Below are 72089 nucleotides of genomic sequence, written 5' to 3'. Positions count from 1 at the left end.
CTTGCATGCGTTCTTTTGCCTTTTTAAGAAAGCATTTTATTTATTCTTTTTGCGGCTTAGTTTTTCACCTGTATTTAACAACGCTTCGTCAGATGTACAAATACAACAGCCATTTTTAAATTCCTATCCAATGGTTGAAAGCAAAGTAGTAAACACGGTCACTAGTGGGTTGTGACGGCTGTCAATCAAAATGTGGAGCGGTGATTCCTTTCAATGCCTTCTCTGTCAGAAAACAAATCGATAATTTGATACATTTAAATTTATCAACTTGTTGCTTGTTGTTTTAATTCACATTCACATCCTTTCTAAAAATATGAAAGTTTTTGGTTTAATATAGTAATATATAAGACTGTCAATGATCTAATTTCATGTTGTTTTATATTTTATTTGTTCATTATTTATTTTGTTGGATTTTAGATGGACTTGGTCAGAACTGTTTGAAAAATAGTGATCTACATGATGCCTGCTGCCTTTGGGCTCAGTGATGTTGAATTTAAATGACATGTAAAATAAAGACATGTTATGTTACAGTCACGGAGCGCTCTAGGACACCTCCTTCTGGCGTCACTAGATTACTCTCCCTTGAATTCTAGGACTGCACTTCCCATCACCCTCTTCACCTTCTAATCACCTTCCAGCCCTGCCTCATCCTCATCACTGTCACCTGTGCACTCCTCCTTTATCTGGCCCCTTCTCCCTATTGTCATTGCAAAGTCTTGTTGTGACACGCAGACAATTGGCTTTATGCCACAGTTTCACTACTTCCTGAACTTCAGCCAGCCCTTTGTTTCCTGTCTGTCATTATTGGACAAACTGATTAATCCAGGTGTGCCTGGCCTCAGTAACAATAATCAGGCACATCTGGATTAATCAGTTTGTCCAATAATAACAGACAGGAAACAAAGGGCTGGCTGAAGTTCAGGAAGTAGTGAAGCTGTGCATAAAGCCTATTCCAAGCATTCCACAGTATCTGTGATTTCCCTGGCTCCCTGATCTTTGCCCGTTCCCTGGACTCTTACTATTGTTTGCTGCCTGCCTCGACGTCTGCCTGTTAATGACTACGAGTTCAGGATTGTCCCTTTAATTCATTGTCTGCCTGAGGTTTATGTCTGCTCACCTTTGTCTTCTTGTGTGTTTAAATAAAGTGCTGCAAATAGATCTGAACGTCTCTGACTCCTCGTTACAGTTACATTGTGATGTAATGGTGTTTACTAGAAGGGACTAAAGAGCAAAGAATTTTTATCAGCTGAAAGGCAGAATAGACATGTTTTTATTAAGTTAAATAAACATTATATAACAGTTTCAGGTTATGTTTTAGTGTTGGTAACATGTCCCACACAAACTTATGATCGTCCCACATTTGGTTTGTTTGATGGTGAGCACCCTAGATGAGACGCTTCGTTGCTATGACACAGAATATCCGCGGCACAGTTAACTTGTAACTGATTTTGCAGATAATTCGTTTCATACTAAAAATGTCAACACAATGTAGAGTACTTGCTCTGGCCCTTGCTTTGGATGAAGGGATGGCTGAACCACGTAGAAAGAGAGGACAGACACGTGAAATAGACAGACCGTCTATGTGGGTTCATGAGATTTTGAGAGCGAGAAAACATCTCGGCGAGTACCATCATTTGGTCCAAGAACTTAAGTTGGACGGTAGCCGGTTCAAGGAGTATTTTCGGATGAACAGGACAGTTTGAAATGTTGTTCCATAAAATTAGACCGTCTATTTCGAAGAGAGACACAAACTACCGTTGAAAATGCAAAGTCTTTTGTAAGTAAATGCAGTGAAATAAAAAAAAAAATCAGTATTTGTCTCTTTAATATAGTGAACTAGAAATAAAGTTAGCAGAAAATAAAAAAAGCTAAAATAAAGTAACGTTACAAGTGCCTCAAAATTGTACTCTGGTAGGCTACAAGTGAATTGTACTCATACCTCATATGCAGTGATGACTGTAACTAAGTAGGCTACATACTTAGTTACAGTCATCACTGCATATGAGGTACGATGTCGCATATTTTACTTTTTGTTACCTTATTTTAAGGTATTTATGATTCAGACATAGCTACTGAAGATATTTTACACATCTAAACACATTTATAATTTAATATACTTTTATATAATTAAAGCATAATATAAATAGGCTAGATGTCTTGTTGCATTTATAACAAATGAAAGTATGATTTAAATAGATGTTTTATTTAACTTATAACTAATGGCCCTTTACAACTTTTTCCATATTTATTTCAGGTATCTGTCAACAGGAGACTTGTTCAGGTCAATAGCTTTTAGCTACAGGGTGGGTTAATTACTGCACAGTGGCAAGGGTGGTAAAAGAAGTGTGTGAGGCAATATGGTCTCTCATGGTCCAGAACATGCCCTTCCCTGAACAACACCACTTGTTGAAAGAGGATCGCTGAAGACTTCCATAGGCTATGGAACTTCCCCAACTGTCTGGGAGCAATCGATGGGAAGCATGTTACTATACAGGCCTCATCTTCAACAGGGTCCATGTATTTTAACTACAAAGGGAGCTTCTCCATCGTCCTCCTAGCAGTGTTTGAGGCCCTGTACCTTTTCCGGATGGTGGATGTGGGGGCATACGGGAAAAGCAGTGACAGCTTACCTCCGACTTTGGCAAGGCCCTCCACCAGGGAACCCTCGACCTGCCAGAGGATACACCTTTACCAGGAGCAGAAGACCTCCAGCCTGTGCCACATGTGTTTGTGGGTGACGAGGCTTTTCCTCTGAAGAGGCACCTTCTCCGTCCCAACCCAGGAAAACACCTCGAAAGAGAGAAGCGTGTGTTTAATTACCGTCTTTCCCGTGCAAGGCGGATGGTGGAGTGCACATTTCTGTGGCGCTCGGGACTCGGAATAAATAAACCGACTACGCCACCCTGGGGGCTTACTACCAGGGAATCGCCCAAGACAACTAGGAGCACACACGGCTCACAGGCTTGTGTCGGTTGGAGTCAGGCATGAGACATGGGTGAGGTATACAACAATAAAATCACTTTTATTGATTAAAATGATCCAAACAATCACAAACAAAGAACACCAACAAGGATATTCAAATTAGACAGCCCTGGCGACGGAAATTGGGGTCCAGCAGCTCCAGACTCGACCTCCAGGCCAGTCCCTTGAAATGTCTCCAGCGGTGCATAAAAGTTTGAAAGAGTGAGGGGGCTCTCGTCATCATCCGGAGAGAAGAAGGGACGAGAAACCCGTCGGCCGTCCTTCGCACCGACTATTGTCCAGGTGTTCAACGGATCAGTCACAGTAGCGACACTGGCGGAGACACCAGCGGCATCATCCGCGGCATCGGGTTTAGAAACTGGATGTAATGAATCCACCCATGAGAGAAGTAAAGACTGTCGCCGGAGAACAGTATCCAGTAGGACCTCTATGGAGCGAAGCTCCGACCTCAGGTCGGCTGCCTCGGCGTTCGATGAAAAGGCACCAGACATGCAATCTTCGATGGTCATAGTAAGACTCTCTCTTATTATTTATTTATAAACTATAATCATCCAGTAACGGCCGTACGCGAGTCTAATTCCGACCGACAACAGAGTGTCGATAGTTAATGAGATTTTCCCTGAAAAAAGTTTCGGACACAGCATTGTTCTCTACTACACATGCACCACTTATATTCAGGGTACTCTTAGAGAAACAGTTGGATAAACATATCCTGGACAGAATCAGAAAATACAGACCAGGTGTTAGTGTACATCGTACAGGGGCCACGAAGAGCGCGCTTGAGCCCAAAAAGAAAGAATCAGAGATTAACAAACAAAACAAGATCCACCTAATAAGTACATAAACAAAAAGAATAAAACATCAATCAAAACTATAATGAACAGTGGTGACAGAGTGAGGAGCATCAAAAGCCACAATAAACCCAGCTCATTACATTCTGGGTAACCAATATCGGATCCCGGGCAATGAAAGCATCCCCACCAGTTCTCACCAGTTCTCAAAACACCACAAGTTAGCGCTAAATGGTGCAGTCGAGACCAGCGACGTCATAAGAACGTTAGTCTTTTAAGGCTACATAGCCCAGCAGCATGTTGAACTGGACCTCCGATTCAAGCGTCCATTAACGACAATCATGACGAACAACCCACCATAACTTTACACAGGCATAGGAAACACACCTGCATCAAAACACAAGACAGAGGAAACTCACCAGGCGGACTTGGTCAAAATGAGGCATTAAATATAAAAGGTTGAAAGCATACCTGAAACCACACGTTCTCCAAGCACCGCGAATCATGTTTCTGTCTTGGACATATTTGGTAAACAGTTCAATAATTTGGTCGACGTTGTTAATCAATTGACGACGTTCGACCATCTCCTCCTCATCATCAGTGTCTAACCCCTTTGACTTTTTGACCAAATGGATACATACATCGACTACAAACGTGAACATGCACAACGTATCGAAGACACCGATGTCAGGCTGTGAACCGTACAGCCAATCGAGAACCTGTTTTATCATATCGCATACTGGTTCGTCATCGTGAAGACATGCGGAGGTCATAGAGTACCATGTATTGTTACGACCCAGACTTCTTACATTTATCATCATTTTCTTGAGATTGGCCTCACGTGTAGTGTCCTCATCATCACGTGGAATTTCAAACGGGGAATTGGGTGCGTCCTCAATAATCTTGTTCATAAGACCGATGATCTGGTCTTTGTAATGATCTTTAAACATGGATGCGATAAAGTGCGTTATACTGCCCGCAACACCCATGTCGGAGGAGGTTTGATCACTGGTCATTGACGATTGAGAGTAATTCCCAGAGATCAACGACGTCGTGGACTATTTCCTTACAGGGTTTGTCCAAAAGTCTCCCCCTGATTTCTTCCAGCTTAGCTACGATGAATGGCTCATCTTTTAATTCACGCAGAATAGCCCCGACTGTTCCTTGAATTCGGTGGGGTCGAGATTTTAACCCGCACCGGTTGAGGATGATAGTGATGATGGCGTGAAAATGGGGTTTAAACAGCTTGGCTGTCAGTTCATCAAAGTGTGTGTCAAAGAAGTAGTTAGGCGGGTCAAACAGGCACGAATGTTGCAGTTCGCTAGGATGGTCGATGGCACACCCATTGCATTCCTTCTTGATCTTGTCACCAATGAGATGCTCCAGCAGTAGCACGATAGCAGCTTTTATGATTTTGAATCCAACGTCGCTGAAACATCCGTCTGTAGTGTCGAAACTGGGTTTAGCAACGGGGTCGTTACATCCATCAGACACGTAAGTCAGGTTGTAAGGTTCGTAGTCTGTGCACAAATCATTAGCCCAGTCTTTGTGGAGACCCGATGGTCCGGCGTCGTCGGTCAGAATATGGTCGAGCGTGTTGTAGTCGAGAATGCTGCCAAAAGAGATACCGCAGCTGCACACATGAGCGGGTTCTGTAGCGTTGTCTTCAGCCAAGGTTTATATATATATGTTGCTCGGGTGGGTCTGGTCGCCGGAATTTATGGGGATGTAGAAGAGGGGCGGAGTCGTTCTAGCCTTTCAACCACGGTTTGTAAAGACGCTTGGGAGGGTCTGAAAGCTGAGCTTTGCGGTGACTGTAGTGAATGGGCGTGGACGGCATAGCAAACGAACTGCTCCGTGCGCATCTCTCAGGGTGGAACAGCTGCACTTTGATTTTGTTGTATCCGTTGTGCATGTCACACCATTTGAACAATTTGTTAATGGTTGAAAAAACACTACTCAGCAAATCCAGATCGCACCAATTGAACAAAAATTGCAATTCGTACAGATCGTGATGCTCGTTAGGCAGGATGACTCCTGACCGTGTGCTGTTGAGCTTTGTCTTGTCTTTACAGCAGAATATGTAGACGGAATCATTCGGCTTCTTTTTAGTATGGTCACCAACCAAGCGGTACTGGACGTTCGGAGTCACCCCGTCCCACTCGGCGGTGTACAAAGGCTCTTCGCCGACGTCGTGCAGATCCTTCCATACAAATTTGTAAAATAGAGACCAGTCTTTTTCAGGAAATACAACACAGGGGTCTTCCCCAGGCTGAAACTCGTCCACACCGTCGGTGGTGTAGAGCATGACAAATCGTGAGGGTTTATGAAATTTGTACCCGAATACGAGGTTACTACACATCGTAAATTCAGCTTTAGTCCATTCCGTATTTTTGTGGAGAAAGTTTGTCAAACCGATGCGTCCCATGGGCTTTTTCGGAGCCATAGTCAGACTTCCCATCATCCTGCTGCTCAGCTCCGTCTCGGGGGTTTTAGGGGTGAATAAACCGTCCATACTCACGTAGCTCATGTTTTCCCTTTATGGCTTCTGTAGAACACAGCCCGCAAATTTATAGCCCCTGCTTCAGGAATGGGAGGGTATCATATGTCCCCCTCCCTCTCACATGCAGCCACACTCACACACACACACACTTAGCGCGGAGACTGTCAGATGCAAAAGGTCGGTGAGAGAATCACTCGGAGGAACTCTTTTCAACTCTTCAAAAGATCGTCAACCGGACTCTTTTCAACTTAAACCCAATTCTCTGAAATGGTAAGATGGTTTTATTTTTGGACACCCCTTCATAACCCATATGTTTTATTCTATAATACCTCCGGATTAAAGACAACTGTCAAACCCGGATCAAAGACAACTGTCAACTTGATCGATCGATAGGTCAAAGGTTAATCCCTAGATCAAAGGGACCTCCGGAACCATAGACATAATAAATACATAGACGCCCTATTGGCCGCTTTGGAACGTTGCTGCGATACGTCAACGGGTCCGCCATTTTGCGGAGGGCAAGACTGCGCTGTGAACAAATGTAAGTAAACGGGGGAGCTGCGTTTTTTCTGGATAAAAACAAACTGTTTTTACATTTATCAACCGATTTCAGTGGTTTGTATGTGGTGTACAAAAAGTTCCATCTCTAGTTATTTAAAATCTCGATAGTTAGACTTGTAAAATATTTTTTTTAATAAAGAATGGTCAATTAAGCTCAGGCTTGTCATGTATCTGGCTTTTTATTCTTGGATAAGAATGGTGAAGACCCCCATACTGAGATATAATTTAAGTTTTCTTATTGTGGAAAAAGTATTTTCTGTGATTGACCAGATTTTAGCAATAACAAAGATAACTGATGGATCCTTTATAATAATACGTTATGGTACAACTACAGTGCAATGCAAATAGTAAATATGACATAAAGTGAGAAGTAATAGTAAATAGTTTAGTCAATAAAATAAACAAATAGTATACAGCAAATAAAATAGTAATGATTAGTATAATTATATAATATCATAAGTACAATAATACAATCATAAAAATATTGATAATAGCATAGTTTATTAATAATACTATAATAATAGCAATAGAATAAGAAATATCAATTACAGAATATACACAATAAAAAATAAGTTAAATAGTGACTTTAATATTTAACTCTTTTTGTTAAATTTCAGTTTTATTGATCAGTATAACAGAAGTAGCTTCAGTCAAACATACAGCAGGATACAACGTTAAAATAGCCTAAATATAAAGTTATGAAACTTCACGATTTGAACGATTTACCAGGGAATTTAAATGAACGATTTACCAGGGAACCATTTATAGATGAATGAGACCAAAGATCGCCCGTTAGATATACACAAGACGAATTATATCTCATGTTTAACCACTAGACTACAGACATCCGAGTCAGCGGCAAAACTTCAGAAGCACTGACCGAGGGACGGCTGTTCCAGGCGGGGTAGACGAGCGCTGAGCGCATCTTACAACTCCGAAAACGTCAGATAAAATTTTTAAATAGGCGCTATCTTTATAAACAAACCACAGTTCCCTTTCGAACGGTCACTTCGTATTGCGTAGCTATACGCAGTGGGGAAACTCCTTTTCCTCGATTTACTGAAACCTATATGTAAAACGCATTTGCAGCTGCACAGCTAGCACACTGAGCGTCTGGCACGCTCATAGGCTGTGCTGCCGCAACTGCACAACCAATGGCGCGGGCGACTCTGACATACAGCCAATGAGCTAGCTCAACGTCAGAGCCCGTCAAGGGGGTGTGGTTTAGCCTATAAAAGACCCCCGAATTCGCCATTATAGCAGATTTTACTCCTTCAGCGACAGTACACATGTCCCTGAGCTTTTTACTGTGAATTCGCCGTCGAACAAGCCTTTCAGCCTGAGCGAGCTTCTCTTCAGCAGACTTCGCCTGCACGTCGATTGTCTCCTGACGCCGTCTCACCTGTGGCTATCCGGCGACATCCTATATCCTTTATATTATTGTGATTTGTTTCAGAATGCCTCGTTCATCCTGCGCCACGTGCGGAGGCCGTCTGCACGAGGCAGACCAACACGAGAGCTGCATTTCCTGCTTGGGTGTCGACCACGCGGAGAATGCACTCTCTGCCGGCGGATGTGCGGCCTGCGACTGCATGCCTATCTCCGTGCTGCGCAATCGGCTAGCTCTCTCTCGAGACGGCGATGCCGCTTCAACCACGCTTTCCATTCCGAGGAAGAAGAAGCGTCGCAGCCAACGGCAACCGGAGGGTATGGAGATTTGTGAACGCACGCCGGCCGCGTCCCCGCGTGCTTCACTTTCTCCGACTCAAACGCCATCACCGGTCCTGTTCACAGGAGACCAACGCCCCCCCCCACACGTGGCGGGCCTCGTCTCCTTCGGCGGATCTCTCGAGCGCGACGACAGCATATCCATCGCCGCTTCTGAGGACGAATGGCCGGGCTCTCTCGACCCCGTCACCGCTTCTCAATCCGTGGCCAGTGGATTAGCGACCAGGACGAACTCCGACGCCGAAATGCTTCGGATCCTGACGAAGGCCGTCGCGGACCTCGAGCTAGAGTGGGCCTCGCCCGAGGAGCCGCCTCGTAGTCGACTGGATGGATGGTTTCTGGAGGGGCGCCAGCAGGCCCCGCGTCACAAACCGGCGCCATTTTTCCCCGAGGTCCACGAGGAGCTAACCAAGGCCTGGCGCGCTCCTTACTCAGCACGTGTGGGTTCTGCAGTTTCCGCGACGCTCTCCTCCGTGGATGGCGCAGCGGAAAAGGGTTATGAGTCTTTGCCGCCCCTCGAAGAGGCCGTGGCAGCTCATCTTTGCCCGAGCACTGCAGCTAGCTGTCGAGCTAGAGCCGCTCATCCCAAAAACCCTGCCGAAACACCTCAGCCCTCGCTGGACGCGCGTACTCCGCCTCCGGTCAGGCTGCATCGGCCCTGCACACGATGGCCGTGTTGCAGGTCTACCAGGCCAAACTCCTCCGGTCCATGGACGAGTCTGGCCCGGACCCGGAGACCTTTCGAGACCTGAGGAGTGCTACAGACTTAGCGCTGCGTGCTACTAAGGCTACAGCACAGGCCATCGGAAGAAACATGGCGAGCTTGGTCGTGCTCGAGCGCCATCTTTGGCTTAACCTCACTGAGATCAAGGACGCCGACAGAACGAGGTTTCTCGACGCCCCGGTGTCCAGCTCCGGTCTCTTCGGCCCGGCGGTGAAAGGATTCTCGGAGAGGTACACAGAGGCACAGAAAGCGTCCCAGGCCATGCGACACTTCTTGCCGAAACGGTCGAGCTCCGCGACCAGCAAGCCCAAGCCGCCGCCTTCGCCTCATCCAGCCAAGCCGGTGAAACAGGCCTCTCAGCCCCGCCCTGCGGCTGATAGCCAACGCCAGCTAAGGCCCGCGAAGCGCTACCCGCTCCCCAGGCGTCAAGGCCCTCGACCCAGCGCCGCGGCCGACCAGGTGCCTCCGAAGTCGTCCTAGCACGGAGAGGAAAGAGAGAGGGCTCGTGTCTCGCGCTAGCCGGACCACCCTCGAAAAAGCTGGCAAAACTTCCCACAGCTCCCTGTTCAGTTCAGGCGGCTGGGGATTTTATTATTGTAAACAGGCCCGCAGCAGTGAGCGCGTCTTTGCAAACAAACGCCGTTTTCACGGCGACCCAAATAAAGCACAAAAAGAGTATGTTTCACAATCACATCACACGGGTTCACGGTCCCCCTTCACTAGGCGGCCCCCGCCCTGTTGTAAGACTGAAATCCCCCCGGGCAAAAGCCGGTATAATCAGTCAAACACTCAGTATGTGCACAAATCACAGTGTAAGGGTATCAGGTCCCCCTATGTTAGGCGGTCCCCCCCATTCAGTGTGTCAAGCCCTAGCCACACGGGTGATGGCCTGGCAAGCCATCCCCTGTGTGTCGAGTTGGGTCATAAACACTATAAAGCGAGGCTACTCGCTCCAATTCGCTCGCAGGCCCCCGAAATTCCAGGCGGTTATCGAGACATCGGTGAGAAGCGGCGTGGGTCACGTGCTTCGCACCGAAGTTCAGAATTTATTAGCAAAAGGAGCGATAGAGTCAGTCCCTCCCGCGCTAATGTATTCGGGGTTTTACAGCCGCTATTTTCTAATTCCAAAGAAAGACGGCGGGCTCAGACCCATACTAGATCTGAGACGTTTGAACAGGGCTCTCATGAGACGGCCGTTCAGAATGTTAACACTCAAACAAATTCTCGCGCAAGTTCGCCCGGGGGATTGGTTTGTTTCAATGGATCTGAAAGATGCATACTTTCATATTCAGATCGACCCTCGTCACAGGCCATTCTTGAGATTCGCCTTCGAGGGGAGGGCATATCAATACACCGTTCTGCCGTTCGGTCTGTGTCTGGCACCCCGTACATTCACGAAATGTATGGATGCAGCGCTTTCCCCGCTAAAAAGCCAGGGTGTGCGTGTGCTGAATTATCTCGACGACTGGCTGGTGCTAGCGCAGTCGAGAGACGAACTAATAGTTCACAGGGATTTGATTCTCGGCCATTTAAAATGCCTGGGTCTCACAATCAATGTTGCCAAAAGCGAACTGAACCCCAGCCAGACTGTGGTCTTTCTGGGAACGGTTTTAGACTCGGTGACAATGAAAGCGCGGCTCACTCAGGAGCGCGCGCTCTCTGTGCAGACACTGGCAGCCGCATTCAGGGCGCGCGAGCACGCGCCTCTGAAGAGGTTTCAGAAACTGCTTGGTCTAATGGCAGCCGCATCATCAGTACTCCACATGGGATTACTGCGCATGCGCCCGCTGCAGCACTGGCTGAAACGCCGTGTGCCAACCCATGCATGGCAGTCAGGCAGCCTGCGCATTATGGTGAATCACGGGTGTTTAAGAGCACTGATTCCCTGGCGGGCTCAGGACTGGTACCACAAGGGGGTGACCATGGGGGTAGTTTCCAGGAGGAAGGTGGTTTTTACAGACGCATCCAACCTGGGTTGGGGAGCGCTGCACGAGGGCAAGCCTGCCTCCGGCCTCTGGTCGAGCACGGAGCAGAGCTTACATATCAACTGTCTGGAAATGAAAGCAGTTGGTTTGGCCCTGAAAGCATTTCTGTTAAACCTCAGGGGTCACCATGTCCTGGTCCGTACGGACAACATGTCAGTGGTGGCCTACATAAATCGCCAGGGTGGCATCAGGTCGGGCAACCTGTATGCTATGGCGAGGGACCTCCTCCTGTGGGCACAGGCCAACCTGAGCTCCCTGAGAGCAGCGCACATCCCGGGCGTCCAAAATCTGGGCGCGGATATGCTCTCACGGGGCAACACTCCCCTAAGCGAGTGGTCTCTGAACCCTCAGACGGTCAGTCTGATATGGGAGAGATTCGGCGAGGCCGAAATCGACCTTTTCGCCTCGAGAGCCAACACCCACTGCAGGGTGTTTTTCTCGAAGAACAGGGACGCGCTGGCCCATCCCTGGCCCAACCGCCCCCTTTATGCTTTCCCCCCCATCTCGATGGTCCCACAAGTCATCGAACGGGTCAGGGAGAGCGGATGCCCAGTCCTTCTGGTGGCTCCTCTCTGGAAATCCAGACCATGGTTTCCGGAGCTGGTTCAGCTGTCAGACACGGTCCCCTGGCCCGTTCCAATGAGGAGGGACCTCCTCACACAGGCCAAAGGGACGATATGGCACCCCCGACCCGATTTATGGGCCCTCCATGTGTGGCCCCTAAACGGGTACCCGGGGGCCTTCCTGACAAGGTCTTAGGCACTATCTCTGAAGCAAGGGCCCCGTCTACTAGGCGTCTGTATGCTTTGAAGTGGTCGGGTTTTTCCAGCTGGTGCTCGAAAAATCGAGTTGACCCAGAGTCATGTGAGGTATCGGTGGTACTCTCCTTCCTGCAGGAGCTACTGGACGCGGGCCGCACCCCGTCCACGCTCAAAGTTTATGTGGCAGCCATCGCAGCGCATCATGCGTTGGTGGCTGGTCAATCACTGGGAAGAAATGACCTGGTAGTAAGATTTCTGAAGGGCGCTAGGAGAATTAACCCCTCCAGGCCCCCATCAGTACCTACCTGGGACCTCTCCACGGTCCTCAGGGCCCTGAAGGGGCCGCCTTTTGAACCGCTCCGGTCGGTGGGTCTAAAACCACTCTCGCTCAAGACTGCTCTCCTGTTGGCATTGGCATCTATCAAGCGAGTGGGAGATCTGCAGGCCCTTTCTGTGAGTCCGGCATGTTTGGAGTTTGGAGCGGATGACTCCAGAGTCATTCTCAAACCCAGGCATGGTTACGTACCCAAGGTGCTCTCAACGCCGTTTAGAGCGCAAGTTATCACGCTATTAGCCCTTCCCCCTTCTGCCGAGGATGGGGAGGTTAATCTTCTCTGCCCTGTCAGGGCGCTGAGAGTCTATCTGGAGCGTTCTGCGTCTTTTAGACAGTCAGAACAGCTGTTTGTCTGCTTTGGTGGCCGATCTAAGGGTGTTCCAGTTACCAAACAAAGACTGTCTAGATGGATAGTGGATGCCATTTCTATGGCTTATACTTCAGTGGGTCAGGTTTGCCCTATAGGTGTCAGGGCCCATTCGACTAGAGGCATGGCCTCGTCATGGGCTTGGTCATCTGGGTTTCCCATTCAAGATATTTGTGAGGCGGCCGGCTGGTCCTCGCCTTCCACATTTATGAAGTTCTATAATATGGAGGTGCCTTCCCTGCAGGCGAAGGTTCTTTCAGTATGATTAAGACTCGATGCTGTCTGGTCTTGTCTACAAAAAATTACTGTGCATAATCACATACATACATATATAAAACCCGCTTAGGCTGGTTATGAATTGTACTAATAATCCTGACAGTGTCGGGGTTTGTTAGTATATTCTGTTGGTTGTTACTGACTCTTATATATTATTCAGGCCTGACAGTGTCTGGTCTGTTATATATATATATTCTTATATTGGGTTCTGGCTTGTTCTGTTAGCTCAGGGGGCCTGAGTTGCAGTGCAACCAGTTACTAAGGGTGCGGCGTTTTACAGGGCGTCCCCACTGCGTATAGCTACGCAATACGAAGTGACCGTTCGAAAGGGAACTACTCGGTTACTATCGTAACCTCAGTTCCCTGAGAGAGGGAACGAGTATTGCGTAGCCGGCCGCACTTAGTAACGGGTGAAGTTGTCGCTTCAGTCGTATAAACCTGCTATAATGGCGAATTCGGGGGTCTTTTATAGGCTAAACCACACCCCCTTGACGGGCTCTGACGTTGAGCTAGCTCATTGGCTGTATGTCAGAGTCGCCCGCGCCATTGGTTGTGCAGTTGCGGCAGCACAGCCTATGAGCGTGCCAGACGCTCAGTGTGCTAGCTGTGCAGCTGCAAATGCGTTTTACATATAGGTTTCAGTAAATCGAGGAAAAGGAGTTTCCCCACTGCGTATAGCTACGCAATACTCGTTCCCTCTCTCAGGGAACTGAGGTTACGATAGTAACCGAGTAGTTTTCTTGCCACAAAAAGAATGTGAAACACGTATGTAGGTTATATAATTTTAAAGATAATTTAAGTTTATTTTAAACACTTTAAGCATTATCGTATCACATATTGAATATCGCATTATTCAATGAGTTATCGCATATTCATTTTTCTTCAACATCGTGCAGCCCTACTACAGACTGTAGCTGCTTTTTGTCTTTTACTTTTTTTAAGGGAATCCATCCTGAACCTGTTAGTGAGCTGGTGGTGCAAAAGCCCAAAACAGTGGGTCAGAGCGGTCTGAGGTCCACATTATACAAGGCATATACAGGTGATTAATTTGTTAACTGTTTGATTGTTGCTTTGTGAGAGTAAGTTAAAAAAATTTTATGTTATGACTAACATCATAATGGTTACCGCAGATACAATAAATAAAATGTAAATATAGTTAAGCACTCATGTCTAACTTTTCTTTTGTGTGACCAATAATCTTGTGCATCTCTTTGCTCTTTTGTCTAGGACCACTGCCAGATCCATATATGATGGCATCTGGAAGCAAATTAAGCCAGGTGCAGCCCCAGCCTCTCATGGCTGTTGTATTGGATGGGATTTCTGAGATGGAGCTGACGCCATCTAAATTTGGGTCTGTCCCTCGTGGATCCCCCATGTCCTATCACTGTCCACCCATGAAGTCCAGTGACCTCATCCTACACCACATGGCTCCAGAATTTCCGTCCCTTCCTCTGATGCAGCACACTTTCCCCAGGTTGCATTTCGTGCCGACATTACATCAGTTAATGCATCTCCAGTCTCTTGAAGTTTCACCGCAGCTGTCCAGCGAGATAGAAAAAGAAACTCAGCAGCAGTCCAAATGTCCTGCGTGGACACAGCTACGGCGACCAAGGCTGACTGCCAGTCGTTTTTGGGATGCTGCTTGTAGTAAGGCGTGTCGTGAAGAGCAGGAGTCTGCAGCAATTCAGATGATCAGAGGCTCCACAAAGCAAACAGCTGCAATGAAGCGTGGTCTGCTGGTGGAGCCTGAAGTGCTGGCAAACTATGCTGAACTGATGCGAGTTAATGTGCTACCAGCAGGATTCGTCATTCACCCTGACGCACCACATCTCGGGGCCAGTCCAGACGGTCGAGTGTATGACCCTTCAGAGTCGCCTCCTTTTGGCCTGGTTGAGGTGAAGAGCAGCACAAAAAATGATCCATCTCAGGTTGCTCACCTCAAGGTGCAGGAAGGCCACGCCAGTCTGAAGCGTTCACATAAATACTACTGGCAGGTTCAGGGCCAACTGGCAATCACAGGACTGACATGGTGTGACTTTGTTACCGATACCTTATCAAATTTAACTGTGGAAAGAATTTGGCGTGACGACTCATTCATAGCAGAAATGAAAGAGAAATTAGATGTATATTATTATGGCACATACATGAATGCATACCTTGAATTCCAGTAATCTTGTCTTTACCAATCAGTTTTGCCTTCTGTCTTACTGTTGAACTGTAATGTTTTTTTTTTATTGTAAATGTTTGTTATTTATTGAATAAGTTATTAATCAGTTGATGTTACACATACATACCAAAAAATTAAAGGATGCATCATTTTGCCCGGAGGCGGGCAATGGCTTGGGTTTGTTCCGTTTCCTCTTTGCTGAATTGAGCTGAACGCTTAAAAGGTGGAATGATGAGCTTAGCTCCAACGTCAGCAAGGAGGTCTTGAATGAGGAACCCTTTGTCCGCCATGATGTCGTCTCCTGGCTCCAGCAAGGGAAGGACTCCACTGATCCTGGTGATCTCCTTATCTGAGATGCACCCAGTGTACAGGGGTGAGACGAATGTCACCAAACCATTGGGAGCAACTCCAATCAGGCCTTTCAATGTCGTCCTGTTTTTGTAGCTCGAAAATGTTTCTGACTGTAAGGTCAGGGATGAGGCTGTCTCCAGGGCAATTTCTGTGCAGTCCAGTATCACTCTGACGTTAGGACAGTACCTCTGGAATTTAAGGGGGATAATAGACTTAACCTTTTCCCTGCTTATCCAGGTGGGAAGTGAGCTCAGCATCATAAAAAGAAAATTGGCCCAGGTGATTGTAACCCTGCTGACCCTGGCAATGCTCACATTGAACATGTTAGCAATGAGCTGCTCCTTCATGCCAACAGCAACCCGCATGGAGTACATCAAGAACTCATCTATTAAAGGCATGATGCGTGGTGGGCTGGGATCTTGGCAGCCTTCCTTACCTGCCCTCTTTGCTTTGGTCCAGTACACCAGTCTAAGGGCAGATGGTGCAATCGACTCCCAAAAAATTCTAAAAACACTCTCGGATGGAAATTTAGTGTAGAAGCGAATTTGGTCGTCTGATGAACAGTATCGGCTGAAGAGAGTAGGGGGTGGTAGGTCAGTTTTATGTAACATGGCTTCTAAGTCATGGATGTAATCCAGAGCCTCATCCAAAGCACCTGTAAAGATAAATAAATTAAAAACCAGTCTTAACATATTTATGCTACCTTTCAACACAACACAGAACAGTAATCATGTCAACTCTTAAATTATATCACTGCAGAAAGAATTGTCATTCAGAGCCCCCTACAGCTAGATAGCATGAGACTGTTACAGATGTAGGCAAACCTAAGTTAAATAAAATATGTGTGTGTTAGTAATGTTGAGAGAAAAACTCAACTGCAAATAACAAATCCAATCACTGTGTGCACCAGTGGAGTTTTGCTGACATCCAATGGGGAAAATCTGTTACTGCGCCCAAACAAAATAATTACTGCTATCAAAGATATCAACCTCAAATTTGGAACACAACTTATTTAGATTTATGGCTTTTATTTTCTAGACGTTTTAGATTTCAACTTGTTTCCTAAAATATACATTTTATATAAAATAATGTTCATAAACTTAAACCTATAACACTTTTTTGGGATTTTCTTATTAATTTCAAATTCATTTTAAGCAATAATCTGCCAAGGGTCTTTAAAATAAGACCAATCTTAAGTCTGTGCTCCCAAGTTAAAAAAATGGATGACAGTTTTTTGACACATACATTTTTGTCCTCTATGTACGTTACCTGTGTAACTTTTTTTTTAATTGATGCACAAGGGTTAAGTTGTTCAGTTAGAAATGTATTTAACCATTAACGGTAAACATAGTTGACTAGCGTTAATTTACTAAACACATTATGAACAATCTTACCTGCAGGTGGGTGTGTCACGTAGTCGTGATCCATCCTTACTGCCTTAGCCACCATGGTGCTATCTTCACAGCATAGCTGGATACTAGACTGACGTTTGGTGGTTCTGTCATATACTGACTCCCTTCTCAAAGGAGCAGTAAAATTGTTCCAAGGAAATAGGCTCGGGACAACACCACTCTTCAGGCGACGAACGACGTAATCATCGGGAGCAAAGTGCCGGCTGCAGACATAGGTGCTACCTCTTTTTACATCAAAACTGTTCCCTTCCTCTCTTCGGATCACCTGTATCCATTTAGGTTTAAGGTTTGGATCCACGGGAAAAGAATGAAACGAAAGGTAGGGCTGTTTTTGGGTGGAAGACGAACAGCCTGGAACACAACAGAAACTGCGACTCTTCGACTCTGCCATTTTTCGTATCTGCCGCTACGATAACAGGAAGTTCTAATACACTTCATTGACGTATTTCCGGTCGAAAAATGCGGAAGTGCGTAAAAGGTCTATTCGCATCCGAAGTTTTCCACGTAAAAAAAAAAATCGACCTCACGTTATGTCAATCACGCTTGCACACCGCCTCCAAAACTTTCGTCCGTCATAAAAAAATTCGGATCGGGTTCTATTTTTTGCGTTTTTCGCATCCACAGCCAGCATTTTGAGAGGTTTTTTGACAATTCAGAGCCACCGTACAAGCGAACGATAAAATCCAGAATGGCGTCTGACAAGTTGATACACTTCGTCTCGCAGCACAAAGTACGGTAACACTTTACTTGAAGGGGTGTGCATAAGACTAACATAAAACCTTCATAACCATGACATGACACGTTATGAATATGAAGGAGCTTTTATGCATGTTTATGACAACTGTCATTAAGTGTCATTCGCTCAATTATGACATTTTTAATGCAAATATGACATTGTTTGAGATGTCTTTGTTATGACACCTTGACATAAACCAATACATCATAACCTGTCAGTGTATTTGCCATGACAACTTGACATTACTGAGACAACACAACCTGTCATAAACATGACATAGCAGACTAATTATCAAACTTAAGAAACAACTTAGCTTTATTGGTTAACATCACATTAAACTGTCAGGTAGTTGGTTTTGACATTGGCTGTCATGAGGCCATTATAACTGTGTCATGAATATTTTTCGTGACCTCAACTACAGTGGTACAAATTGAATTTGTCATTAAAAAGTTATAATGGTTTCATGACAGCCAATGTCAAAACCAACCACCTGACAGTTTAATGTGATGTTAACCAATAAAGCTAAGTGGTTTTTTAACATAATAGGATCTCTTACTAAATGTATTGTACAATTTAAAAAAAAAATATATATATTATATGTCATTTTTATTCTCTTTTAGGGTGACTTTTAACATCTGTCCGGGGACTGCAGATGAAAAATAGCCTTCTGGCTAATTCTGGCATATTGGCAACAATGTTAATTAATATGCACTGTCCCTGTAATAATAAATAGATAAAATAAAAATAAAAAATAAATATATGAGCTAGGAGACATACATAAAAACATATTTCTTTGGGAGGTATAGGTTAAATAATAAAATCACTGTATCTGGTATTTGGGTGGCTGAAGACTCAATATGTTCCAGTACTCACCATGACTTGGAAAAGTGGCCGGAAAATTGGCCACAGGACAAGTAAGGTCCCGACAACTGCATTTAAAAATCCATTTCTTTAAAATTATTCAGTTGATAAATAGACAGCATAGGCCAATTATTAACAGCTTTCCCAAATCATACGTCTGCTATGCCATATGGAAGACAGGTGGCTTCTTTTCAAAGCTGCAGGTCTGCTTTTATCATCATTTGGTGTTACAATTCAGTAATATAAATTAGTCCATTCAGTACAGAAAACATTAATGAATTATACCTTAGAGTTATTCTCTTTTTCAGTTGTTGTATTACTTGCATATACATAGTTCCCACATGACGTCACAACATACGGGCATTTGCCGACCCGGCGCCATTTCTGTGGGCATGTTGTGGGCAGAATATTAGAAGAAGAAGCTGAAACGAGTTAATTTCGTGATAAAAAGTGAAAATGGTCATCTCCTGCTGGGTCAATGGATGTTCAAATCGTGCCGGAGGTTCAGTTAAATTTGGATATTACAGTATACCCGTCTTTAGACTTCATGAATGTGAGAAGACTTCTTTTGTCAGAACAACGACGGAGGTCATGGCTGGCGAGGATAAACAAGTTAACACTTTGCAGTTTGAATGATGTCCTGTATGAAAATAATGACGAGGTATTAAAAACAACATTGTTTCCACTGTTCGTCGCGCCCGCGCCTCTCTCACTCACACACACACACACACACATTCCAGCATTGCAATCTCAGATTATGTCCCTAAAGATCCCGCGTATAAAGTAGTTCCGCATTACATTAATTAATTTGCACGCGAGTTTTATTTATTTTTATACCAAACCGTACAATACATGTACCGTTCCAACCCTATTCTACACTGTACAAATAAGTACATGCATATTACAGAAAGCACCGATGACTGTTTTAAGGGGAACAGGAATTAAGTTGTGCAGGCTATGGCTAGCGTTACTTTTCCATTGATTGCACTTGAGCAAACGTCACCAACCCAACCCTCGACAAACTGATTGTACGCCTCCAGTGATTTCCAGGCTCGGAATTGCTCACGTGTAAAAAATACTAGATAATGGTAACGTTACATGGTGATAATACTGTATGAGGCAAAGCTGCATAATCAGTGCTCAGTGCTTCCTTTGTTAGTGCATACGGATCCACACCATTTATGACTGAAATTGTCGCATTGTACCTCTCTGTGTCTTGTGTTAATAGAAACTCTTTATAATCTCTGTCACTTTGTCTCTTCATGATTTTCGTAACATTATAAAAAGGAAGAAATATTCTAAATTTGCTTGTAAAACTTTGTAAACACAGCAGCTTATGCCCTCAAAGATGGCGTCTCCGGGGAGGTCACGTGACATTAATTGGCCTGTGGGAACTAGGGCTGTCATTTTTTATTCGATATTCAAATATGCATTCGAACATGACGTGAAATATCCGTAATCGAACTATATATAAACTAACCGGTTTTTAAAGTGCCATGTTTAGCGCATTTTTTACAGTCTATGATTAGACCGTTTGTTTTTTATTTTATTGTTTGCCATCTCATCCAGTAGCGGGCGCTCTAAACGTATTGTAGCGTAAGCTCATGACCAAATCAAGCGAATAATAGCCAATAGCCACCCTGTTTTGAAAATGGAAGATAACGCACAGAACGGCCAGCCTGAGCGGACAATTTCTACCCCAACTCATCTAAAAAGTAGTGTCTGGAAATGGACAATTCGATTGATGAATCCGAACACGGTGTTTACATAAACGATACATAAAGTAATGTGCGCGTTATATGTCACAAGATTCAAATCGGAATTGATTTTTTAACATGCGCACACTGCACGTATATGCCGCTGTTCGCGCATAACTATTCTCCTCTATTTGTTCTTTATTTGTTTTAAACAGCAGACTTAATATTTATCCGTCTCTGGTCATGATTTGGAGACGATGAGCATGAACCGTTGTGCCGCTGCTGCTTATTGATCACGCAGTAAAACCCTGCGCCCAAAACCAGTCATCTGTGGATGAGAATCTGAAACAAGGACTGGTGGGACGTTGTCCTGCTTCACTTCACAGACGCTGAGTGAAATGAGAATTTTTTAATAACGGAACACTCATTTATATGACACTTTATTCAACAGGAAGAACAGCTCGCTCCGTGCGTAATACGTCATTGCACATGCGCAGTCCTTTTAATTGCGGTTTTCAATCCGATCAAGTGTTTACATGTTCTCTCGATCGGATTACAAAAAGAGTAAACCATCGGATCGATTAAGGTGTTTACATGAAGGTTTTTTAGTCCGATTGAGCCGTCAATCCGATTATAAGGGTCCATGTAAAGACGCGCAAACATCTGGGCTTGTAGATATTCGAATATATTCGAATACATTGCTTGATATTTGATATCCGTTCGAATTAGATTTTTCTCAAAAGTGACAGCCCTAGTGGGAACTATGTATAGGTGGGAATGGAAGGAGAAGAATATCTGTACTACCATTGGAGGCAGAGGGGTATACAGGATCAGTGATCAAAAGTGCTTCTAGTGGGGGGAAGAACTTGCTGTACGTCGTGCCGTTGCAGGATGAGCTTGACATGACACCACTGCCACCAGATGCACCTGAATTTGCCCGAATGCCAAAGGCAACTTGTACAAAATGCAAGACTGTGATGTCACTTCAGACACTGGCTTTGCATGTTGACCAGTGTGACAGCATGCAAAACTCAGAAAACTCTGAAATTGAGGTAAAACTATGTTGCGTAGGTTACTATCTTAAAGGGGCATTTCACCTGTGGAAACATTAATCTTTATTGAAAGTGGGTCATATATTTAGTCGAAATGTAACATAAATTACGAATTTGGTGCCTTCTTGACCGAGGAAAGACAGAAAGTAACTTTAGGGTGCATTTGTATGAAAGACAACAACTCCCACAATGCACAGCTCCACAAGCCACTCCGACTAATCCAGAACACCGCCTATGAGGTATCCATATACGTGCGCCAGCGCCGCTATCCATATGGTAAAAGTTGCCACGAACATCTGGGTCGAGCATCAGCCTTTCTAAATCCTCTTCTTCCATATCATATTGTAGCGACTACGAGAATGAACCAAACACAATTGAAGCTTTCATACATAATCACTGTAGCGACTAGGATTGGGTATCGAGTATCGATTGGAACCGGGACTAACTTTTCGATTTTCCGGGAATCGTTCAAAAGTTGAAATTTCGATTCCTAGTTTCGATATTCACAGTCTGCCGACCGGAAGAAGAAACCGCTGAACACCAACGAAGAAGCGTCCACCGGAAGTGTTGGCATAACCGCACGAGTCGAACATGAATAGCTTGCGTCGGCGGTCCAAAGTGTGGCTTCACTTTTCTAAAAATAACGAAATCTGGGCAAAATGTAACATTTGTGAAAAGAATGTTTCGTGCATCGGAGGGTGCACGTCGAACATGATAAAGCACCTCCGATTCCATGGAGTACAAATAAATGTGTGCCCCGTCTTTGACGCGCTGCGCCGACCGTCCTCCGCTGCCTCTTCCTCTGGCTCTGACCCCCAGCCTGGCACCGCAGTGACTGCAGTGCAGTCCGAAAAGTAAAACAATACATATACAATAAATAATATATCTTGTGCCAACATTGAGGCAGCTAACAAATTAGCCCACGTATTTTTTCATAGACAATTTACGACCTGAGATCGCGAACGTTAGCCATGATGACTCCACGACTCCGCGATGTGCTGAGCCCGTTACTCCGTTCACCATAGCGGCAAGGGGGAAGATGTCGGTGCAACAAAAAGAAGAGTGCCACAGAAAGGTCACTGCACACATCGTGAAAAGGCTGCATCCCTTTTCAGAGGTGGAATCACCAACATTTAGGTTAGTTAAGCCATAACGATAGAGCTAAGCTAATTGATAATAAGCTACGGTGCGTTTCCCAAAAGCATAGTTGCTAGGCAATGGGAAATTGCATTGCAGCCAACAAAATTGCTAACTTAGTTAGCAACTATCGGGAAACTCTCCCCTAAACAGTAACAGCAACATTACATGTTTGTTTATGTGTGCAGGGACATGGTGAAAACTCTAAACCCCAAATACACACCACCTTCCAGGGATTACCTGTCAAACACATTAATCCCATCGTGGTACAAGGTTGAGAAGTCTAATGTTATTACAGAACTCAGTGAAGTCAGCGCTGTTGCACTCACATGTGATGGCTGGAGTAGCATCACACAGGACCACTACCTCACCATCACAGCACACTACATAGCAGAGGGCAAAATGCAGCAAAAAGTGCTAAAAACAAAGGCTGTGTACAAAGCACAGACCGGTTGTGTTGTTGCAGAGGAAATTAGTGATGTTTTGTCAGAGTTTGGCATATCTGATAAAATTGTAGCAGTCACTGTAGATAATGCTGCCAACATGGATGTGGCTATTAAGCACATGCGATTTGTGAAACTGTGCTGTTTCGCCCACACACTTAATTTAGCAGCACAAAGTCTATACTCCCTAAATTCAGTGAGTCAGTGGGTGGCCAAGGTCCGAACCATTGTTGTGTGGATGAAGAGGTGCTCAATGGCCAAGGTGGTTCTCCAAGAGAAGCAACAACTTCTACGTAAGACACACAAAGTTCACTTTATTTAACTGTTTTGCATTGACACGTAATGATGACTTTATATGTCTGATCTATCTTATTATTATTTATCAGCTCTGCAGAATCCAATTTTACAAAAGTATCGTTTGTCTCCTAGGATGAAAAGCATCTGTTATATGACTTAAAATTGATGTTCTTGTTTTTGTCAGAGTTGCCCCGACACTCACTCATACTTGATGTGAGAACACGATGGAACTCTCTGTATCTAATGCTGGAGAGATTCACAGCGCAGTACCCTGCAATTCAAGCAGCCAGCTTGGATCAACGGCTGAGAAAAAATATGGATAGGGACAGGTAGAGATAGATAGACAAGTTTAGACAGAAAATACCAGTACACACAAAATACAAATTCTGTCTAAGACAAGTTTAGACAAAAAATACCAGTACACAAAAAATACGAATTAAAAGAAGAGTATTAGAGTGAATGTGCTAATGTAGGGAATGCATATGTTAGGTGTTTTGTTAAGAAAAAAAGATTATATTTCTATCTCCAAACTATGTGTTCTTAATTATTTTACAGACTTGCTCGGCTAACTGAGGAGGATTTTAGGAAAGCTGAAGACTTCCTCAACTTGATGAAGGTGTTCTACACCTCAACACTCTGCGTGTCCTCCGAAAAGAGTCCCACATGCGGACAGATTCTGCCTATCCTCAAAAAGCTTGAGGCACACTTGGCTGTAAAAGAGAGAGACACAGTCTTTGTGTCAAACCTTAAAAAACAGGTTTGGGCAAACCTATCCAAGCGCTACCAGGTAATTGACTGAGGCAGGGCACCTGGAAAGAAATTGTTCTAGAATAGAAATATCCTGTGGCTTGTTGAAACATTTAAAGAACATGTGTTTTGCAGAATGATGAGATCAGGAACTTTCTCCAAGTGGCCACTGCGTTGGATCCACGCTTTAAACATAAATTGGATGATGACACCATCTGGGACCAGATCCAGAGAAATCTGATTGAACAGGTGAAATGCACAACTGTCCTTTTCAGCTATTAAAATCTAAGATCTAAATGCTAATTAAGTTCTTTGTAGTCAACAGAGGAAGACGGTGGAGCTGATGGGGACACCATGCAGTCTGAGAATGAGGATGAGCAGGAGAGTGTAAGTGTACGATATAGCTGATATTATATAGGTTTTCAATTTAAATAATGATCATGCTTTTAATGGAGGTTTTCCCTCTTTTTAGTGATAATACTGATGAACCTTTTGTTTTGTTTTTTAGCAACAGCCTCCCTCCAAACTGCCCAGGAAGACTCCACTGGAGGAGTTGTTCGCTGAGGAAGAGGCACAGAACATAGTGTCACAGCAGAGCTCCACGTCCATCAAGAAACGAGTGGAGAGAGAGCTGCAGATATACCAGGAAGTTCCACCGGTCCTTATGTCTGAGGACCCTGCTGCATGATGGTGGAACCAACAAAATACTTATCCTTTGCTGTCAAATCTCGCTTTCTCGTATTTATGCGTTCAAGCTTCTTCTACACCCAGCGAACGTGTTTTCTCCACAGCAGGAGATACTATCTGTTCAGAACGTTCACGCATCCTGCCTGAGAAGGCAGATATGATAATTTTTCTAAACAAGAACTGTTTTTGATTTTATACTGTACCTGCTGCTAATCTGGACTTTGTTTTTACAAGTTGTTTGTTTCTTATTGTTTATTTGCTATTCTGCACCAGGTTAGCCCATCAGTGGGAGCACGGTAACATGTACATGCAGCATCATACACTCATGTGTAAATGTGTTTTCAAAAATAAAGCTCTTGAGGAAAGTGTACCCCTGTGAAAATATATTCATAATATTTATATTCCAGTTCATAGATTTGATATTTATATTGTAGTTGAAAACAGCCCTGTGAGAAATTCATAGTAAAGTTAATAAGTAAAAAGTTCATAGAATTAAAATTGATGGTGGAGAAGGTCATAGGTATTTCCTTCAGAAAGACCGTTGGTTAGCAAGGTTAGCTAAAGTTTTTTTACCCTGCCTCTTAAAAGAATCGGAATCGAGAATCGTTAGGAACCGGAATCGAAACAAGGAATCGGAATCGGAATCGTTCAAATTCAAACGATACCCAACCCTAGTAGCAACTGACCGAATCCTGATTGTTTTCCTTTCACTACTGAACAAACATGAACATATATATGTTTAATTCACAAAACCTTGAATCATGTGATATGGTGCACCAATGTCTGCCAGCAGGTCATTGATTAACTTCGTTTATGACGCATTGCGCAATAAAGAAACAGGTACCCGTTGTTCTCGAACCCTTACCCTGCTTGTAATTTGTGTTCAGTCACAAAGAATAAGACTGCTCCATTCAGGGTCTCGAGCTAACTTTTCCCCCCCTCATCAATTATTATGTTTCCTTAGGCTGATAAGTGGATGTACATACAAAACTACCCTTTGTCTTGAAGACAACCATTTGCGAACTAAACCCTCACGTGGTACACACCACGGATGCGACAGATGCTGACCATAAGGATACCCACACACACACACATAAGGACTTTCCTTCAATTCTCCAATATCCTCATTGAAAGACTGGTACTATGATATATTCGATATGTTTTTATGTTTGCCCATGTCCCATTGGGGTAGATTAGATGTGATATGGTAGTTCTAGAAGAAACAGAGGTGCCTATGCATTTTTTATGTAACTGTGTTTTCCTTATAATGTTTATGTCGTTCTTCATATCTTTAGAATCCTCTTGATCTGACTAAATCATATATGTATGTGTACGAACCGTAAAATGTATGTTACCATGTTTTGATCATCTCTGTAGTAAAATTTAACGCATTTGTACGTCACTGCCATTAAAACATGCAAAGTCGGTCTCGAGGGAACAAAGGAACACTTTTGCCCACACTTTCCTCCCAGCTGATTGGTGTATTCACGCCAGAGGAGGTGTGATCCGAAATGTCTTTAAAGAGACGCGCAAAGTTTCTCTCTCTGGTGACGCTCTTGTGAATCTCTGGTGAAGCTCTCTTGCTCGCTGCTCTCTTGCTGGCTGCTTCTTCCTCCATCATGTGACGCGCTCGTGACTCTCTCTGGTTCTCTGGTGCTCTTGTGCTCTCTCTCTCCATCGGTCTCTCCCTCGGAAAAGGTCTCGGCAGAACAACAAGCCGGGTGGAGCCGACGATGGTTATGGTAGCCATGTAGACGCAGAGACAAATGACCCAAATTAAGATCAGAAGAACGGGTTCAACAGCTCATTCAAGCCATCATCTACTCTCGTCTCAATTTTCTTTCTTTTCCTTTGTTTTCTTTTCCGTTAAAAGTCTCGGTTCTAAGTTAAGTTTTGCTGCAAAGTTTCGTTTTAAAACGTTTCGACTGCAACGCGCTTCCAACTTCAAAGACTTTCATCCATCCGCCAACACACCACGTGATTGGCTGCTCAAGATCAAGCAGGCACGAGGAGACAAACCACGGACCCGGGGAACCCCCTTTACACCGACAAAAGGGAATCCCCAAAGCAAGGACAAGCAAGTACCCTCCAGACTCTTAATTGAACTGGTGCATTGATATAAAATTGAATTACCCGCCTAAAGGCCTGTTCAAACCGAGACGAATTTCGCGCGCGATATTCGCCGACGTTTAACGCCCCGTGACTAAACAAAGGGTGCCAATGTGAGTGTGCACACCGACACGAAAAACGGCACGCGTAAAAGCGTCATTTTTTTTAAAACGCTTCGGGTTCGTTTTTTTAGTTTGACGCGCCGCGTCAAAAACTATCCGACCAATGAGATTGGCGCTTTTGCTCACGTGTCTGGAGCTTCTGAAGTTACAGTAAAACACAACGTGGGGGCACTCAAACACAAAACGGTCTTGCCGAGCACACATACGTAACGGCGAAGAAGATATACGCCAAGTAGCGTCTACACTGCCGGGAAGAAATAAGACGAGGAAGATGCAAGTCAAGATGAATGTAGAGCTGCTGGTCTCGTTGGTGTCGGAACATAAAGAACTATATGACAAACGCGACAGCGACTACATCTAAATCTTAATAAAAGAGAATGTTATGGAGTGGTATTGCAGAGTAAATGGGCGCCATCTAATGTCAGGGAATGAATTTGCATGTTCACTCGGCTCATCGTCATCGAAAATCGCTTGGGTGTGAACACAAAAAACGCGTTAAAAAACGCTGCCGAATAACGCGCGCCGATATTCGTCCCGGTGTGTACGAGCCTTAAGAAACGATAAAAGGGTGAAATTAATTATTGATGGTTCGTTCAGGTTGTGTCTTATAAGTGCATAGAATCTTGAGATCTCACCATCTGACTCCTAAAACTCTCTCTTCCTCACTCTCTTTCTTTCTGCAACTTGTATGAATGCGTGTGTTTGTGTTAGATATTAGTTTTATGTGTTAGTCATAGGCTACATACTATTGATTCTGCTACAGTAAATTCTGAAAATAATTAAATTATTAATTATTGATCATAATCCGTTATGAATAATAATTAGTCATATTTATACGGGCGTATAAACGCTACAATATTGAGTACCTTCCGCCATTGTCTTAACTTCACATCTGGCTCCACAGCGCCTGTTAGCTTAGCGTCCAAACAAGATGGCGGATATTGCTTTTAGTTACTGCAAGTGAAGTCCCACCCACTGATCTGTAATAGGTCTGTAGCGTAAGAGAGTCCCACCCCCTGTAAAAATGAGGAACGAGTGTGTAGTCTCAACCCCTATACAGAGATATGGGACTTCCTGGTTACAATGACTCAAAATTACATTTTTTACATCATTGTAAGCAAGGAACTGCAACTCTGAAATCCGTATTTCTCCCGTCTCAGGGGAAAATGAGGGAATAATGCACGACCATTCAAAAATATGACTTGGTTTCTAACGATACAAAGCTTAATGCAAATGTGTGAAGTGGTGGAGGAATTTAAACATTTAAATATGATGCAATATGTAAAATGAATTAAAAAATTATGGTTTTGTGTGAAAAGTAGAGGGTCTTAGCTTTGTAATGATATCACATATGACTGTTAATGTGTCATCAGGACCTTTAAATATTAAAGGACGATCGTAATAACGCAATTGACCTATGGCTAAGCCACGCCCCCAAACGCGATGAGCCAATCCCAATACACTCGGACATTCTCTGCTTCCACGTCCATTGAAATGCATTGCAGTTAGTCAGTTTTCATTCGTTTTTATATGTTTTTTCTTGTCATTTTAAGTTTAAAATGGTCAAACGGTGTGTATGGGGTACATGCAACTCTGACACTAGGTATCCCGAGAGGCAGGGCGACGGTGTGTATTTTTTACCTTTTCCCAAGCCACATCTCAACCGAGATAAGTGTCTGCTCTGGATAAAGTTATGCGATTAAGTTATGCGGTAGACCACAACACCAACTAAACGTGGATAAATTAAACAAGGATGTCTACATCTGTTCTAAGTTAAGTCAACAACGTATTTGAACGTTATCTTTAACATCTCTAACTTAACGTTACCCTAACATTAGAAAACGTTGACGTTAGCTTCTAGCTGCGTTGTACATCATGTCACTTAGCTTCATTAACGTATCTGTAAATAACCGAGATAACAAATGTTAGCAATGTTGTGCTGAATGATTCATGTAAAAACTGTAGCACCAAACGGTGATGGCAACGATATGCGGTTTATCACGTTTATTTTTGCCTGGAGCTGAAGCTTTTCATCGACCTTCTCAACAATAAAATGATTAATATAACCCTCCAATGCATAGTTAAGGCCATTTAGGTGACTTCGAGATGATATGTAATCTTTCTGTCGCCAAAAATCATCAATTGCCTCCTGTGAAATGTCTCCTACTGTGACAGCTGCCATAGCGCCTGTCCCCGAATGAGTGGAGGGGGCGTGGCTTAGCCATAGGTCAATTCAAACCCGGTACCGGGTTTACGTCCTTAACAGACTAGATCTGATTGAGACGCTCTCAGAGATTTAGTTTTGAGTGTTTTTAGTCTAATCTCATGCATTTAGTTGACATGTTAATTTTATATATATATATATATACACTCACCGGCCACTTTATTAGGTACACCTGTCCAACTGCTCGTTAACACTTAATTTCTAAGCAGCCAATCACATGGCGGCAACTCAGTGCATTTAGGCATGTAGACATGGTCAAGACAATCTCCTGCAGTTCAAACCGAGCATCAGTATGGGGAAGAAAGTTGATTTGAGTGACTTTGAACGTGGCATGATTGTTGGTGCCAGAAGGGCTGGTCTGAGTATTTCAGAAACTGCTAATCTACTGGGATTTTCACGCACAACCATCTCTAGGGTTTACAGAGAATGGTCCGAAAAAGAAAAAACATCCAGTGAGCGGCAGTTCTGTGGGCGGAAATGCCTTGTTGATGCCAGAGGTCAGAGGAGAATGGCCAGACTGGTTCGAGCTGATAGAAGGGCAACAGTGACTGAAATAACCACTCGTTACAACCGAGGTATGCAGCAAAGCATTTGTGAAGCCACAACACGCACAACCTTGAGGCGGATGGGCTACAACAGCAGAAGACTCCACCGGGTACCACTCATCTCCACTACAAATAGGAAAAAGAGGCTACAATTTGCAAGAGCTCACCAAAATTGAACAGTTGAAGACTGGAAAAATGTTGCCTGGTCTGATGAGTCTCGATTTCTGTTGAGACATTCAGATGTTAGAGTCAGAATTTGGCGTAAACAGAATGAGAACATGGAACCATCATGCCTTGTTACCACTGTGCAGGCTGGTGGTGGTGGTGTAATGGTGTGGGGGATGTTTTCCTGGCACACTTTAGGCCCCTTAGTGCCAATTGGGCATCGTTTAAATGCCACGGCCTACCTGAGCATTGTTTCTGACCATGTCCATCCCTTTATGGCCACCATGTACCCATCCTCTGATGGCTACTTCCACCATGTCACAAAGCTCTAATCATTTCAAATTGGTTTCTTGAACATGACAATGAGTTCACTGTACTAAAATGGCCTCCACAGTCACCAGATCTCAACCCAATAGAGCATCTTTGGGATGTGATGGAACGGGAGATTCGCATCATGGATGTGCAGCCGACAAATCTGCGGCAACTGTGTGATGCCATCATGTCAATATGGACCAAACTCCCTGAGGAATGCTTCCAGCACCTTGTTGAATCTATGCCACGAAGAATTGAGGCAGTTCTGAAGGCAAAAGGGGGTCCAACCCGTTACTAGCATGGGGTACCGAATAAAGTGGCCGGTGAGTGTATATATACGATTTCATTATTCTAAAAATAATGTAAAATGTATCTGAAATATCACAGCTGTGCTGTTTTTCAATACCCCTCTCTCTAGCCTAATGATATTTATTCTTTTTTTTCTGGATTTAGCCATGGTTGCTGGCATAGAAAATCGTCTCTGTGAAGGTGATGCGAAGAAAGGAAAAACACCGAAGTACTCCCTCAATGATCTGGATAATGAGCTGTTCAAGTATGTCTTGCCATTGGATTTTGGGTTTACTTTATATTCACACAATTCCTTCTAAATCATTGCAGATAAAAGCAAAGTTTGGAATACCACGAGGGTATATATATATAGCCAAGAACTGTTGTCCATATATAAAACAGTATATATCTCCAGAGTTGCAGGTGAAATATTCGCTGTGAGCATTGAGCAAGGAGGATGGTGTTACGAATACCTTGTTACTGGTAACATCAAAAGGGATGGTGTATATGACACCGAGATATCACCACTAATCAAAATGGTAGGTCTGGTTGACTTAATTTCATTATACAAGTTCTCTATTAATTATTGTCCATAAGTAAATTAGTTTGGTGTTATCATGTTATAAAGCCACTGACAAATTGGTTTTGCTTTAAAATTAAGCTGTGAACCATGCTTGTTACTATTTATTAAAGGTAAAATTTTAGATTGAAGATGCATCTGACCTGTCCAACTACACAAAAGATATCCTGGACTGTGGCTACACTGGACACAGACACTGACCACAAGGAAAGCATATTAAGGTCAGCACTGAGAAAAAGGTTGTTCATTTACATAAGTATCAACTATTAACAGAAGTAGGCTACATTGCCTGCTGTGTTGTAATATGGTACATTTTAAAGCAGATGAAATTGAGCAATATCACACTCGCAATTATAGACTTCTTTGATGGGAGCTATGAGTCTTTCTATGCAGACTCATACATTATAGTTGTTCTTTAAAGCTGCCGTCGGCAACATTTTTTTGATCATATTCGGTGAAATCGACACTATAATCCGACAGAACAACATAAATAAAGTGGTTTTAGAAAAAAAACCGAGCTTCTAACTCCACCTGGAGCTTGTTATTTGTTTTGCAAAAATCCACAGCTCCCGGTTCATCGGGTCCAATCAGCGCAGTGGGGTGTGAGATCTGACTGTCAATCACAGATCGGGCACACGCCACCCCTCGCGCACGTTACAATCACATGCACACGCCTGAAGTTCGCGCAGTAACGAAGAGTGATGGCGGAAAATCAAGTAAGCTCATTTAGAGTATGACGTTAGCAATTGCAATCTATTGGTAGATTAGCCAGGACAGCATACCTCCAAATAATCCACGGTGTTGATGGATGCTGATGAGACGGGCGCGTTCACTGAAAATCTGGTGCACACGCACTGACAAGCATGAACTCGGTCATGGTGGGAGGGTATTCCTTGATAGTGGGGGAGGGCCATGAGAGTTGTAAACATTCAAAATTGTGTATGTCCACTCAATCTGCCAGACTTGCCGACTTCAGCTTTAAACCAAAGGTATTTATTTCAATTATACAAATACATTTTATAAAACTATTTTATAGTTCCAGTCCTTGATTCTGATTGGTTGAGCCGCGTTCAAAGTCGTTGTAAATTACTCAACATACACCTGTGAGCGCATTACATTAGTGTTACACACACACACACACACACACACACACACACAAACACACTTGTGAGCGCATTACATTATTATTACTGTGCAACTCCCGTTTGTGATGCTTTGTTGCTGCATGTGTTGCTTGGCAACCTCTGGAACTTCATTGCTTGGCGGAGGAATAAATGTGTTATAATGTTATATTTTTTGTTGTTGCTTTTTATTTAATGAATACATTTATTAAAATGAATATTTTTATGGAGTAACCATTTTATAAATGCAATAAGCCCCTTGAAGCCATGTTTTACAGTGAATTTAGAACAGCTAAGGGGGTTTTAGGCACTCCGCGTCGTAGCTAACAACGCCCCTCAGCTGTTCTACATCATCTACAAGGGGCTTATTGCTTTAGTATAATCTGCTTTGTTGCTTTGAATGCCCTGTTTTTAAATATGAAACATTTTAATTTTTTGTTTTGCCAGAGCTCTTTCTCTACATATTACAACAAAACGCATCCCAATGCTGCAACAACTGTGTGAGGCCCTTGAGATATACGATCTTATCAAAGTCATGCAGAAAAAGCCACAGGAGTGTCATGATCTCTTTGTCAGAGGATATAATGACAAAGTATGTAGACATTACATTTTGAGCATTTATTTATTTTGCTTTTATGCTTTTCTTTTTGGTGTTTCGGTTGACTCAAATTACGTTTTATCCCACCAGCTCACAGGCATCTGCTTGTATCAGAGAGGGAACATTTTAAAATAGTGTTTAAATTTGACCATTGCTGTCTACAGCACATGCCAAACCACACTGTGTGTTACCCAATTGTCAGTGCTTGCACTAATACCATAACATTTCCCGTAGTCCATATGATAGATTACGACTCTTTCAAAGCAATCTTGCAAACTGCTGTTACATATGGGGCAAGCTTTGACCGGGTGTATAAAATTTCCTGGAATTGTTCACCGTAAAAAAACACAGTTCATTGATTCATGAATATCAAAGCATTATTTCTTACGATGTTCACTTTTTACTTGCTTTACTCTTTGGAAAGTTTTAAAGGGATAATTCACCCAAAAATAAAGATTCTGTCATAATTTACCCAAGGGGGTAATCCACCAGCCGGAAACTGAAGTCTCCCCGGGGGCCGCCATTGGCTAACAAGCCTTCACCTGCTGTTAGCATCCCATTGACTCCCATTCATTTTTGCGTCACTTTGACAGCGAATAACTTTACATCTGAGGCGTTTAAAGACTCCATTTGTCCATTGTTTATTTCTAAAGAAACACGACAATGTATAAAAGGCTCCATTACCTTGTATCTTACGTTATGGCCCCGTAGAAGCCGTTTTTGTAAAAATAGGCTAACGATTGCGTCATAACACGCGACTCTCTGTCGCACAGTAGAGAAATTACCGTATAGACAGAAGTAGACGCTTGCGCGCAATCGGGGGGACGTGGAGGCATAAAGTCAAGGGAGAAGCCCATAGAGTGTCATAAAGTTTCTCTTGCTGCTAGCTCATGAACAGCTAATACTCACGCTCTCCGGCTCTGCAAGATTCGGAAGGGAATGATTCAGATTCCTCTTGGCACAGCTACTAGAAGACGTACAACTGTCAGTCAGGTTGCTCACGTCACATCTACGTCGTCAAGCTCAGTTTGAGCCTGCGCAGTGCGCTTGGCAATCAGGAAGTGAGTGCTTCTATTTGACTTCACTTTTCTCCGTTGAAGTCTATGGGGTCGCTGTGTCCATTTCTTTTACTGTCTATGAATTTACCCAACTTCATGTTTCAAACCTGTAAGACTTTCGTTCATCTTCAGAACACAAATGAAGATGTTTTTATTGAAATCAGATATTTCTGTCCCTACATTGACAGCAACAGAACTACCACTTTAAACGCTTCAAAAAGTTAATAGAGATAAAACTAATCCATATGAATTGAGCGGTTTAGTCCAAATTTTCTGAAGAGGCAATTGCTTTATGTGATGAACAGATTTAATCAATTCTTTTATTCACATATAAAACCATTCATCAACTCATACATCAGTTGTGGTAAACAGAAGCTCAGAAAGGTTCGCTTGACATGTGAGAACCAATGAGCTTCATTGTTGTTACGTAGCACTTTTGAACTTCTGTTTGTTGATCAATGTGTATATGTGAATAGAAGCCTAAATCATATAAAGCGATAGTCTTCAGAAAATTTGGAGTAAACTACTCAATTTGGGATATATTGGTTATTTTGCGGTCTTTCTGAAGCGTCAAAAGTGGTAGTTGTGTTGCTGTCAATGGAGGGACAGAAATATCTCAGAGATTTTAATAAAAACATAATTTGTGTTCAGAAGATGAACGAAAGTCTTACAGGTTTGCAACAACATGAGGGTGAGTAATTACTGACAGAGTTTTCATTTTTGGGTGAACTAACCCTTTAAATGCATGTAAGGCAAAATAATAAAAATTTGAATTTGGTGTACATTTCTTAAAAATGAATAAAAAAAAAATCAGCCTATTGCTTGTGGGAGCCACAAACAGGTTAGAATAAAAAATAAGTTCCTTATTGCATAACAGAATTTTTTTTTTGACGTTTTCTCATTGAAGGCAAAACACTTAATACATTACATTTAAGACAAAGCAGACAGCAGGACGCCTTTTTTTCATACATATACATGGATTTATATATATTTTTTTGCTGTAGTCTAAGCTTTAAATAATATATATTTATAACATTAAATCTACAGCTAATTCACATGCTTGTAAGTAGATGTCATAAGCAAAACAAGTGGACTCAACGCTGGGGGGATTGGAGGCGTGACATGCCCCCAGGGAAGAACATTTTGAAAAATAACCCCTGAAATGATGACTTATATTATAATATGCTATACATTATAGCATATTATAATACAACTTAGTAGGCCTATATATTTATAGAATAGCAATGTAGGCCTAATCAATATACAAGACTGAACCACATTTGTTTAGTTTATAATATGTTTTATTTTTAACTTAAACAAATACAACTAAACATCCTGTGCAAAACAATAATACATTCAAACAGATTTTAAAGAAAATATAAAATATTGCACTCAAATACTGCATTCAAGCAATACAACACCTGTATGTATGCACATGGAAAATCTCACAGAAACAAATGAACCTCCAGACTAAGCACATTGTGCAGCTATTTTTTCCATGTGTACTTTTTTTGATTTCTTGCAGCAGCGAGTAGTTGTTTGTCCTGTAGAGCTGCACTGTAGAACTCTGTACAAGACATCTCATAATTCAGAGTGATGATCAGCTCACTTTTTATTAGTCCAGCTGAACATTTGTTTCGTACATCTGACCATTTATTTTTCATTGCCGAGAACACCCTCTCCACATACCCAGTGGAAGATGGGATGCTGAGGACAAAGGACACCACAGCAAGGATGTTTGGGAGATCAGCTGCCTGTAGAACTGCCATCCACTTCTCTGCTGTTCCCTTGGAAACCCAGTCATCATGCTCTGTGAGATGCTTTTGAATGTTGTTGGCAGTAACACACTCATCATAAAGCATATCCATGGAGATGTTTTGCCTGCTAACCAGGTGAAGCTTCTCAATGATCTTCTCCATGCCATCATAAGAGATGCTCCCAGATGTCAGAGAGAGGGGCTGTAGATGGAAAAGGTACGTAATGGCAGTGTTTAAGAAGGCTGTAAACTCCTGTCTGGCAACATCAGCATCAGATGGAGAAAGACGCTGAAGCTTTTGTTTAGTTAGGTAGCCATAGAACCCATCATCTCTTCACTGAGATAGTTTTGTCAGAAAAGAGTGCATGATGGCATAGAGGTCAGCTGATGTAGTGTCATTCCTCTCCAGCTTTTTGACCACTTCTTCAAAGAGGGTCAGGATGTTGTTACAAAAGAGGAGATACACCTCCACAAGATCGGGCTCGTCGTCCTCAACGACAGCAGCATTGCTTGTTAATTTCAGCAATGTTTGCAGTTGCCTTGGACAGTCAACACCCATGCTAATGAAACAGGACTTGAGAGCAGTCCAGTTCTGGAGCAGGCGACTGATTGCAGGGTTGAGTGACAGCCATCTGGTCACCACATGGCGCATGACTTCATGGAACTCGACATCACAAAAGGCACAAAACTCCTTCAAGGACTCTAATTTTGCAGAGATGGAAAAGAAACTGTAGACCTTCAGAACTACATTTTCTATGTCGGCTGAGAGCTGATCCAGGGCATACTTTATGGTGTTATGGACAATATGTGCATGGCAGTTGCCTCTGAGGAGATCACTGTTGGAACTTTTTAATTTTGAGAATACTGAATTGTGGATTCCATAATTGACATTTGCATTGTCTGCACTGAATGCAGACACATGATCCAAAGTCAGGCCCAGGTTTTCAAGAGAGCTTGGATTTTCAACAAAATCTATCAACTTGTTCATGACCCCGCTCTCTGCAATGAAAAACTGTACAGCCAAGGGAAACATCTTGCGATTGCCCTTGTACGATGCATCAGTTTGAATAGAGAATGGACGTGGATTCTCAGCACTTTTTAATTTGTTGATCGCCTCCTGTACTGCCTTTGGGGCAAGGACTTCTGTGACTAGTGCCTCTGCTTTTGTTCTCCCACAGGACATCTTCTTGACAATATTAGAATCGCTCAGTGTTCGGTGACAGAGCTTAAGCCCACAGTCAGAACTGTTGTAGCTCAAATTGTGGTTCACTGTATGATATACAAGTGCTAGCTCAGCAGCAGTGACCTAAAGAAAGAGATACAATTTCACTATTTGTAAGCCTATGCTTTGTGAGTAGGCTTAGATATGAACTATTTGGTGGTTGGACTGAATGTCTGGAAAAGTGTGAGTGTGTTTTATACATAGTCCTATTTTAGGTTAGGCCTACCTAAGTATTAGCTTAAATAGATAGCCTATATTGAAATATAGCCTTTTAAATTGTCAAAAACAAATTTCAAGTGTCATTTGAAGAAACTTTGCTAATCTTCGAACCCCCTTCAAAGACCCCACCCTTTTTTAAACCTTGAGCTATCTAGATACCTTATTAAAGGGGTCATATAATGGTACATGCACTTTTACAAGTTGATTGTACTGAAATGTGTGTTGGCAGTGCCTGTACACAACCATCATATAATGATAAAAATCCATCCAGTGGTTTTGTTTTAATCTCCTTATATGTTTTCCCCTGCCTCAAATTGAGCCGTTCGTTTTTGTGACGTCAATAAAACGGACGCCCCTCCCGCGATTGTTGATTGACTGCAGTGATTCAACACAGACCCGCCCTCGCTCGTCCTGTCAATCATAGTCCGCGCGGACCGGCGCGGTCATTGTTGATATGCTGGAGCACTGTCTATGAGCAGAATGGCGTCTAAGCGATTGTGGTGTTCTGTTCTTGGGTGTAATAACGAACACAGCAGTCATTTTAATGTTCCTGAATCCGAACCGCTGAAGACGCAGTGGCTGAGTTTGTTTTCGAAGGGAATATTCCCCACGAGCAACAGCAATGCTCTCATGTTTGCCGAATCATTTCTCAGTGGACTGCTTTATAAACGAGGATCAGTGTAAAGCTGGTTTTGCTGAGAAGCTGCACCTGAATAAAGGATCGGAACCTATTCGTCTTCCTGCTGAACCTTCAGAAGAACTAAAGTGAGTGTAACGTTTTATTCATCTTTATATTAATATTTATATTAATCTTTGCAAATCGCCAGCTGCACGCTTCACAATGGTTTGCACTCGGTTTACACTCAGGGTACATTACAGCATGTTTTCTATGTACAACGTTCTCAATATAATTCATAATCCCACGTTTATAATGAACAACGCGTTATGGTATTGTGTTATTGTGTTACAAACGGTGTACGCACAGAACAGAGGGGCGGAGTCAGCAAAGCTCATGATCATTTAAAGTCATATGCACTGAAACGGCGTGCTGAAAACAGAGCTGTTTTTGACCAGGTAAAATAAGTGTTTTCTTACAATACTAATGAGAATTTTTAATTAAAGTATATTACAAACTTTTAATTTAGACCCTAAAGAATCATATTAGCTTGTACAAAAATGACATTATATGACCCCTTTAAGAAACCCATCAGAAATGATTGACACATGAGGGAGCGGGAGACAGGAACACAACAAGGGGGAACACTGGGGAGATGTATGGAATGTTATGTTAGGCTGACTATCTCTTTTAATATAGCCTAATCACTTTCTTATCAACTATATTTGAGTTTTAAAATTCCACATGATTACATAGCCTACCATATCAGCCTCTGGAGACGTCTGACGGACAAGGAACCTTGACATCGCTCCCTCCTGTGCCCGCAGCCTCTCGCTCCTCTTATGATTGTCTCCTGATGCGTGCTGCTTAAAGAACCGATCGCAACCGCTGGCACACTGCACTGAGCTGTGCTGAGTAGAGTGTTAAACCCGTGTTAGAGAAAAAAAATTTGTATAACTTCACTGCTACACAAGAATGACACGTAAACGTCTGACAATACACTTCACTGCCACACGTGATTTACGTGACGTCTGCGTCGCGTCTGCCTGACGTCTGCGCCTCGTCTGTGCCTTAAATTTAATGGAATAAATAGCAGAATAAAAAAAAAATCAAGACGTTGAGTGAGACGAGTGCGTGCTACAAAGTTACATTTTTGAGCCTATCGGAACGCCATACGGTAGGTTATCCACGGCACTATACACTCGCCATAATGGCGCTTACTCCGTGCCAAAATCAAACATTCGAACGACCGACCGACCGATCGAACGTCTATCCGAACGTCTTTCCGAACGTCTTGTACTTTTGAGCGTCTTACTGAGCGGGTGACCCACGTGACGACCTGACGTGACGTCAACGTCTTGAAATTAGCAGTTTTTTAACCATGCAAGTATCCAAGCTAATGTGTAAAGACTATAAATGGACATTAAATGCAATACATATAAATATTGTACCCCTAAAACAACACTAAAACATTTCTCCTGAATCCTGTGCATGTGAGGCTATGTGTTTTACTTTCAAAGAGCAGAAATACTGTAGGCTAGCCTATATACAGTCATTCAATAGTCTTAATTTGACCAATATAATCATTTTAACTAGTTTTTATTGTTCATTTTTTTGCCCAATGTACAATGTTCTCATAGTCCATAAAAGAAAACACTCCAAATTAATAAATGTTGCCTTTCATTTAAAAAGAAGGTTTTCATAAATATATATTATATTTATATAATTGGAAATATAGATAGACCTAGCCTATATAGAATTTCCATTTATACACACACACACACACACACACATTTATATTTTAAACTGTTGTGACCTGTGAATCTACAGTTTAAAATATTTGCAGAACTTAAAAAAAAGCTAAATACAATTTATTGTAATAATATTGTTACTGTAAGTTTTATATAGCATAATTAAAATAATTAACTTTTCCAACAAATGTTACAAGTCCCAAACTGTCATGGTGCTCTTCCGTCACTCACTTTTAACCAAACAATTTTCTGTTTTGAATTTTAAAATTCACAATTATACGAAAATGAACTGGTAGGGCTATTACCACACAGCATAATTGAGTCAGAAGACTGAAATAAGAGGTTGAAATGAGATCAGATCCAGATGGATTTTATTTATTGAGTTTTTTAAATATATATTTTTTTATCGACTCTTGTGTGCATGATCTGAAAGCACTGTTTGATTTTGAGCACAGATCAAATGGTTTTGAGTCTTTTTTTTTTCTTTTTCTTTTTTTTTTGAAAGAAGAGTCAGATGTTCTCTGAATGTAGTTTGAAAATTTGGCTTTGTGTTGAAGGTTTTAAAAAATGAATGATGTTTCCAAGAAATGTGTTTTAGCAATTCAGGAAACCTGTAGGCTAATATAGATTAAAAACATGCATACTATTTTTTATACATATCACACAGATAACAAACTAATAAAAAGTTAATCTAATCAAGCATAATCTCAGTCTTAATAAAATTACTAAATTATCATAATCTTTCACAAATAGACATCATAAATGTTAAAGTGGAAAGGTTTATTTAAAATATTTGTATAAGAGTTCTAATATTACATTTAGACATAATCAGCTGAATATACTTTACTTTGTAATTAAGGTTCGTTGATTTTCATGTGCCACATATAAACAATGACCCAAAACGAAATTATTGATCATTTTCATAAAATCATATGTAACACGTTCCTATGTGTGCTGACGTGTTGTGAACGCGTTCCTATGGCGACCGGTCGGAAGTGCGAGTAACCGATCGTCATCCCAACGTGTTGTTTACCTTAGTTTAACTTCTTATGCTTCTATTGTGTCCTCTAACTAGTCCACATTTGATTATTGGCTGATTTAGAAAGTTATGTGCTGTGTAGGCCCTATTATTAAAGTTAAATATAGCAGAGCCTACCAGGCTATTAACAAACCGGGCATTGACGGCTAATTCGGAAAAGCACAAGATATTCCACATAATTTTTCTCTATCTCCCATTAAAACGGAAGTTTTAGGAACAGACAATGTCTCATATTTCATGGAAATACGCTTTAACATACATTCAAATGCAGCGAAAACTGCAGCCCTATCTGCTTTTTTATGCATAATACAAATCAAATAGACTAGCCATGAATTAAAAAGCCCATTGCCTATAAAATATACTGACCAAATATCAGACAAATGGAATTTGCAAATGTTACAATTGTGGTCTCAGATAAATATAAAAAGGTTTATTCCTACTCTATAGAGGTTAAGATATGTCTGAATCTCAGGAGGATAAGTATACAGTATCTCTGTAAATGCAAATAAAATTGATGTTCTTTATTTCATTCAAGACCTTACACCAAAATCAGCTTGGCTTCTATGGAAACTGAACATGTGTTTATATTGTATAACCTCAATTAAAACATCCAGAGCTGACTATGAAAAATCAGATTCTAGCGGTTGAGAACAGAGGCCTATTGAAAGTCTTTAAGTAAGGTCCACTGTTAAGGTTGAATTGTAATGTTAAACATCAAAGTATTAACTAAAATAGGTTTATGTTGAACTATTTTAATATTGAAAAAACTAATAAATACATATTTTCTGTAATGCCAACTCCCAATATTGATATTTTTGGCAGCCAGCTTTAAAAAAAAAAAATATATGAGGAAATGTTAATATTATGTGTCTACACATCAAACAATCTACACATTCACATTTATTCACATTATTTATGTGGAGTAGCCTATAGAATCTAAGTTTATAACTAAGTATAAACGAATATTCTTATCTCTCCCCCGTCCCCCAGAGTGTGGAAGAACAGCAGGAGGAAGGTCCATCAACTTCTGGTGCACAGATGAACACAGTTCAGTGATTTTCAGTGAATGCCACAGTTTAATTCTGTAGAATTTGTGTGGCAATCACAAGGACCACTAAATGTTTTGATCTAGACTACGCCACCCTGGGAATTCCACCCAGAGAATATTATCCCCGCACAAGTTCCCCACTAAAGACAGAAGGACATGGAGACACGGGTATTTATGCAAAGTACAAAAGTTTATTTTAATTTATAATAAAACCCAGACACAGAAAAGCAACAAGCCTCAAAGACTCAATTACAATGTTCACAAAAAGAAAGCTGTGGCCTCCATTTAGAGGTGCCCTCGCAATGGATATAGTACGTTCCACTACACACTACACGCTACCCACTCACAGCACAAGAGCCCCAGTGAAGTGATCAGTCACGGCACACGGTGTATACACCACCACCAAACAGGGAGAGGAACGATCAATTCCCCACACAAATAGGGCCACAGCTCCTAAAAGATACACAGTCTCCACACCACACACATACCACAAAGAAAGAAAGAAAAATGGTTATGCAAGCTAGCAGGTGAATAAAAAGAATTCGTCCACCCACAGGCCTCGGCGATGAACCTAATAGGCCCAATTCAATAAAGAAAACTATAAATAATGCAATTGACCAAATTCAGTAGTCTTTAACCAAAAATCAACAAAACAAGGAAAAAAATGTATGAAGGTTATACACAAATCAAGACACTTCAAATGATTAAACAATAAAAAAATAAAAAAATTTTTTACAAATATTATATTAACAAAAAAACAATTTATACACAGAAAGAAACAGAAAAACAACAACAAATTAATCCTTCTACAAAACAAAACAAAATAAAGCAAAAAAAATCCAAACAAACTCGGCAAAGCACAAGTTATTTCAAAATCTTAAAGGGAGCCAAGCATCCGATGATCCAACGCAAAGTGCGTGTAACGCAAAGTGCGTGTAAGCAGATCTATGAAGGTGTAATTTGAGCACAACAGTATCCAAACATCAGGGCTGCCAACTCTCACGCATTGGCCGTGAGACACACGCATTTGATTGGTTTCACACGCCACACTCCCGATTTCTCACGCTGAAGTGTCAACCCGGTCGGTCAAATGCCTGAAAGATGAGTTTATCTATAGATCTACCTGTTGAGCCACTCGTGATCGACTAATTATACCGAAAAATAGTTAAAATCTCCCGTAATCTAGAGCGAGCGCGCACGCGAGACAGAGATTGTGCTTCAAACCGCGTAGCGCGCGCGCAACCTTGCGTGTGCAGAGACGCCCCCCGTTGGACAATGAACCCCCCCCCCCGCTATTACGCTATTTGGCCATACTATATTAAGTGATAACCATTGCGATTTCAGTAACGATCAATTGGAAAATGTTTTGATGAACCTACGAATCAAGTGAGATGAAGTTACTGTCAAAATGTATTCACAATTCACATCGTTTCAAAGCAGCTTTACAAAAAGTCATATTGTAAGCTTTAATATTGAGAAGTTTTATGGCTTGGCGATATCACAAAATATGTTGCTGATAAATAATACACTGTTTGAGATTTAGCCTAGCTATACTATATTAATTTACCCTGCAGATAAGTCAGTGCCACTTTTGGTGGGCAATTAGTATGACTGCATAAAATTACTGGCAGATCAAAGGAGAGATAATTTCTATGTGGGCTGATTCTGATTTAGACAATATTTTTCCGCATGTCATGCAGAGCTCCTTAATTTTACATCATTCGTTTATGCTTCTTCGTTTTTCCATTGGGATCAGTGAATAAACACAAACTCAGGATTTTACACAAATTATGATAATTCCCTGTATTTCAGTAAAATAAAGGATAAATCCGAAAGTGTGTTTTATTTTATTTTAAAGCAAAACCACGGTGACAAATAAGACAGGCTACCAAATAGCAAGCCCTGGCCATTGGGTTATGTGCGTACAATGGGAATAAAATCCGTGCAGCGCTGCAATGTGAAAATAAATGTAAAAAAAAAACTGTGTTTTTTTTGTTTTTTTACTAAAACAAATGTTATGTTGATCTATAGCAAATATTATAATGTAGGCTATGTGCTCAAGAGCGTATTTAAGCAATTTGCCTACATGTTCATATCACTTCTCTGCTGGGTGTTTTATTTATTTTATTACAGCCTATTATAATTGCACAGATTTATAGCAGTGTGTTTTTTTATGGTTATGCAGCTAGCCTATATGTGAGTGTTAATATTTGTAACCATTTTTATCCAGTAGCCTACATGAACATGAACACGCAATGCGATGGTGGATGAATAAACAATTGGATTTTTAATATACCTGATGTCACAGTCACAGATGTAGACAGTCGTACATAACCGGTTGACACTTATTAGAAAACATGAATCTTTAAAAAATATAACATAGGGCTTTACAGAACCAATAGGCCCTCATTTTGTATGAACAGGTAATCAACCAGGAAACGTGTTTGCCATTAAACATTTTATTTACACTTTGTACCAAATAATGCAAGCATTGGACAATCTCGTTAAAAAAAATGACAACAAAAAACGGTCATGCTTTAGAATTTTAAATCAGCTGCTTACATTCTTACAGTCAATTATCATCATTTGCGTAAAATCCCGAGTTTGTGCTGATCCACCGATCCTGATAGAAATATGAAGAAGCCAAGTGAATGACGCACTAATCTAATGTAAAACATCTCCCTGAAGTACAAGCAACGTCACCAAGCGTTCGTTTTTAAACAATAACTTAATCTATACTGTGTCTTAAGTATAATAAAGTATTAGCCAATAGATATTAACACAAATTACCACGGTAAACTGATAATAAGATACGATTAAAATTAGCATTTAATATTTCTTTGATACGGCCAAATCATTCACAAAATCGTACATTAAGGAATGCGCATGCCCAGACCTGAATCGTTTACACCAATAAGATTGCGGTATTATAAACCAATTAAATTGGGGGTGGGCGGAGCGACACGTGTCGCCCCGCCTAAAAGTGTCGCCCCGCCCCATCGTCCAGACTGCACTCTGGGGTACTACAGACAAACAGGCGAGAGTTCGCAGAAGACGCGCTCTGAGCGGTCACAGCAGCGTGCAGCACCAAACAAACAGGCGAGACCTCACCGAAGACGCGCTCAAGCCTAAATACAGGTGCAGATTAATGACGTCACAGAACTTACTATTATGCGGACAAGTGGGCTTCTAGCTCATTATGCCACATTTGTTTAGAACTACATGATTTAACTCTAATCTACTGTATTTTCAGTTGCCAGTTAAGAAGTTATATAGACTTCATCTTATTAAAAAACTTGGGGGAAAAAACAGCAATGAATAAATGTATCTGTAGAGACTTTAAGGATGAACCAAACACAAATGAATCTTTCTAATCTCTCATGGGATTCATTCAAATGTGATTCAGCATTCCGGATCTGAACACCAAATTCCAAAGTCACAAGACTGGCTCCAAATTGTCTAGAAAACCCCCCAGAGACGACTTTTATGGCCCCAGAGATCAGCCTAAACAGGAAGAACGTGTCACTGTTTTCATCCTTAAGCCAGACAAAGCTGCTCAAAAATGGTGAAACGAGGCCTGACCACCAAGGGGCCTGACAACCTTTGACCTCCCTCAGCATCACCACTGCTGAGCAGGACAGCGATGTAAAACAGACCACGCTTTCATGGAACGTGAGAGACTTACACAGACTTTACATATCAAACCCATTAAAACTCACGCAGAACAATGCTCCGTGGACTTATAATCTAAAAACATAATTATTGTTGTTCCTACAATTCATGTTTGTATTATGTGTAGATCACATATAAATCATGTAATTGTGATATAACTGTGTGTATGGATGAAAGAGTATCGTGCTTCCAATCAAAAGAATCGTATGCCCTTAATTCAAAAGGTGGCTTGTTTGAAATCTGTGTAAAATGTTTTGTATGATTATAATAATCTATAATGTTTAAACTGGGGTCTCTTGTCCTCTGCTAAGTGCTGGAACCCAAGCAGATCCCAGATAACGATAAGTAGGAACTCGATCCACCTCCTAAAATGATGCCATTGTCTCATTGGTCAGAATTCTCCAAAAGAGGTTGGACTAACTTTTAAGTTAAAGACCCGAACAAAGGAGTTAGAGTAGTTGAGAAAAAGAAATTCGGTTCAGAGAGCAGTTCGGGTTTGCCGTTCGGTTTTGAGTTCGGTTCGGTGTTGAATTAAGTTTTGCGCCTCTCTCTAGCAACAGCAAGAGAGTGTTCCTGTTCGTGCTTCTCTCTGAAAACAACAAAGAGCGTGTTCGCACGCTTCTACATCGACCAGACCAAATTAGACCAGCAGACAAATAACCCATCAAGATCGGGGTTGAAACAGCTCATTCAAGCCATCTAACTCATCTTACTTTCATTTCTTCCTTTATTTTCTTTTTTCATAAAAGTCTCGGTTCAAAGTTAAGTTGCTGCGAAGTTCGTTTAAACGTCTCTCCTGCAACGCGCTTCGAACTGTAAAGACTCTTATTCGCCTGCCAATCACACGTGACCGGCAGTTCAGAAACTTCCATCCAGGCACTTCAAAGACAACCAGCCACACGGACCCGGCCGGGAAACCCCTTTGATGAAGCACCGCAAAAAGGGAACTCCCTAAGCAACGCAAAGACAAGCAAGTAGCAGCTACTGCAGACTCTAACTGAACTGGTGCTTTAAATGTAAATTGAATAACCTGTCTAAGAAACGAAGGTTTAAATTAATGTTTGGTGGTTCGTTCAGGTCATGTCTTACAAAGTGCATCTCACTCTGAAAACTCACTCTCTCTCTCTCTTCCTCTGCGCCTTGTATGAATGCGTGTGTGTGATTGTGTTTAGACCTTAGTTTTATGTGTTTGGAATAGTTAATAAAGTCGTCAATATATTTGAAAAGATATTTGCCTTGTGTTGTGCTTGCACATTTAATGTCTTGTACTGTCGATCTAAAGTTACCTTGCTAATACATAGTGTTTCACTATAGATTGGATATTTATATCTGTTGCCAAGGTTATAATTACGGCCCGTTCAAATGAACTCTAAACGAGTCATTTGCTCGGTTCCATAGTGATTCGGTCAAGATTCATTGCAAATCGATGAATCATTCCTTTTGAGCTAAATTGGCCTTCCGGCCCCCCCTTAAATACATTTTATGTATATTATTATTGTGTGATTCGTTACATATCGAAAGAATGAATGAGGTGTTTAAACATCGCTTCCTCTTTAAAAAAGGGGAGGAGACCAAAATAAACTCTGGGTTTACAGAAGTAAACCTGCTCCCGACCAGGTTAGGTTCACAGAGTAAGTTACCATGGTAACTGACTCTGAGTATAAGTTACCTCTCTTTCAGAAACGGGCTTGACTTACCCTGCTTTTTCGGGTTTGACTTACCTCCCATTCTGAAACGGAAAACCCAGAGTTTCCCTCATTTCAGGGTTAACATACTCAGAGTTTTCACTTAACCTCCTTTCTGAAACAGGCCCCAGGTGATCGCTTTCTTATTAACAATAAAACAGCGGAACAAAATGAATGACTTTAAAGCTCCAGTAGGGAGTTTTGAGAAAACGTTGACTTAGCCTGAAAATTTGAACAAGCACAACTTACAGGTCCCACCCCCTTGCTCTCTGCTGCGCTACAGCCCTCCCTCCACAGCTCGTCCTCCACAGCGGAGCCTGCTGTGAACGCGCACGCTAGTAATCAGGGCCACTGATAACAGCGGATAAAAAGTTATATCGCACATTCACTAATAGGGACTAAACGTCAACAATATACTTTACATTGACTATGGCCTGCCCATACTTTGACTACAAACTTGGTCCTCAAATCATTATGTATTTTGCAATAGCCTACATGTAACTTTATAACGTTGCACTCTTTCTATAAGTTATAATTAGCTAGTAAGATAACGTTAATATAACGGTAACTAACGTTACAGTATGTAAGTAATTATTCTAGCGATATATAATGCTAGATAAGGTGTGCTAGTACATTATTTCAGCAACATGACAAGCCAGTGAATTAGCAGGTTTCAATTGTTGCTTAGCAGAGTGCGTGACATTTTATCTACATGTTATGCGGCTAGAGTTTTGACACCGAGTCAATGGGCTCTGTGTAATTCTTTCTTTTTCGCTTGTTTATCGTCATCGGTCTTTTTCTTTTACCTCTTTGTTTTATGAGCAGGTGTCACTCGAGAATTGGCAGTTTAGGTTGTTTCTCCGTCATAAGCACAGCTGCAGCACGCCGGCATGGGCGTAGATTACGCGGGGGACGGGGGGGACGTGTCCCCCCCACTTTTTATAAAATGTAAATTCGTCCCCCGCACTTTTTCATAGGGCAAATGTGTCTATGACAAGCTGAGGTTTTCGCGGGTGTGTATAGCCTGCCCTACATCGAGATTTAAAATCCAAAGAAAGGATAGTCTATCTACATACGTGACTTTCACGCTTCCATAGTAATCAGTCACTCGTGCGACACGCCCATGCTCGCAGCCGCGCCGAATCCATCAGTTTGATAGAGTTCAAAACGGCAAAAAAAATCTTCACTCCTTTTTCACGAAAAAGTCAAGCACTGTAAGTAAGTTGTCATGTGGAATCGGAATTGTGTTGCACAATGATGAATAACTCTGTCTATTTCTCTTGTTGAATAATTAACAAGTTTTGTTGTAAATTGAAAATATTCACTATACCCGGATTACCCGCACAAACATGCACTATTTTCAATCTTTTTTTATTCGTAATGTCTTTTATTTTCACAGATATGTTATCAAAGCCGTTCAAATTAGAATAAACATGGTGATTGTTAATGCTGAATTTGTATGTTCATGCATTAACAGCCACGATTTGCTTGAATCCAGCAGTAACATGTGTAGACTATGATGTTTACCATAATTCAGTAACACTTTACAATTAGATAAAAAAGTTTGTAGACAAACTTGAAGTTCTCTTAAAAAAGCCTAACTAGAAAGTTTGAAGTATTTTTAAAAGCTTGACGTTTGAAGGTTTTCAATTGGAAAGTTTTAGTTTAGTAAGACAGACTTTAGGCTATTAAGGAAATGTTATTTTGCCAAAAGAAGAACTTTTATTTTGAGTAAATGTTATTTTTAAATCAGCCTACTTCAGTGTGATATTTAACCATATTTTCATGCTTAACAGTAACACTGACAATTTGAATAATTGTAATGCGATGATCAGATATCTAAATCAGAGAATATCATATGTTTGGGCAGTTGACGGGTGGATTATTTATTTTTAACAGTGGATTCGGGGGACTCAAAGTGCACCAGATGAATGAATTTATTTTTAAAATGTACAAAATTTTCTTCTGGGGGGGCATGCCCCCGGACCCCCCTAGAAGTAGGCTACCAAGATTCACCTACAAAAATACTGTGGTAAACACAGTAGGCTATATGATGGTCTACGAAAAATAACAATGTTATTATCTAATTAAAATACATGATCAGGATTTTACCACCTCCGCCTCGTTTTAAGCCAGGAAAACCCCTGCAATATAAAGTACTGAACATCTACATTTCTTTCTTTCTGGTTTATTGCTTTAAAAATAAATAGCATATTAAGCCACTTAACCTGTCAACAAAAGTCTGAAAAAAAAAATGGTATTACACTTGACATTCTGTCCCCCTCACTTTTGAAATGATGGCTACGCCCCTGCACGCCGGCAATCTTGAGTTTGAACGACGGCTCGCAGTGTGCAAGAGAGGGGTGTGATCAGCGCGTACACGAGCTGTTGTAGAAAATATGCAATTTCTTCATTTATTCTCAATCTGTGATGTAAGACTTTTATAGACAAGTCTTTTATATGATGTAGGACTTTTATAGAAAAGTATTTTATGTGATGTAAGACTTTTTATTTTATGATGTAAGACTGTTATAGACAAGTCTTTTATATGATGTAAGACTTTTATAGAAAAGTATTTTATGTGATGTAAGACTTTTTCTTTTATGATGTAAGACTGTTATAGACAAGTCTTTTATATGATGTAAGACTTTTATAGAAAAGTATTTTATGTGATGTAAGACTTTTTCTTTTATGATGTAAGACTTTTATAGACAAGTCTTTTATATGATGTAAGACTTTTATAGACAAGTCTTTTATGTGTTATAAGACTTTTATAAGCAAGTATTTTATAGTGTGACAATGTGACAACTGTGACAAACACAGAATGATTAGTTAAAAATGTTTATTGGGTATGTAAAAAATACACAGAAACATGATTTGTTAAAAAATGTTTAATGGATTTACAAAGAATACACAGTAAAATAAATGTTGAAAAATGTTTATTAAGTTTGTAAAGAAAATACAGTGAGGCTTGTCTTGTGGAAATGTTTTATTAAAGAAACACAAATTGTATTGAGAGGCAATAGTAAAGCATGCATGTAATGAACAATAATGCAAGTATTACCTGAGTGCTGTGTTATAGACAAGAAGACGACGAATGATGAGGAGACGAGCTCAAAGAAGAAGAATGAAGGAGTACAGAACTTTTTATAAGAAAATTGTAAACGGATTGAAGGAGTTAACCTTTGTAGAAAGTCTAGGATTGGATAAATTGTGCATATAAGTTTGAATATGTAATGAGGAGGTGTGATGAGTGACATGTATTATAAAAATAACAGTATTCCATGTAAGAGGCAGACGCTGGATGATGGGCCAGTCTCTCCATTGTTTGATGATCTAAGCCTGACACCTGCTGGTGGAACTTGTGAACTGATTTTGAAACTTTAACTTGTTACTTTGTATGGAAAACTTTGAATAACCAATATAATAAAATTACTTATAACTATTATAAAAAAGATTGCCTGCCACAAGTCTCTGCTTTATAAAAAAGAACTAAACCACGGAGGGGTCTTTCTTCTAGACTGTAAGTATAAATTTGTATGCTTATTATCTATGGTAGAATTTGACCTATACTTTACCTTACCTGAGATTATAAACAAAATAAGGTAGAAGATGTAAATGATCTATATATAGGATAGATCCTGCATCAAATAACAGAGCGTGATTGACACTGCTAAGACACTCCTCATGGCTCTGATTGGTTGTTTCTGACCGGGAGCGTGTATTTCTGCAAATGGCAATAGGACCACTAGGAGGAGCCAGAGGAGCTTGATTTTTACACAGATTATCTGTCTCATATTCTACTGTCAGGACATAATGACAGTTTTAGCAAATACATTTTTTCAAAAGTTACCTACAGCAGCTTTAACTTGCCAACTTTAATGGACATTTTTTATATATAAAAAAACAATGGGTGCTGAGACTGCATCAATAACTGCACAGCCTTTTTGCACGGCTCAAGCTCGTGAATAAAATCTTTAAACCCAGATTGTGTCAGTTTGTCTGTTATCGCCTTTTGGTGGACAGCTGGTAAGCCCTGTGATGAGGAGAGAGGCAGAAAATAAGTAATTCTTGCCTGTTTTATCGGCGATCCTTCGTACAGATCGCCTAGCTTGTCAGGGTGTAACGTTATCAGGTGTGCCCTTAGGTTGCTAGTTGAGGAGTTAAATTTAAATATACATAAAAAAAGCAATATTCGAATAGTAACTTAAGCATTCGAATAGTATTGATTTTTTAAATATTCCAATTATATTCGAATTTCAGAATTCGTTCCAACAGCCCTAGTTCTTACCATCGCTTTTGTATTGTTTTTGTATTGTTGTTACTTGTCTTGTTTTGCTTTAAGTTTACTGTTTTTTTTTTTTTATTAGTTATAAAAAAAGATTCCCAGAATTTACAAGTGAACTGCATGTTAAATCATATGCTTTAATAAAAAGACATTTGAATTAAAATTGTAAGTGAAAATCTTATTTGAATTGCTGCATTGGAACTGTGTTTAATATATTGTTTAATATAAATATATATATATATTTATATATATTAGGGGTGGAACGGTACACAGAAGTCACGGTTCGGTTCATACCTCGGTTCAGACATCACGGTTCGGTACGATTTCGGTACAATGGAGGGAAAATAAAAAGACAAAAAGACCTTGCGATATGTTTGATAATTGTACCTGAATGAATTTAAAATTAATTTGCTATATTTCAGATCAATATTTTTGTTTTCCTTAATTTTAATTAACATTATTAATTAATGTAACATTACTCTTATCTGAATTATAAATTATTGATTTCTGTATAAAATAATACTACCATTAAAAACACATTCGATTTTCTTTTTTAATCAATGTAGAATGTGTAACTTAAAAATAAACAGATTAGTGCACCTACTCCGAGGACAAGAAATGAAAATCAATGCAATATGATGAATGTCCAAAAGATGGAACACAGACTGTTTTGAAATGGGGTTGGATAAATATTTTTTTGCTTTTAAAACAGTGTGTGTGTGTGTGTGTGTGTGTGTGTGTGTGTGTGTGTGTGTGTGTGTGTGTGTGTGTGTGTGTGTGTGTGTGATATTTTAGTTGGGTGACAATTGTAGGTTACAGTTTGACAAGAGCTTACAGTGTGACAAAAGCACAATGGTGTGTTTTATTGCGAGTGTACACAAATATAAGTAAACACTTTGCTGGTTTAATGATCTGTATGAACAAAATGACGGAGTATGTTTTTTATATTTCCACTGTTCGATCGCGCCCGCGCCTTCTCTCTCTCTCTCTCTCTCTCTCTCTCTCTCTCTCTCTCTCTCTCTCTCTCTCTCTCTCTCACACACACACACACACACACACACACACACACACACACACACAGTTCGATCGCGGCACACACTCCAGCATTGCAATCTTGACATCGCAGCCTGTTCAATATGCGGTCACACCAAACGCGAATGGAGCGTCAAATTCACGTCTAGTTCTCCGCTAGTCCAAAGCGAATAGGACGCGCGTATAGGTATAAAAGCCAACGTTTGAAGTGAACGCGCGTTCAGAGCAAAGCCGGGGTTAAAGATTATGTGTCCCTAAAGAACCCGCGCATCTAACAGTAGTTCCACATTAATTTGCACGCGAGTTATTTATTTTTATACCGTGTATTCTCTGTGTAAATTCGTGCACCGAACCGTGACGCCCCTACCGTTTCGGTCAATACGAATACATGTACCGTTCCACCCGTAATATATATATATATATATATATATATATATATATATATATGAAGTGCATTGCATGCTCACATGAAATGTCTTACAGGTGTTGTAAAACAATGTAAATTGGATAAACAGATGTATTTCAGCAAGGCAGAGGCTAGCTTGTTTGGCTAATGTAAAAATCTTACCTTCAACATATAGGTGATTTAGTTACTGTGCCCTTTCAGCTCATGAGTTTCGAGCTTCAGGTCTAGGTTGCTGGTTTACCGTAACTTCCGGGTTTCTTCCCACCAGAGCCTTGCTTTCGATTTCAACATAGCGGATGCGTAAAATCAGTGTATTCTCTAGCCGTTGAGTGCGCATCAGTTGTACATTCGTTATTGCAGTGCACTATGGGATTGAATGAGTGCACTCGATAATGTCCATTAAGGTTTCGGACACCACTAAAAATGGCTGTCCCCTCAAATACCGTAGTGTCCTATTTAAGGGTATAGGGGGCGAATCTGAACACAGGGCTTGTGTTCTTGCAGTCTTTGTCTTCGTGCTCTACTTATATACCACCAACTGTGACGCTTACTAATTGAACCAAAAGTCAAACAAATTTCCGGTCACTCACTGAGAGAGATGTTTATTACACATAAGTAAATATTTTATTACAGATGTTCATCACACTTTTTAAAAAGGCAAAGTCTTTCTTTAATTCTCTATTACATTCTTTAATAACTTTTCCTTTATGCAAAGAAAGTTAATGTGGTAGTTTTAATGCAGTAATGTTTAAAAAAAAATTTTTAAAGTACATATTTTCAGTTCCTTAAACCAAAGAACAGCAGAGCAGTAGTCTTGCAGTAGATGTGCAAGATGTTAATAAAAATGATGTTAATTCAGCCAGCTCACATACCTGTATTTACTTCCTGTTTTCGTTCGAAGTCCACAGTAGTCAATTGTCGAGATCGCATAACCAGAGATATAACTAATGATCGCGCGCGCAAACTCGACAATCGACTACTGTGGACTTCGAACGAAAACAGGAAGTAAATACAGGTATGTGAGCTGGCTGAATTAACATCATTTTTATTAATATCTTGCACATCTACTGCAGTCAGATTGACCGTGGTCACTCTTAATAACACCACTCACATGGCTGTGCACTTGTAATGACATATTAAGGTTGTTAAGAGGCAGGGCCGGCGCTAGCCATTTGGGTGCCCTAAGCACAAATGCTTGGTGGTGCCCCCCCCCCACCCCCCACTCACCCACCCACCCACCCACCCACCCAAGGAATAACAACCATTCAGAATTTCTTAGTCTGATGAAGCACAATATGATAATTCTGTACATAATTTGTAGGGCTGGCTGGGAAAAGATTAATCGCGATTAATCGCATCCAAAATAAAAATTTGTGTCTACATGAATGATATATGTGTGTGTACTGTGTATAATTATTTTGTATATATATATAAATACACATTTGCATGTATGTATTTAAGAAATATTTGTTATTTATATATAAAATATTTAAATTTATATATAATATAAATTATATATAAATATATACAGTATATACATGCAAATATTTCTTAAATATATACGTGCATATGTGTGTGTATTTATATATACAAAATAATTATACACAGTACACACACATATATCATGTAGACACAAACTTTTATTTTGGATGCAATTAATCTTTTCCCAGCCCTAATAATTTGACAACTCTGTGAATATGAAAATATACAAACACTGAGATTGTGGTTTTTTTTTTCTTTCTAATTGCAGTTTCACCAACAGATGCCGCCCTTGGGCCTTGGCCTATGAACCTCTTGAAAATGAACGCATTATCCGCATAAAACAACAACGAAAAAACGTATCTAAGCGGTCTTCCTTTTCTTCTCAAACAAACTACCTGCATCTTAAACAGCCCAAGTTTCAAAATTTTCCGGGGGAGAAAGCCCCGGACCCCCGTTAAAATAAAAGATTCAACATGCAGGGCTAAAAAAAGCCCCGGATCATTTCATTTGCACTACTAGCGACGCCCCCCTGGACATGCATACACGACGCAAGGGCGCCCGCGCTACAAAACTAACATTTTTATTTAAAACATTGTCTTACCTGCAAGCGACGCGCGAGTATCATCCCGCTGTCTCTTCTTTTTCCTTTTTCCGCCCCCGACTCTTGGTGCCTTTTCGAGGCCATGTCTGAGGTCGGTGTCTGCCAAATTTGACATTGATTGAGGCATAATCGAACAGACAACTGGGAGGTGGGGAAGGGGGGGGGGGGGGGGCACCAGAGGGAGACTGGCACAGGAGATTCACCTTTTTCTCGACTAATTTGGTCTAGGCCTATATTACTTTTGTATTGCTTTTGTATATTAACATGCTTTAGACATATTTTATTTGTTATTTATACTAGTAGCCTATTGTGATGATTTTTCACGACCCAGATTTCTTTGGTGCCCCCCCAAGCACTTGGTGCCCTACGCGCAGCGCGTGATGTGCGTGTGCGGAGCGCCGGCCCTGTTAAGAGGCTAAAAGCAGGTTTAGAACTTGCCCCATTGAAGTCAACAGGGTGCGAATTTTAAAAAGAGGATAACACTGTGTAGGCAACACCGATTTTTGTTGTTTTTGTCTGTACTGACAGCACTCCAAATGTACAAAAAAATTAGCTCAATGTTGAAATTGACCGGAGTTCTCCTTTAAGCCTTGTCATGCTTGTCCTATGGACAAGTAAATCAGTCATTCACTTGTCCGAGTAAAAAGTTGCTTATCTGGGAAAAAATATTTTTGGGGGAATTTTTTTAGACTGAAGCGTTCTATCAGCTTTGAAATATTTCAATTTTCATATTTGTGATATTCACCACATATACCTCCCACACCACCTTGTGTGCTTCATCTTTCATTTTAAATTAATTTATTGGAAAATTTACAACTGCATTAAATTATGTTATGAGAATGTTTTTGTTTTGAAACTACAAATAAGAAATGTTGAGGAAAAAAATTATAAAAATTATAGTTTTAAACATGAAACTAAACCACCAGAAGGTGGCCGATACATATTAGTTTTTTCTGTAGGCCTTGTATATTGCACATGCGCCAACGTCCAGGCGGGAATCGATTCGCGGGTTCTTCCAGTGAGCTAGTGAAGTCTCGAGATTATGAGCGAAATTATACGGGTAAATTGTTTTTTTATTTATTTTTTATAATGTCATTCTTAATGCAGACGGTAACTTATTTAATGGTAAGATTTAACTAAAGATTTGTAATGTGCTCGCTTCTGTTATCTTGTCGGCGCCACAGCCTGCTACTGACAGGTTAGAATTGGAGGTTGGTCGATTTAGCTTTGATAGCGGAATACAGGGTCCAATATTGGCAACTACAACTGCAAGTAAAATAATCGACACTGATATTTAAAATATCAACTATCAGTAGTGTTATGTACGTGGCTGAAATTAGTGAACAGCTTTGTGAAGGTGTAGCTCTTCGGGTCTGTGTGTTTGACGAGTGAGAGAGGAGGTTCATGTGCTTCATTCACTGTATATCATTATTTACATTATTTACATTATTTTTATTTAATTATTTTTAATTACGGAGCTCTACAATTGAATTGTTACTAGTAAGAATTACAATTAGTGAACATTGGGTTTTGGTTTTTCGGTTAGTTTTAAAATTGGTTAAGATTTGAAAATCGTCTAGTGTGGGTCCTGAAAAACTTTTTTTCCTTTTCTTCCCTTTAGGCTGAATTTGGACCATAGCATGTTTGTCCCAAATGCCCGCAGCATCCTTCGTATCGACTGGCCAACTGTCCCAGAGAACAGTCGCACACTGAATGCAATCTAAAAAAACATTTTATCCTTTTCAATATTTACTGTGAATGTAAGTAACAGTTTTATCGATAAAAAAAATATATATATATATATATATATAAGCAATAAGGTACGAGAGGCTGTGTAATCATGAAGCACTTGCCTCGAGTACCTTATTGCTTTTATAAAACGGTTACCACACAATAAAAATATTAAAGCAAAAACTATATGTATTAGTGCAAGTTTAATGAAGTAAAATCACTAAAAGCCTTCCTTCCGCTAGAAAAAAAATAGTCCCTGACCGTGAACAGCAACAACGTTCCAATGTGTAATATGCATGAAAGCTCAAATAGAAACAACATAGGAACTGCAGTGTTGTGCAGTGATAAACAGAACCGTTGGGTGAAGCGGTCATAGCCGTGTTTTATCGTGAATAAAGCACAGAATCAGAATCACGGATAGGAACTAAATGTTTTATAAATAAATATATATATAAATATAGTATCTATAATTTAATGTAAATATGTATACTTTGATTTTTATACAGAAAGGTAATCACCATGGATTTTCTAAATGGCCTTTCTTTGTTTAACTTCAAACAAAATGCAGACAGCTCTTCCTCTGTCTGAATCTGTTCCACAGATGTTGCCTGGTCTTCCATGACTTCTTGCTGCTGCTGCTGCTGCTGTTTCAAAATCATTTCTTGCAGCTGACGCAGCTCTGCCATAATTTCATCAACCTTTCAAATCAGTGTTCGGTAGTCTGACCATAAAAATACAACACATGCATTCAAATTCTGCATTGCATATAACATGTAAACACAACAACTCAGTGTAGCATAAAAGTAATTACTTTGCTCTTCATCTGTCCTCTGACAGGCCACTGCTGATGCTATGAGGTAAAAAAAACAACAACACACATTTAACAAAGGAAAGTTAAGATTTAGTTTATTGACAGAGCATAAAATGTATTCATTGCCATTGTGCATATTACTAGAAACTGAAGGTCCTATTGTACCCATTTCTGCTCAAGTGTTGGTAATATAGCTTAACTTATATTGATCCCAAAACATTCCTTCTAAATGTTTGTTAATTAATAAAATTATTAATGTGTGTGTATGTATGTATGTATGTATGTATATATGTATATAAATATATATATTTAAATATATGCAGAATATTTTTAACACTTACTTGATGGGTAAGGTATTGTAGCATTCCTGTCTGTTAATTTTAAATGGTAATAAACATTTTTTATTAGCTCTTTTATTTTTGATCTAAAACCCCAAATCAGAAAAAGTTGGGACATTTTGTGAAATGCATTAAAATCAAGTATCTGTGAGTAGTTAATACCCTATGGCTTGTGTCAAGATGATTGACAGATGGGCGGGGCTAACCTTTGACCTTCCGGAGGGTGTTCCGGACATAGACATAATAAATACATAGACGCCCTATTGGCCGCTGGAGCGTACGTCAACGGCGCCGCCATGTTGGGGATGGCAACTTTCCTATACCTCTCATACCGGGAATTGAGAAAAATGCCTGTTTTGTGCGCTGTTTGGGGCTGTACACATCGCCACACAATTGAAAACAGCTTTCGAGGAATTACCTTTCACAAGCAAGACTGAACGTTTGTTTTTGGTTGTATTTGGTCATGATTTAATTAGTAATAGTAACGTTCAGAGGATACATTTAAAAATACTACTGTTATTGTGTCACGAAATGTAGTTTAAATAGTTTTTCAGTCGACAATGTAGTTGTTTAAAGCTCAAATCTACTCGGTTACTATCGTAACCTCAGTTCCCTGAGAGAGGGAACGAGTATTGCGTAGCTATACGCAGTGGGGAAACTCCTTTTCCTCGATTTACTGAAACCTATATGTAAAACGCATTTGCAGCTGCACAGCTAGCACACTGAGCGTCTGGCACGCTCATAGGCTGTGCTGCCGCAACTGCACAACCAATGGCGCGGGCGACTCTGACATACAGCCAATGAGCTAGCTCAACGTCAGAGCCCGTCAAGGGGGTGTGGTTTAGCCTATAAAAGACCCCCGAATTCGCCATTATAGCAGGTTTATACGACTGAAGCGACAACTTCACCCGTTACTAAGTGCGGCCGGCTACGCAATACTCGTTCCCTCTCTCAGGGAACTGAGGTTACGATAGTAACCGAGTAGTTCCCTTTCGAACGGTCACTTCGTATTGCGTAGCTATACGCAGTGGGGACGCCCTGTAAAACGCCGCACCCTTAGTAACTGGTTGCACTGCAACTCAGGCCCCCTGAGCTAACAGAACAAGCCAGAACCCAATATAAGAATATATATATATAACAGACCAGACACTGTCAGGCCTGAATAATATATAAGAGTCAGTAACAACCAACAGAATATACTAACAAACCCCGACACTGTCAGGATTATTAGTACAATTCATAACCAGCCTAAGCGGGTTTTATATATGTATGTATGTGATTATGCACAGTAATTTTTTGTAGACAAGACCAGACAGCATCGAGTCTTAATCATACTGAAAGAACCTTCGCCTGCAGGGAAGGCACCTCCATATTATAGAACTTCATAAATGTGGAAGGCGAGGACCAGCCGGCCGCCTCACAAATATCTTGAATGGGAAACCCAGATGACCAAGCCCATGACGAGGCCATGCCTCTAGTCGAATGGGCCCTGACACCTATAGGGCAAACCTGACCCACTGAAGTATAAGCCATAGAAATGGCATCCACTATCCATCTAGACAGTCTTTGTTTGGTAACTGGACCACCCTTAGATCGGCCACCAAAGCAGACAAACAGCTGTTCTGACTGTCTAAAAGACGCAGAACGCTCCAGATAGACTCTCAGCGCCCTGACAGGGCAGAGAAGATTAACCTCCCCATCCTCGGCAGAAGGGGGAAGGGCTAATAGCGTGATAAATTGCGCTCTAAACGGCGTTGAGAGCACCTTGGGTACGTAACCATGCCTGGGTTTGAGAATGACTCTGGAGTCATCCGCTCCAAACTCCAAACATGCCGGACTCACAGAAAGGGCCTGCAGATCTCCCACTCGCTTGATAGATGCCAATGCCAACAGGAGAGCAGTCTTGAGCGAGAGTGGTTTTAGACCCACCGACCGGAGCGGTTCAAAAGGCGGCCCCTTCAGGGCCCTGAGGACCGTGGAGAGGTCCCAGGGAGGTACTGATGGGGGCCTGGAGGGGTTAATTCTCCTAGCGCCCTTCAGAAATCTTACTACCAGGTCATTTCTTCCCAGTGATTGACCAGCCACCAACGCATGATGCGCTGCGATGGCTGCCACATAAACTTTGAGCGTGGACGGGGTGCGGCCCGCGTCCAGTAGCTCCTGCAGGAAGGAGAGTACCACCGATACCTCACATGACTCTGGGTCAACTCGATTTTTCGAGCACCAGCTGGAAAAACCCGACCACTTCAAAGCATACAGACGCCTAGTAGACGGGGCCCTTGCTTCAGAGATAGTGCCTAAGACCTTGTCAGGAAGGCCCCCGGGTACCCGTTTAGGGGCCACACATGGAGGGCCCATAAATCGGGTCGGGGGTGCCATATCGTCCCTTTGGCCTGTGTGAGGAGGTCCCTCCTCATTGGAACGGGCCAGGGGACCGTGTCTGACAGCTGAACCAGCTCCGGAAACCATGGTCTGGATTTCCAGAGAGGAGCCACCAGAAGGACTGGGCATCCGCTCTCCCTGACCCGTTCGATGACTTGTGGGACCATCGAGATGGGGGGGAAAGCATAAAGGGGGCGGTTGGGCCAGGGATGGGCCAGCGCGTCCCTGTTCTTCGAGAAAAACACCCTGCAGTGGGTGTTGGCTCTCGAGGCGAAAAGGTCGATTTCGGCCTCGCCGAATCTCTCCCATATCAGACTGACCGTCTGAGGGTTCAGAGACCACTCGCTTAGGGGAGTGTTGCCCCGTGAGAGCATATCCGCGCCCAGATTTTGGACGCCCGGGATGTGCGCTGCTCTCAGGGAGCTCAGGTTGGCCTGTGCCCACAGGAGGAGGTCCCTCGCCATAGCATACAGGTTGCCCGACCTGATGCCACCCTGGCGATTTATGTAGGCCACCACTGACATGTTGTCCGTACGGACCAGGACATGGTGACCCCTGAGGTTTAACAGAAATGCTTTCAGGGCCAAACCAACTGCTTTCATTTCCAGACAGTTGATATGTAAGCTCTGCTCCGTGCTCGACCAGAGGCCGGAGGCAGGCTTGCCCTCGTGCAGCGCTCCCCAACCCAGGTTGGATGCGTCTGTAAAAACCACCTTCCTCCTGGAAACTACCCCCATGGTCACCCCCTTGTGGTACCAGTCCTGAGCCCGCCAGGGAATCAGTGCTCTTAAACACCCGTGATTCACCATAATGCGCAGGCTGCCTGACTGCCATGCATGGGTTGGCACACGGCGTTTCAGCCAGTGCTGCAGCGGGCGCATGCGCAGTAATCCCATGTGGAGTACTGATGATGCGGCTGCCATTAGACCAAGCAGTTTCTGAAACCTCTTCAGAGGCGCGTGCTCGCGCGCCCTGAATGCGGCTGCCAGTGTCTGCACAGAGAGCGCGCGCTCCTGAGTGAGCCGCGCTTTCATTGTCACCGAGTCTAAAACCGTTCCCAGAAAGACCACAGTCTGGCTGGGGTTCAGTTCGCTTTTGGCAACATTGATTGTGAGACCCAGGCATTTTAAATGGCCGAGAATCAAATCCCTGTGAACTATTAGTTCGTCTCTCGACTGCGCTAGCACCAGCCAGTCGTCGAGATAATTCAGCACACGCACACCCTGGCTTTTTAGCGGGGAAAGCGCTGCATCCATACATTTCGTGAATGTACGGGGTGCCAGACACAGACCGAACGGCAGAACGGTGTATTGATATGCCCTCCCCTCGAAGGCGAATCTCAAGAATGGCCTGTGACGAGGGTCGATCTGAATATGAAAGTATGCATCTTTCAGATCCATTGAAACAAACCAATCCCCCGGGCGAACTTGCGCGAGAATTTGTTTGAGTGTTAACATTCTGAACGGCCGTCTCATGAGAGCCCTGTTCAAACGTCTCAGATCTAGTATGGGTCTGAGCCCGCCGTCTTTCTTTGGAATTAGAAAATAGCGGCTGTAAAACCCCGAATACATTAGCGCGGGAGGGACTGACTCTATCGCTCCTTTTGCTAATAAATTCTGAACTTCGGTGCGAAGCACGTGACCCACGCCGCTTCTCACCGATGTCTCGATAACCGCCTGGAATTTCGGGGGCCTGCGAGCGAATTGGAGCGAGTAGCCTCGCTTTATAGTGTTTATGACCCAACTCGACACACCGGGGATGGCTTGCCAGGCCATCACCCGTGTGGCTAGGGCTTGACACACTGAATGGGGGGGACCGCCTAACATAGGGGGACCTGATACCCTTACACTGTGATTTGTGCACATACTGAGTGTTTGACTGATTATACCGGCTTTTGCCCGGGGGGATTTCAGTCTTACAACAGGGCGGGGGCCGCCTAGTGAAGGGGGACCGTGAACCCGTGTGATGTGATTGTGAAACATACTCTTTTTGTGCTTTATTTGGGTCGCCGTGAAAACGGCGTTTGTTTGCAAAGACGCGCTCACTGCTGCGGGCCTGTTTACAATAATAAAATCCCCAGCCGCCTGAACTGAACAGGGAGCTGTGGGAAGTTTTGCCAGCTTTTTCGAGGGTGGTCCGGCTAGCGCGAGACACGAGCCCTCTCTTTCCTCTCCGTGCTAGGACGACTTCGGAGGCACCTGGTCAGCCGCGGCGCTGGGTCGAGGGCCTTGACGCCTGGGGAGCGGGTAGCGCTTCGCGGGCCTTAGCTGGCGTTGGCTATCAGCCGCAGGGCGGGGCTGAGAGGCCTGTTTCACCGGCTTGGCTGGATGAGGCGAAGGCGGCGGCTTGGGCTTGCTGGTCACGGAGCTCGACCGTTTCGGCAAGAAGTGTCGCATGGCCTGGGACGCTTTCTGTGCCTCTGTGTACCTCTCCGAGAATCCTTTCACCGCCGGGCCGAAGAGACCGGAGCTGGACACCGGGGCGTCGAGAAACCTCGTTCTGTCGGCGTCCTTGATCTCAGTGAGGTTAAGCCAAAGATGGCGCTCGAGCACGACCAAGCTCGCCATGTTTCTTCCGATGGCCTGTGCTGTAGCCTTAGTAGCACGCAGCGCTAAGTCTGTAGCACTCCTCAGGTCTCGAAAGGTCTCCGGGTCCGGGCCAGACTCGTCCATGGACCGGAGGAGTTTGGCCTGGTAGACCTGCAACACGGCCATCGTGTGCAGGGCCGATGCAGCCTGACCGGAGGCGGAGTACGCGCGTCCAGCGAGGGCTGAGGTGTTTCGGCAGGGTTTGTTGGGATGAGCGGCTCTAGCTCGCCAGCTAGCTGCAGTGCTCGGGCAAAGATGAGCTGCCACGGCCTCTTCGAGGGGCGGCAAAGACTCATAACCCTTTTCCGCTGCGCCATCCACGGAGGAGAGCGTCGCGGAAACTGCAGAACCCACACGTGCTGAGTAAGGAGCGCGCCAGGCCTTGGTTAGCTCCTCGTGGACCTCGGGGAAAAATGGCGCCGGTTTGTGACGCGGGGCCTGCTGGCGCCCCTCCAGAAACCATCCATCCAGTCGACTACGAGGCGGCTCCTCGGGCGAGGCCCACTCTAGCTCGAGGTCCGCGACGGCCTTCGTCAGGATCCGAAGCATTTCGGCGTCGGAGTTCGTCCTGGTCGCTAATCCACTGGCCACGGATTGAGAAGCGGTGACGGGGTCGAGAGAGCCCGGCCATTCGTCCTCAGAAGCGGCGATGGATATGCTGTCGTCGCGCTCGAGAGATCCGCCGAAGGAGACGAGGCCCGCCACGTGTGGGGGGGGGGCGTTGGTCTCCTGTGAACAGGACCGGTGATGGCGTTTGAGTCGGAGAAAGTGAAGCACGCGGGGACGCGGCCGGCGTGCGTTCACAAATCTCCATACCCTCCGGTTGCCGTTGGCTGCGACGCTTCTTCTTCCTCGGAATGGAAAGCGTGGTTGAAGCGGCATCGCCGTCTCGAGAGAGAGCTAGCCGATTGCGCAGCACGGAGATAGGCATGCAGTCGCAGGCCGCACATCCGCCGGCAGAGAGTGCATTCTCCGCGTGGTCGACACCCAAGCAGGAAATGCAGCTCTCGTGTTGGTCTGCCTCGTGCAGACGGCCTCCGCACGTGGCGCAGGATGAACGAGGCATTCTGAAACAAATCACAATAATATAAAGGATATAGGATGTCGCCGGATAGCCACAGGTGAGACGGCGTCAGGAGACAATCGACGTGCAGGCGAAGTCTGCTGAAGAGAAGCTCGCTCAGGCTGAAAGGCTTGTTCGACGGCGAATTCACAGTAAAAAGCTCAGGGACATGTGTACTGTCGCTGAAGGAGTAAAATCTGCTATAATGGCGAATTCGGGGGTCTTTTATAGGCTAAACCACACCCCCTTGACGGGCTCTGACGTTGAGCTAGCTCATTGGCTGTATGTCAGAGTCGCCCGCGCCATTGGTTGTGCAGTTGCGGCAGCACAGCCTATGAGCGTGCCAGACGCTCAGTGTGCTAGCTGTGCAGCTGCAAATGCGTTTTACATATAGGTTTCAGTAAATCGAGGAAAAGGAGTTTCCCCACTGCGTATAGCTACGCAATACGAAGTGACCGTTCGAAAGGGAACATCTCTACAACTTCTGAAAGTGAACAGCAGTGTTTTACTGTAGCATGAGAAGTAAGTATTATTTTAACATCAGTGTAAACAACTGGGTTCATGTTTAGGGTTTCAGGAAGGCATTACATTAGGTTTATTTAACAAAAGAAACTTAATCAAATGTAAAAATAAAATGCTGCTAGTTTTCACTGTATGAATTAAATATAGTGTACTAATTCCTATTAAAGCTACAAAAGTTATTCAGCCAAGAGCAGTGTGATTTTCTCTGTCTTTTGTGCATGACCCCAGTTATTGCAAGTTATTGCAGATATGCATACGCTATATATACATTTGCGATATTTCAATAATGTTGATATATTGTGCAGCCTTAGTCTGTAGTCACTACTGGGGGTGTTTTTATAATAATTTACAGTTGTTTAGATACGCATCGGTTCTTAAATCATAAAGACATGTTTATCACAAACCCACCTGTGTTCTTGGTCTGTGCCATCTTTGCAAGCCACTTGTACAGGCAAGGGAGGGTGGAACAGCCTGCAGACCCAGCTGTGAATAATGTGCGGTCTGGTACAGGATGGCAACTATGTGATTGCAGAATCCTTTACCAGCCGCACAACTGCAGGTGAAAGCTTTCAGGTTGGCACTTTCTGCCTCCAGTGATATCTAGACACAATAACAAATTAAATAGGTTACACTGAAGTCATACTGCTGTTACATCAATGTTCATAATAACATGATACTATAACTTTCAGTAAAGAAATAGTAAGTGAAGAAAGTGCCGCAACCGCAGCAAGAAGAGTAAACACGCCAGAACGGGCAACTTTTTGAACTTTTGCCAACCGGCATTATGTCTATAGTCAAACCTCCAGTTTGTGAGGCTCCTCGCTCTTCCTCATTGACCTGAAGCATCTACCTCTCACTATAACCTGTCCCTGGAGTATATTTGATACTATAACCGCATGCAACAAGAAAATATGACGTGTTATCTCACATAGTAGTACTCAACTTTACTTCGTAACGTTAAGCCACAACACAATGTCAGTAACATTTACCTAGTAACATTACAGCTTCACCAAATTACTGGTTGTTATGTTATCTCATACCCTCTCACTTAAACATACACATGACATATTCACTGCGATGTGTTATACCTTATATTACAAATTCACAACACCTAAGATTTACCATTACTTAACGTTAACAGAGTTATAACCGGTGATATGGTTAAAGCTAGCTATAGCAATTTCTTGATTTCTTACCTTGGTAATTGTGGATAAACTCTTCGTGGAAGAATTTATATCCCTTGTCCAGTTTGTTCCCTTTAGTGGACGAATGTATCTCCACACTCTTCACCACATCGGCACTGGTGAACTTCGGAAGACAAGTCAGGCTAGTCGAAAACACTCGGAACACACTAACGGTAGCTGCCATTTCTCCGTCAACAAAGCTTACACTGGAACTGTGTTTACGCCTCCTTGACGTATTTCCGGTTTTTGCGTAAATGGTCTATTGGCTGATGTCAATTTCTGACAACGTGATTCGTTCAGATGAATCACGTGACGTGCTCTGACATTTAGATGTGTGTTTTTGACTGTTTTTCTGTTCAGTTGAAGGCCATAAATGCTGTGTTTTAAGCCAAATCCAGTAAAGAAAGCGTTTGAATTCGCCACTGAAGTAATAACATCGCTGCGAGATCTAGTGAGAAACATTCACATTTCTCCGTTATTAACGGATCAAACATTCACCATGGGTTTACTGTAGTAACACTACTAACTGTAACCATGGAAGTTTGGCAGGAATAGTAGGCTATAATGCTTTCAAGTAACATTACGTCAGTTTTATTTTGACATTATGAATACAATTGCTGCCCTCAAATGTTAATCTGAACTAAAATAACCTTTGTTTATAACTTCTACAATATTACATTTCATTTTGTCCAAGGAGCTGTTTTGTTTAATATGCTCCTAAGAAAAGTCAAGTATAGCTCCATCATTGCTCAAAGTAAAAAAATATCATACTTTATGATGTTAGTTTTAATAAAATATAATTTAAAAAATCAAAACAAGGAAATTTCTCTGGCATTTCTTTCTTTTTGCTGTATCGAAAACGTAACAAACCGTACCGAACCGTGACACAAGTGTATCGAATCGAACCGAACCGTGAATTTTGTGAACCGTTACACCCCTATTGTGAAATGAGCCAACTGATGTCTGAAATGAATGTGTGGTAACAAGACCATTACCATGTTTCAATGGCATTTTAACTCCAGAGGAACCTCTTGATCATCGTCATCTTCATCCTCCTCATCCTCATTCTGCGTCATTGGCCATAACTCTTTCTAAAACCATCTATGGACAAAGGAAATAGCATAAATGCTTTAGAAAATGAAAAGTTTGGTGTTTTCAGAACAATAAATATTCCATTACTTCAGGAAGGATGATTTTGTCAACAGCCCTTGGGAACAACACTGTGATGAGAGAAGGGCGTTACTTTATCATGAGCAGGACCCCAGTGTCCTTCACACCCCGTTTGATTTGTTTCATCTGCTTCTCTCTACGACCAACAACCTAAAGAATCAGGCACCATATTATAAGAACAGATATATTTATAAACTTTATAAACATTTGCAGCTTATGTTAGTTTAGGTAAGTTTAGCTATTTGTTAATGTCCATTGAAATTACAGAAATTGCACACAGTTAAAACATACCTATTATTATATATTGTTCATCTGATTTCATTTTAAACACAATTTTTATCAAATCAGTAGATAAAGCTAACAATTTAAATGACAAATAAAAGTGTATTTACAGGTGAAACTCGAAAAAATAGAATATCGTGCAAAAGTTAATTTATTTCAGTAATTCAACTTAAAATGTGAAATTAATGTATTATATAGACTCATTACATGCAAAGTGAGATATTTCAAGCCTTTATTTGTTATAATTTTGATGATTATGCTTACAGCTGTGAAAACCTTTTCACAATATTCTAATTTTGACTTTAGGGTTCTCTTACGAGAGTATCTCTCGTACTGCGTAATAGCTTTACGCTAGGGGAAAAACTCTTTTCCGCGAGATATTGAAGCCAAAAATTATCCTTAATTTTTTATTAATGTAAAACGCTTTGCAGCAGCAAGCAGACATAGGCGAAACAGCTCGCGCGCCTATTGGTTGCTCTGCAGCAAATGCAGCAGCCTATCGAGAGAGACTCTGCGTGACGTAATGACCAATGGGGGCAATTCGCGCCCATATCGTCACGTCCCGCCAGAAGGGGCGTGGTCTCACCCTATAAATATGCTCGTTAGGCTGATACTAGCTGATTTTTACCTCTTCAGCGAAGCACACGCATCGCTGGATCCGGAGTGAGAAGCCGCGCCGTCGAAGCAAGCCTTTCAGCGGGACGAGCTCTGGAGTCGCTGGCCTCGCCGCCTTCAACTGCCGTACCTGCTGCGCTTTCCGGCGTTCTATATCCTTTTCATACTCTGTGTGTATTTACTCTGTTGAGAGTGTGTGTTCGCTTACTTGACGCGACTCACACTTCTCTCACAAAAAGAGCTGCGTCTTTTTAAAGATGCCTTCCTGTGGCTCGTGCCGCGCCCCGCTCAGCGATGGAGACCGGCACGTCATCTGTGTTTCCTGCCTGGGTGAGGATCACGCGGCTCTCGCGCTCGGTGACGGCGGATGCCCTCATTGCGAGCTTTTGCCCATGGTGACTCTGAGGACTCGCCTGGCATCATTCTCCGAGCCTTCACCGCAGCCCGCCGTGGTGCCGCGCCGCAAGAAGCGCCGCGCCCAGCGCGCTCCCGAGCTTTCTCCAGCCCGCCAAAGCTCGCCGGTTCGCCCGCCAGCTTCGCCGGTTTCGCTCGAGTCGCTCACTGACGGACAACGGCCGCCGCCTGCCGCCGCGTCCATCCACGAGTTTGACGAACCCTCCGAGGCGTGTTCTCTTCTGGCATCCGATAGTGAGGATTGGGCGAGCTCCGTGGATCTCCCCTCCGCTAGCGTTTCCCGCCAGCCCAAGACTGAGCTGATGCGTCTGCTCTCTCAGGCCGTGGAAAGCATCGGCCTCGATTGGGAGGCGCCCGCGCAGCTTCCGCGCAACAGAATGGACGGACGCTTTCTCGGAAATGACGAGGCTCCGACGAAATCGCGGCCCGCGCCCTTCCTCCCGGAACTTCACGAGGAAGTAACTAAATCGTGGAACGCCCCCTTTTCCGCCAGGCTGCGTACCTCTGCCTCTGCTGCTTTCTCCTCGGTGGATGGCGCGAAGGACAGAGGATACCTTTCTGTTCCTCCTGTGGAACCAGCTGTAGCGTCTCATCTCTGCCCGCCCTCCGCTGGACGGCGCGCTCACACGACGCTACCTTCTAAAGCCTGCCGAGTGACGTCAACCATGCACGGTCGCGCTTATATGAATAGCCCCAGGCAGCAGGTCGATCGCACAGTCCCATGGCCGATGCGGTGGTAGTTTCGTGGCCAGTTGTTTGTCAAATACCTCCTGGAACACCCGATAGTGGCAAGGAATCACAGGTTCCGTACTGGTGGCGGGACTCTCAACCGTAGTAGCGTTGATGGGAAGATTGGAAACTGGAGTAACTGAGGCTATCTTCTTGATGGATGACAGACAATGAGTAAAACAACTTTTCTCCCACTGAAGAATTTCTCCAGAAGACCAACAAATATTTGGAGAATGGAGTTCCAGCCACGGGCGTCCCAGGATGACCTCCGCAGTGGAGCCCTCCAGTACCAGAAAAGAGCCCTCCACATGCATACAACCAATCTTTACAGTCAAAATGGGGCTGCAGTACCTGATGTGTCCACGACCTAGCGGTTTCCCCAGGATAGAATGAATGTGTAGTGGCTGGTTCACAGATTTACGTCGGGCTTGGAGTTTTAGAAGAGTCGAGAGTGAAATGAAGTTTCCAGCGGATCCTGAGTCGATCAGCGCCTTTGCTGGAACAGATCGCATACAATATGTAAGCAAAATCGGAGTATACTTCAACGAGGAAATGGGTGATGGGAGAACCACTGTACTCACCGCAGGTCGTGGAGGACGCACTGGACAGGTGACGAGGAGGTGACCAGCATTTCCACAGTAAAGGCATAAATTGTTGTTGATACGTCGGAGTCGTTCAGAGTGACTTAAATGAGCAGAATCTACCTCCATAGGCACTGGTACTGAAGGGCTGTCGAGTGGATTGGGGCGAGGAGGAAGAAGTGCAGGCTGGTTAGTAAGGCAGGCGGAGCGTCGCTGAGCCACGCGAATGGAACGCTGAATGAGGCTTTCAATTCCAATGGTGTCATCATAAATGGCTAGTTGTAAACATATGTCTCGATTTAGACCTTGACGATAAGCAGTAACCAACGCTGTCTCATTCCAGTTGCAGTTGGCTGCGAGGGTGCGAAATCGCAAAGCATAATCAGCAACCGAGGAATTCCCTTGGCGAAGACGAAATAACTGATCATGAATGGAAAGGGAATTAGGAGCTTGAGCGAAAACTTCTTTGAAATGAGCCGTGAAATTAGCCATGGTTTGCGTTACCGGCCCATTCGCGTCCCATAACGCACGTGCCCAGAGCAGCGCGCGTCCTGTGAGGAGCGAGATAATAAAGGCAACCTTCGCTCTTTCGGTGGAAAACTGAGCAGCCTGCATTTCCATATATAGCTCACATTGCAGCAGAAAACCACTGCACTCCCCCTCCTCACCAGAGAAAGATGATGGTCGGGCCATGGGACTTACAGAGGCAGATGGTGCAGATGGAGGGGCGAGCGATTGAAGCGCCTGTCGAATCTCCAGAAGAATCTCCGGGACCGGAATCTGAGCAGCCGCTCCTTCCGCGCTTTCATCAGCGGAATCTTGGATTGTCGGTCTGGTCTTCTGTCACAGATGAGAAGAATGCCAACAGGTAAGTGAAACAAAGGAATTTATTGATAACAGGAACAGAAACAGCAGGTGAGTAATCCTCCTTCTTTAAATCCGTCATGAACGGTGCACGGAAGAGTCAGAATGATACAAGTCTCTATCTGAAGCAGGCGTGGGAAACTGGACGAGATCAGAAGGCGGAGAACCCGGATACAGATGGACGGCTCAGATGAAGAACAGAACTCTCAGCAGAGCGGGTGAGTTTGCAGGATCAGTTTCGTATACTGAAGAATCTCAATATGACAAGAGTCAGGACGTCTAGGGTTTTGCAGACGAGACCAGACAAAGGACAGAGGAAACTGACGGCGATTATAAAGGTGAGTGAACTTGATTGCAGATCGCCGACAGCTGATGCAGACAGGTGTACAGAATCAAAACTCCGGGGATGAGGAACGAGTGGGTGGAGAGACAAGATCTGGCGCTGATGACTGGTTGTTCGTGACAATAACGTTACATGCAGTGAATATAATCAATAGGCTACGCATTGCCTGAACCACATTTGTGTGCCTATAATGTTTAAAATGTATTTAAATGAATTCGAAAAGAAGCAGAGTGGTGTTTTATAACATATTTCGTTTTATTGTTGCCTAAAATGTACATACAGAGATAACCGGAGTAGCAGAGCGAGCTGAGTGGTGCTTTCAAGAACGCGTTGTTCCATTAGCAGATTTACTGGACTCGCGTCCTCGGGAGTCATTCTCCTGAGTCGGACTTGGCATCTTTGCGTACTTGGTATTGAGAAACGCCTAATGTCGGCGCTTGTTTCTTGTGACAAACATGCCGAGAAGCAAGAACAAGATCGGCTGTATGTCATCCATTTTTGTTTACAATGTCACTTTCTTCTTTGCGCGAAAATGACGTCGACCACTTCTTTCCGGCAAACACCACGCCTATCAAGTAAGGGTACTGTTGGCGGTGGAAACGCTAGCCGGATCATGGTTTACCGACCCGAGCCGTACTGTACCGTACCGCTCAGTGGAAACGAGCCATTAGAGAATTAAACACTCTGTCTTAAAGAATCCATTACTAATGAAGCGTCTGTTGTGGAGAAAAAAACTAAGAAAGATGAGAAAACCTTCTCATTAGATATGAGACAGATGGTGTATGATTCAATAATCAACCAAGTTCCTACTAAGAATATACCAGTATTCATCAGAAGGTTTGCTATGCGATTTGGAGTAAAGATTACTGCTGTTCCCCACAGAAAGCAGGACCACGCGGGTTGCAATGTGAAAGACGGGGTGTGGACCGAGGAACTTTCGTCGGTTTAGTTCCAAACCTGCCGTCTTAGGTCACCCTGGCAGCCAGCCGAAGTATTATCTCACGTGGAGAAAAATAGATCGGGGTGTGGATGAGGGGACTCTCACTCTATTGAGCTCATCAAGTCTCGACCGTTACATTGCGATGGTCACGTTCCCAGTGAGAGAAAGTGACACACCCACGAGCGCTGTCTGAGCGCGATCAAAGCCCAAACACTCAAAACAGCGCTCGCGCCCATCAGCTGAATCTATCAGAATACCACACTCAGAAATACACGGGCAGATAGTCTTTAGAAAGACGTGTCTTTAAAAATACGTGCCGCGTGCAGCTCTTTAGTGAGAGGAAAAACTCTGCGGATGTTGAAGCGACCAGGGAGAACACACAGACTGGCAGACCACTGCTCAGATCGCAGGCAATGTGCAACTCGCTGGATACCGCCGTCACACCAACACCGGAGAGTTCGCTCGTCTCGAAGAGATGTAGTCACTGAAGAAAACTCAGGATTTGGCTTGTGGAGTGAAGAGATGCTCTTGGCTCCGAAGCGAAAACATGATCTGCTGTTGCAGGTGTCTCTCCTTAAATACCCATCGCGGTGGGGCGGAGATACATTATGCAAATTCCGCAGACCCATGGCATTTCATTGCCATAGGCTCGTTTTTTAATACTCGAAGATGATAGGCTTTCTGGCGAAACCCCCATTCTCCGTCATCCGACGTTACTCGGAGTGACTACGAAAGGGAACTCCATTTCTGCTGTGACTGATATTCTCTCTGGTGCTTTAGTGGGCCGTAATATTTGTCATGTATGGTTTGATAGTGATTCTGGGGAGAAGACTGTTTACTCAGGACGTGTCGAGAAACTGAAAAAAAAAGAAAAAAGTAACTTATGTAATTGCCTATTGGGGTGAGAATGAATCGTATGATGATGCTGTAGACTTTGAAGTGTCGGTGTATGAATTAGCAGCAGACTTTATATGCCAAGATCTAACATTATCCT

The sequence above is a fragment of the Rhinichthys klamathensis genome, unplaced genomic scaffold, assembly GCF_029890125.1.
Source record: "Rhinichthys klamathensis goyatoka isolate OS25496 unplaced genomic scaffold, OSU_Roscu_1.1 h1tg000011l_1, whole genome shotgun sequence".
Lineage (NCBI taxonomy): Eukaryota > Metazoa > Chordata > Actinopteri > Cypriniformes > Leuciscidae > Rhinichthys > Rhinichthys klamathensis.
Note: the sequence above shows the minus strand (reverse complement) of the source record.